Source organism: Pimephales promelas, chromosome 11 (genome assembly GCF_988280905.1).
Source record: "Pimephales promelas chromosome 11, fPimPro1.hap1.1, whole genome shotgun sequence".
In the NCBI taxonomy this organism is placed as follows: domain Eukaryota; kingdom Metazoa; phylum Chordata; class Actinopteri; order Cypriniformes; family Leuciscidae; genus Pimephales; species Pimephales promelas.
The window spans coordinates 26,195,755-26,267,843 of record NC_142779.1 but is presented as its reverse complement, the minus strand read 5'-3'; the positions used below and the strand labels follow the sequence as shown (position 1 = coordinate 26,267,843).

Here is a 72,089-nt window from a genome sequence, read left to right as displayed (position 1 = left end):
TAACACAGTAACATAATGAGGCTCCATACATGCAAAACGAAGCATTGAGAACTTTGTAAGTGTACAGACCGTTTAATAAGAAGATACTTTATAAAGACAGTTCACTTTGAGTATACAGACAGGAGCCATCTTAAAAAATAGTCTCGATAAGTCGATCCCCGAACTCCGTTCATACACATAGACATATTATGTCTATGTTCATACAGTTCAGAAGTTTGTTGAACTTCATACAGTTCAGATTACTCAGCACGACGTTCGTGGTTTGACTTATCGAGACTATTTTTTAAGATGGCTCCTATCTGTATACACGAAGTGAACTGTCTTCATAAAGTATCTTCTTATTAAACGGTCTGTACACTTACAAAGTTCTCAATGCTTCGTTTTGCATGTATGGAGCCTCATTATGTTACTGTGTTAGTGTGGGGCTATTTTGAGCCTTGTTAGTGGTATAAACTAGCGATTTCTTTTTACTTACTCAATGCCCCCATTACTAGCATTATACGCTAAACAGTTTTTAGAGATAAAACTCTTTACATTCGATTATCATAAAAAACAAATCTCAGAGAACGGTTGACTAGGTACCGATGTTTTGTTAGACCAAAGGTTCATTGTTCGCCGGAGTTCTCCTTTAAGAAATCACTTATATAAAACATGTCAAGTAATTATGGGCCAATCCCAATTCTACCCCTTACCCCTTCACTTTCCCCTTCCCCTCCGTTTTGCGCGTCCACGTGAAGGGGTAGGGTTGTCCCAATTCTCTTTTGGTTGGAGGGGGAGGGCTAGGGAGAAGGGCCAGATAGCCCTTCAAACGAAGATTTTTCGGGAGCACACTTCAAACGAAGGGGTATGAGAAGTGTCACTGCTAACCCAGGCTGGCTGCCCAAGCAACAAAGGAGACCCATAAATTTAAGTATTTGTGGCTTTAATAAGTATTGTAACGACAAACAATGATTTGCTTTATGTTACATTCAATATTGTGTTCATATTTACGGTCAATTTCTTCACAGAAACGTTTGTTAAAAAAAAAATTACTGTAGTTTGCTAACGATAGTCCCGCAACATATTTTCGTCGTCTCCGTTGTTTCCTGCGAACTTCACAAGATAAATGCAAGAAAATAGCTGTAACCCACGCGACTGAGATAACTGCAGCTGTCGACGGCATCTTGGAAGTTGTGATAAACATCGGCGCATCTCCTGTGACATAGGCGCTAGCGACGACTTATAATGACGTTTAACGGAGGCGTAGTGGTGTCCCATTTCTTAGGGGAATATTTTCACCCCTACGCATTGCCACTCTGTTTCAAGGGTCAAGGGGAAGGCGAAGGGGTAGGGCTAGGGGAAAGTGAAGGGGTAAGGGGTAGAATTGGGATTGGCCCTATATGTTCACCCTGCCTGCCATAGAGTGTGAAAGATACATACGCAAACTTAATTTGTTCAATTTAAAAACATGTCCCTTTATTCTCCCAGCAACAAATTGGTGTAACAAATTGGTGACATTTACTTGTACCTCATCGAGTCACCAGGTAAGCCAGTGAATGATTTTATTTCGTCATTTTTTAAAGTGAAAAACCTTAATGTGTATATATATGAATTTATATTTAGAGTAGCCTACTGAGTGCACTTTTCTGTCCAGCCATACAACTAGCCTGACTTAGCTTTCGATAGTATCATCCGTAATTCATGATATTTCCATATAACAGCAAGATATGGATGATGATGATGATGATGATGATGATGGCAGGTAGCCTGGGCTAGTTGATAACAGACATAAAAAAATGTATCTTTCACGCTCAGGCAGGGTGGACATATAATTACTTGACATGTTTTGTATAAGTGATTTCTAAAGTTATTTACGCCTGTCGGCTGTGTACTGACGTTGGTTTTTGCCGTGATTTTGTATTGAAGTCTATGGGGAGTCTATGGAGGGGGGACAAAATTGACACTTAAGTTCCTGGATGTGCCAGTTGTGCGTATACTCTGTGCGTGTTATATTGACGCTAAAGTGTGCCATGTGCGGTCTACGTTTTGGCAAATGCGTCATATATGAGAATGCGATGAGAATGCGCTGGATGTGCCTGTAGCCCTGTGACCTTTGACCTGTCCTCAAAACTGCTGCCATGTGCCAGAGATACAAACATAGTTTCTAAAGCAACAGTCAACAAACATCAGTAAATGTTTACTTTTTTTTTTTTTTTTTTTACATGCTCAGTACATCACACTCCACTTCTATGTTTTTCAGGAATCGTTCCAGGAATTATTTGGAAAATCCAGCTGTTAAGAGTTACATCCTTTCAGTTATAAAGTAGTATAGAAGTCTCTTATCTATTTATTCAAAAATACAATGAAAACAGTCATATTTTGAAATATTTTTACAATTAAATTTTTTTTTTTTTGTAATTGTCGCTGTGATGACATTACTCCAGTCTTCAGTGTCACACGATCCATCAGAAATAATTTGAATATTCTGATTTGCTGTTCAAGAAACATTTATTATCAATGTTTATTTTTTCAGGATTCTCCGAATAGACAGTTTAAAAGAACAGCATTTATTTGAGATGTATTCACTGAAATAAAGATTATTTGAGAATCTTTTGTTACATTGGAAGTAGTTCTTCAGCTGAAGTATGTGACACTCTCTCCTCGTCCTCTCTCCCCATCATAACAACACATTTCCAACGTGCCCTTCCTGTAGCCGGAACATTATCCAGACATCCACTAACACCATTCCAAACCTTTCCCTGTTTTAAAACACATCACATTTGTTACTATGGAAAGGAAATTACATTCATTCTTTCAAATATGGCCATGTTTCAATACACTTCCCGTCAGTAAAAAAAAAAGAGCCAACAGTACGTTCTGTCTTTTTATTTACTTCCACGCCAGGAGCAGAGAAAAATAGTTGTATGAGAGGTTTCCCCTGTGTAACACCCTCATGTCAGAGACACTGGCGGCTTTATAGCCAGCGCTGCTCTGGTCCAGGTGGAAACTCCTTCAGTTTGAATTATGCTTTCTTTGGCACCTCTGTATCACGAGCCAACGTATATTTATCAAGAGTCTGACAGTCTCACCTTATTCCAGGAAATCGAGGTTTGCTGCTGTTCTGCTTCTTAGTGTATCGTCTGGCAAGTTGACAAGTTGGACAGACTCTATGATATCATACAAAGTTTAACCAAAACAAAACTTTAATTATAAACATTATTAATTAAATGTAAAGAAAATGTATCAGTTTCCAATATATATATATATATATATATGAAGAGTTCAGATGCAAAAGCCTCTAAATGCCACTTGAAATTTTCTTCTTTAATGATGATTTTTATCAAACTTGTATATTTAAGTTCAGTAATTTCACTTAAATGGCGATGATAATTACCTATTAATTGTTATTTAAGTGAAATAACTGAACTTAAATATAAAAGTTTGATAAAAAATCATCATTAAAGAAGAAAATTTCAAATGGCATTTAGAGGCTTTTGCATCTGAACTCTTCATATATATATATATATATATATATATATATATATATATATCGTCTCGGGTTATGACTATAACCCTTGTTCCCTGAGAAGGGAACGAGACACTGCGTCGATAAAATCGACTCTTTGGGGACGCTCCCTAAGCGTGCGCCTCTGAAGTATGAATGAAACTAATCCAATCCTGATTGGTGTTGCGTCGTGACGTAACATGTGACGGCATACCCGGAAGTATAAAAGTGACGCTGTCACAACACACACTAGCCTCGCGATGAAGCAAGACGCTCACGGGTCTGAAAAGGGGGCGTGGCAACACGACGCAGTGTCTCGTTCCCTTCTCAGGGAACAAGGGTTATAGTCATAACCCGAGACGTTCCCTATCGAGGGAACTCAACACTGCGTCGATAAAATCGACTCTTTGGGGAACGAGTACCCACTAGGCCACGCACCGAACAGACCCGCCCCAGAGTGAAACTGATTAGGCACTCAGCAAGGGCCGAGTACGTGTGCACCGGGCGTACTGGGAAGGCTGAGACTGTAAAACCTGATGAAAGTATGCGGGGTAGCCCAGCCGGCTGCCTCACAAATCTCCTGCAGAGGTACTCCCGACAGAAGGGCCCTAGAGGAAGCCATGCCTCTAGTCGAGTGAGCCCTTAAGGCCAAAGGTGAAGGAACCCCACGCACCTTGTAAGCCTCAGTAATAGCCTGGACAATCCAGTTACTTATAGTTTGTTTGGTCGCCGGGAGCCCCCTCTTAGGTGACCCAAAGCATACTAACAACTGGTCAGATCTTCTCCAAGAAGCAGACTTTTCCAAGTATACACTCAAAGCTCTGACGGGGCAGAGCAAGTGAAGCCTCTCTTCTCCCGCCGACACATGAGGTGGAGGATGGAATGCCTGAAGGACTACAGAGCGAGCCGTACTCGAAGGAACTTTAGGCACGTAGCCCGGACTCGGGTGCAAAAAGGCCTTTACTTTGCCAGGGGCAAACTCCAAGCAAGCTGGCGTTACCGCCAGGGCCTGGAGATCTCCCACCCTCTTAAGAGAGGTAATCGCTAAGAGAAAGACCATTTTCAACGTTAAGTCCTTAGGCGAAGCCGACTCTAAAGGTTCGAAGGGAGCGAGGGACAACCCTTCCAGAACTATTGCCAGATCCCAGGCAGGCACCCTGGACCTGATCGCCGGCCTCATCCTCCAAGCACCACGGAGAAACCTAATGACCAACTGGTGCCTCCCCAGAGGTCCACCATCTACTGGCGCGTGGAAAGCCGAAACGGCAGCCACGTACACCTTAAGAGTGGACGGGGAGAGACCCGCAGAGAAACGATCCTGAAGGAATTCCAGAACTGAAGCCACTGGGCAGTTTACTGGATCCAACCTTCGTTCTCCACACCAAGTGTGAAACACCTTCCACTTGAGGCCATATAATCTCCTGGTAGATGGGGCCCTAGAGCTAAGTATGGTTTCAACCACCTCAGCTGATAAGCCAGCATTTAGGTACTGAACCCCCTCAGAGGCCAGACCCACAGCTTCCACAACTCTGGGCGAGGGTGGAAGATTGTGCCCTCCGCCTGAGACAATAGATCCCTCCTCAGAGGAATCGGCCATGGCGGAGCTATGAGGAGTGATATTATATCCGAGAACCATACTCGTGTCGGCCATCTCGGGGCAACCAGAAGTAGACTGATGCCCTCTTGACGGACCCTCTCCAGGACCCCTGGGAGCAGAGCGATCGGGGGGAAAGCATACAGGCGAAGCCTCGGCCAAGCCTGTACCATGGCATCCAACCCCAGTGGGGCTGGATGTGAGAGGGAGAACCAAAGTGGACAGTGGGACGTCTCTCGAGACGCAAACAGATCCACTTCCATCGGTCCGAACCTCTCCCATATCGACTTCACCACATCCGGATGAAGTCTCCATTCCCCGGGCCTCAGCCCCTGCCTCGACAGGATGTCTGCTCCCCGATTCTGAACCCCTGGGATATACATTGCCCTTATTGACAATATCTTTCCCTGGGACCAAAGGATAATCTGATGCGCCAGTTTGCACAGAGGGCGCGATCTGAGTCCCCCCTGTCGGTTCAGATAGGCCACCACTGACGTATTGTCTGTCCGTATAAGGACGTGGCGACCCTCGATGTCTGGGAGGAAGCTCCTCAAAGCCTTGAATACCGCCATCATCTCCAGGCAATTTATATGCCAAGTGCGATGATGGTCCTGCCACAGACCCCTGGTAAAGCGGCCGTCCATGACCGCGCCCCAGCCCGTAAGGGAGGCGTCTGTCGAAACGGTTTCCCGGCGACATGACACCCCCAACACTGGCCCTTGGGATAGGAACCAAGGCTTCTTCCATATTTGCAGAGACTGAAGGCACTTGCGCGTTACTCTGATCATACGGAACGGATTTCCTTTGGGTGAGAACCCCTTGGTCTTCAACCACCACTGGAGGGGCCTCATGTGAAGGAGGCCCAGAGGAATAATGTTGGATGCCGCTGCCATGAGGCCCAGCATCCTTTGAAAGTGTTTCACAGTGACGGCCTGACCTAGCCTCACCCTGGACACCATCGCCAGAATTGACTCGATACGTGCGGGAGACATACGTGCCTGCATTGTAATCGAGTTCCACACGACTCCCAAAAAGGTCGTGCCCTGGGACGGTTCTAGCACACTCTTCTTCAAATTGAGTCTTAACCCCAATTTTTGAATATGGCCAAGAACGACATCTCGATGCCGAACTGCCATCTCCCGAGACTGGGCCAAAATAAGCCAGTCGTCGAGATAATTCAATACGCGAATCCCCTGAAGTCTCAGTGGAGCAAGGGCCACGTCCATACACTTGGTAAATGTGCGGGGAGAGAGTGCTAGGCCGAACGGAAGAACCCGATATTGGTATGCTTCGCCCCCGAAAGCGAACCTCAGGTACCTCCTGTGACAAGGAAGGATGGAGATGTGAAAATAGGCGTCTTTCAGATCTATCGTGACAAACCAGTCCTCGGATCTGATTTGACTCACGATTGTTGGAATGGTCAACATTCTGAATTTGAACCTTCTCAGAGACCGGTTCAACACCCTGAGATCCAAAATTGGCCTTAACCCCCCATCCTTCTTTGGAACTATAAAGTACCGGCTGTAAAACCCGGACTCCCTGCCTACCGGAAGAACACGTTCTATGGCTCCTTTCGACAGCAGAGTCTGTACTTCTTGTTCCAACACCTGAGCCTGCTCTGGGACCACCGCAGTGAGCACCACCCCAGAGAACTTGGGGGGGCGGTGCGCGAACTGCAGTCTGTACCCAACTCGTATTATCTGCAGGACCCATGGAGATATGTTGGGAAGATGATACCATCCCTCTACAAAATCTGCTAAGGGTACCAACCTCTCGAGGCTGGCCTCTGGTGTCTTTTCGCTGGAAATTGATGCGGCCCGAAGCGCTGTTAACGGCGGACCTGCATCTTTTCCCTAGAGGGCCCCGTTGTGAGAACAACCTCGGTTGTCTCACTGCGGAGGGGGCAGCCCTCTGAAGTCCTGCCTTGGCTAGGACCTCTTTTCCGAAGTCCTCTTAGCCTGAATGACGTCCCTCAGGTCGCCCCTCTGGCTGGAGGACTTCGGTTTTTGGGAGCGTTTCCTCTGTTGCCAAGACCCCGGAGGGGGGGCTCTAGAGGAAACGCTCTCCTTCTGCTCTGCCCTGTGGGAGGAGCTGGCTGATGGCTGGGGCTGATTGCTTTGCCCCCCCCTACTAGATTTGGCCTTCGCTTTCCGGGGGAGGTACTGCTGGAACGCCGCAGATTGTTTTCTCGACTCCTGAAACCTGTCGACAACCGAATTAACGGCGTCGCCGAACAGGCCAGAAGCCGAAAGCGGCGCATCCAGCAGGAAGGACCTATCCTTTTCTTTAATACCGGATAAGTTCAGCCACAGATGCCTCTCCGTGGCCACCATGGCCGCCATAGAGCGGCCAATAGCGCTGGCCGCTTCCCTAGTGGCCCGGAGAGACAAATCTGCGGCCTTCCTCAACTCCGCGACATCTTCAGGAGTAGGCCCCTCCCCCTCATCCAAATCTTTCAGGAGGTCGGCCTGGTATGCCTGCAAAATCGCCATTGAGTGCAGACACGAACCAGCCCGACCCGCCGCCATGTAAGCCCTGCCCACCAATGCAGATGTCTCTCTGCAGGGCTTACTAGGCAACACCGGGGTCTTTAGGGAAGACGCCGATTCGGGAGAGAGATAGCTCGCTAAAGCCTCCTCCACCTTCGGCATCTTCCCATATCCCATATCTCGAGCCCCCATAACATTGCTGTAATCTATTACATTGGGACTCGAAATACGGGACGAATGCGGTCTTTCCCACGTTCTCGAGATCTCTTTATGGAGATCAGGGAAAAACGGCAGACCCCGGCGGTGAGGCTGTGACCTGCGCTGCAGGTAACGCTCGTCCATTTTACTGGTGACTTGCGTTTCCTGCTCATGTTGTGGCCAGCTGATGTTTAGTCTGGCCACAGCGCGTGTCACAACCTCCACCAGCTCCTCATAACCCAGGCCGCGTGATGGCGTGCTGAGATCACGGTCGTCCGCATCGATGCTGAGCACGTCCCCTTCCTCAGAAGTAGACAGCTCAAGCACCGGGACCTGATCGCGGGTAGGAGAAACCGCAGCGCGGGCTCCCACACCACTCTCAGAGGCTGCGGGACCAGCCGATGGCGAGCGAGAAAATGCCTCAGCATTCTCACTCTCCTCCGCCAGATCCCGCTGCGAACCCCAGGATCTCAGTCGCCGCATCGCCTCGACATATGCGGGACCGGAACCCTGGGGAACGCGAGCCTGACCGTGCTCGTCAAAGCACGCCAGCCGGGAGCGCAGCACTCTAATAGGCAAAGCCTCACACATTTCACAAGCAGCCCCCTCGAGAGCTGCCCGTGCGTGCTGCACTCCCAAACAATACACACATAGAGAGTGTGCGTCCCCACCCGTGATGAAACGAGGGCAGGGATGCACACACCTCTTGAATTGTTCACTGGCCATACTTTCTTTCAATAATAAGACAAACAACACCAAATAAGACAGACAGTTTCAACATAAAGCGCTTGCTGAAGAGCGAAAAGCTAGTGTGTGTTGTGACAGCGTCACTTTTATACTTCCGGGTATGCCGTCACATGTTACGTCACGACGCAACACCAATCAGGATTGGATTAGTTTCATTCATACTTCAGAGGCGCACGCTTAGGGAGCGTCCCCAAAGAGTCGATTTTATCGACGCAGTGTTGAGTTCCCTCGATAGGGAACACGATTAATCGCTTCCAAAATAAAAGTTTGTGTTTACATAATATATGTGGGTGAACTGTGTATAATTATTTTGTATATATATATATATATACACACACACACATGCATGTATATTTAAGAAAAAAAAATTATTTATATATAAATTATTTATATAAAATATAAATTCTAAATAAATCTATATACAGTATATATATATATATATATAAATATTTCTTAAATATAAACAAGCATTTGTGTGTATTTATATATCTAAAATAATTATACACAGTGCACCCACATATATTATGTAAACAAAAACTTTTATTTTGGATGCGATTACGTTGACAGCCCTAATATATATATATATATATATATATACACACACACACACAACTGTTTTAAACACAAAAAACTGGTTTGATAATAAAAACTGTGGATCATTTGACTGAAGACTGGAGAAATGATGACTATTTTGAATAAATAAACGAAGTAAAAAAAAAAAAAAACTTACTGACTCCAAACTTCTCAATGGCAGTGTGTGAACATATACACAGTGAGTATATATATATATATATATATATATATATATGTGTGTATGTGTGTGTGTGTGTGTGTCTGTGTGTGTGTATATATACAATATACATTTACATATATAACAATATATGCACACACACACACATGCACACACAGTGCCATTGACAAGTTTGGAGTCAGTACGTTTTTTTATTTTTATTTGAACATAGATTGAACATACACAGTGTGTATTTGTGTATATATATATATATATATATATATATATATATATACACACACACACACACACACACACACAACATTTTGTTTATTTTTATTTTTTTCAGTCAGTTCCATGTGACTTATAAATGAGCACCTACCATATAAAAAGCTGTTCTGGATGAAAAATATCTTTCTGAGATACTTTTCATCATCTCCATATTAGCGTGGATTGAAATCTTTTCAGGTGTGTGTGACAGGGAAAAGAAAGTAAGCCTGTCTCTCGCCGCCATGTTTCCTTTATTAGTTCAATCTGAGTGAGACTGAAACTGCCGAACTGATGCAGATAGTGAGACATTTTACAGAGATGTGAGAAATGTGAGACCTTTTTGTAATTTATTAAAGTTATAGAGGTAATACATTTTTTTGTACAGAATTATGAATTATGAGTTTCGGTTAAAACTGTCGAATTTGGCTTTTGGCTTGTTTAGCTGATGACATTTGCCTGCAGTGACACCATTATATGAGAACTATTGGTGTGTAGTGAATGTTAGATGTTATTGGAATTGGTGTGGCCCAAAAGGGGCAGGGTTTGGCCTATTTAAACAAAGCCAAACCTGAAGTCTGGGCTTGTTAACCAAGTCAGAAGTGAGAGTGCAACTGTCGTGCCTCAAGCAAACAAAACCTTTTGGTATATGGTAGATACATTTTATTTAAAGGAACACTCCGACTTTTTGGGACTTTAGCCTATTCACCTTACCCCCCAGAGTTAGATAAGTTCATACATACCTTTTTCATCTCCGTGCGTGCTATAAGTCTGTTTGACGCACCCACCGCTAGCCTAGCTTAGCACAAAGACTGGATGTGAATGGTTGCAGCTTTCATACTAATCCAAATGAGTGGCAAAATAACGCAAACGTTTTCCTATTTACATGTTGTGATTTTTATAGTCACATAATGTACAAATAACAAAGTCAAATGAGACACAGACATCTTTTAGCCGTATAAATACTAACTTATATTTTCTGAAGGCGAAGCACTGCTACTTGGGCAGAGTGATAACCATCTCCTGAGACGCACCGTGACGAGGAGCAGTTCGCTCAGTGTTGGAGTAAAGAGTCAGCAATTACTAACGTTAGATAGAAAAGCATAGTTTATCATGGGTGTTTGCTTTATTGTATGAGCTGTGACAATAAACAGGGGAGACCAGGTAATACAGTACCATGTTTCATTGATTTCCAACCAAAAACGCACCCAGATTTATAAATATCACATGAATAAATAATTATTATTACAGGAATCAATATATTTTAAATGCAATTTATTCGCTGAACCAAATGTATTCAACAGTAGCCTATATAATATACAGTATAATTGCATTACTATAGGATAGAATAAGGGGAAAGTAATAGCACAAATTGTTTTTGCACAATAAACTCACAGCCTATCGTACCCTTTTGCACGCTCAAGTTCGTTATTTCCACGGTTATTTCAAATTTAGGCTACTAGGCGCGCCGCGCGCAGGGTGCAAGTTCAACGCGGTGAACGCGCTCGTTTTTTTTTTCCAAGCGCGTCCGCACCGCATCAAGATAAAAACATATTCATACCCTAATAGTGTCACTAACGTTACATTAGCTCTGGCTAATGGCACTGTTACAGTAGGTCATCTAAAAACATAACGGAACACTTAACTCAGCCGCAGGTGATCCACTTGTCCTGTCTGTGCTATAGATGGGATGGCCGTATCCTTCAGCACATTATGGTCTGTGTGGCAAATTCCATTTTTTCAAAATAGTCGTCCATTGAAATGTACCGAGCAAACATAATGTCCCTTGATAATCTATTTAGGTGTGTTTGGATAAATATCCAGAGTAATTAGCCATTTCTTCATCCAGTCAGCGTTTTTAGTTGGAATTCTGTGAAACATGGTATTACCTCCCCTGTTTACTGTCACAGCTATTTACAATAGAGCGAAAACCCATGACTGTAAACTACGCTTTTACTATTTATAAATTGCTGACTCTGTTACCCAAACACTGAGCGAACTCTCCGCTCCTCACCACGGCGTGTCTCCGGTGATGCGGTTATGACTCCGTCAAAGTAGCAGTACTTCGCCTTCAGAGAATAGTGCCCAAGTTTTATACGGCTAAAAGATGTCTGTGTCTCATTTGACTTTGTTATTTGTACATTCTGTGACTATACAAATCACAACATGTAAATAGGAAAACGTTTGCGTTATTTTGCCACTCATTTGGATTAGTATGAAAGCTGCAACCATTCACATCCAGTCTTTGTGCTAAGCTAGGCTAGCGGTGGGTGCGTCAAACAGACTTATAGCACGCACGGAGATGAAAAAGGTATGTATGGACTTATCTAACTCTGGGGGGTAAGGTGAATAGGCTAAAGTCCCAAAAAGTCGGAGTGTTCCTTTAAAAGAGTTTTCATCTTTATTTTGTTATTTTTGTACTTTTTAAGGGATCCTCCCTTTTCTTTTTCTACGCACCTGTATATATATATATATATATATATATATATATATATATATATATATTATTACCGTCTTCAGTGTTACAAGCTTTGGCAATATTGTAATATGTACAGTCATGCCAATAAAGCAATTTGAATTGAATTGAAATTGAATATATATATATATATATATATATATATATTTCACTGTGGACAGTCTTCTTATTGGCACTGAAAATAAATTCCACCTTGCAGGAAGTGCTTCTGCGAGTGCACCATCCTTTTACATCCAAAACGGACACACATTTCTCCCCTAAGACGAGCTGGTGGGCTCGTCTTCATCACAATCTACATTTTATGCATTTGAAATACTAAACTGCAAAGAAGTGAAATGATGAACAGCAGGTGTGTGCTGACATGTTGACTACAATTTAAACGGTTAAAAACCATCTTTAACCTGTCTTTTAACAATTGCAACTTTTTTGAGTGTAAAAGCCTTACTATAGTATGTGCCAAAAGGTTTGATGTTTATGGCAAGTTTATTTACCTGTGTCAACATCAGCCTCACTCTGATATCCATCTGGTCACATTTATATTTAGGAAAGTATTCAATGATTTGTATGTTGAGCATCTGCTTCTTATGAAACTGATGTTGAGCAATCTACCATTATCTAAGTAGAAAACATGAAAAGAAAACAATCTGTTTGACTGAGTGCTAGTAAATACAGTAATTCACCTAACAGCATATCACAGACTCCAGGGTACAAACTAAAAGGTGAATGACTTCATCTCTTCTTCAACTTCAAACATCTTTGCTTAAGGCATGATCTTCACAGGTCTTCTTGGAAATTCCCAGTGGTTCCATGACAAGTCTGAGAACAAGTCTCTGTTTTCTCAAACAAGATGTTCCTGTTGAAGGTTAAGTTGCATAGAGCTAAATAAATATACTACTAGTCAACATTTTATAATCATTAAGATATTTTAATGTTCACTTGTGCTCACCAAGGCTGCATTTATTTGTAACAAAAATATTCCTGCAATAGCAAAGCTGAATTTCCAGCTCTCACGTCACAGATGCTTTTATCCAAAGCGACTTACACACAAGAACTAAATAGCAGTTAAACTAGGCTAACAGTATACAATACGTTCTATGTTCAAGTTCTATGACCCCTCTCAGTTTAATTTAACAGTTTTTTTAAAGAATAGAATAGAATAGAAAAGGCTCAAAATAGCCCCACATTACAGTAACACAGTAACATAATGAGGGTCCCTGCATGCAAAACAAAGCATTGAGAACTTTGTAAGTGTACAGACAGTTTAATAAGAAGATATTTTATAAAGACAGTGCACTTCGTTTGTACAGGCAGCAGCCATCTTTGAAAAAAAAAACAGTCTCGACAAGTCGAACCACGAACGATGTGCCAAGTGATCTGAGCTGTATGAAGTTCAGCTAACTTCTGAACTGTATGAATGGCATTCGTGGTTCGACTTATCGAGACCGTTTTCCAAAGATGGCTGCTGCTTGTATACACTAAGTGCACTGTCTTTACAACATATCTTCTTATTAAACAGTCTATGCACTTACAAAGTTCTCAATGCTTCCTTTTGCATGTAGGGACCCTCATTATGTTACTGTGTTAGTGTGGGGCTATTTTGAGCCTTTTTAGTGGTATTAACTAGGGATATCTTTTTACTTATTAAATGCCCCCATATACTAGCATATACACTAAACAGTTTTTAGAGATTAAACTATTTACATTCGATTATCATGAAAACAAATCTCAGAGAACGGTTGACTAGGTACCAATATGTAATTAGACCAAAGATTAATTTTGTGCCAGAGTTCTCTTTTAATGCGAGCGGCAACTAGCAACCTTCAGCTCATTAAAGAACCCCCTGGCTGCAGCATTCGCATAATTAATTTCTAATGTCGCATTAGAATAATTTCTGAAGTGTGACTGAATGCCTGCTGAAAATTCAGCTTTTCCATCACAGGAATAAATTACATTTTAAAATTTAAATAACATAATTTTACAATATTACTGTTTCTACTGTACTTTTGATCACAAAAATGTAGTTTTGATGAAAAGAGACTTCTTTCAAAAACATTGAAAAATCTTAATGATTATAAACTTGTAGTTTTCACATATTATTAGAGACCACTGAAAAAAAGAAAAAACAACCACAACCAACAAGCAAACAAATAAGTTTTAAAACAGAAACACAGGGATGAAGCATGAATGTAAAGCGTAACACCATAGAGTTTAGAGCTATTTGTTTTTCCAACAAATGACAGAACATGGGGAGTGTTCAGGAAGTGGCTAATATTGATATCTTTGGGGCTGTTTACAAAACACAATTTTCAACTAAAAACATAAAAGGTTTTATGCGTTTTGTCCGTTTGTTTACTCGACTACAGCGTTTTGGGTGGCTGAAAACGCAAACTTTTGAAAACGTGTTTTAAAGTGCACGTTTTTTTTTAAAACGGTCTCCGTCTAAACAGCACAAGCGTGATTCTCTGAAGACGCTGATGTCATGTACATGCATATTACTTGTTCAATCTTTAGTGTTTTCATCACCATCTAATGGAATGACAGCAGAATACAGGCTTTTTAGTAGTTTCCGCAAATCTGTGTCATTGGGGATCGTTTAAACAATGGTGTCGTCTTTATGCACAAAAATCAAAGGAAAAACTTCTTCGTTTTAAACATATCGTTATCGTGTAAAAGAACCTGAACGTACGTACTGAAATACAACTCAAAACCCATCCAAACATAACACAAACTCAGGGGCTGTTCATATGACACCGTTTTCGCAGATTCGTGTGAATGGGGATCGTTTTGACTATGGTGTTGTCTGTGCTCGGAAAACTCAAAGGAAAAACGTCCCCGTTTCAAGCATATCATTGTCGTGGTGCAATTGTCAAAAATAGAAAGAGTAGGAGGACACTAATATGCTATTCTGAATTAAGCCATTATTAATGTTCTTTCTTTTTTTTTTGCAATTCCACGTGGTGAAACCATTTGAGCAATCAGTCAAAGAGCAGAGGATTTTTTAAGGGCAGGTGCTCCATTTCTGTGGACTGCTGCAGGAGCAGATTCCATGGAAAGTTTGCAACCTAAATGAAAAAGTGTCATTTTCATAGACAAAGCTAAATTATGTTGCAGCTGTCTGGCACTCCGACTCAACTTCAGCATTGAGACATACACATCTCTGCGTCGCCAAGACACTGCAGCAGTCAGATCTCGTCGTACAGGACAAAGTTTGTCTTCAGGCTGTTAACTTTTACGACCGTGTAGAGCATGAGAGGGTCATACCTCAGTCCAATGGCTTTATTTATGGCCGTGCTCTTTGTTTTCTCATAGGAATGCGGGGAATGCTAAAGGCCATTCTCTCTCTGTCTCAACAAGGCACAAACGAATAGTACTGGCATCTCCTTTTAGACACAATCTCACCCACGTCCACTCCCACAGCAGGACACAATTTGAGGAATGCAAGATGCTTACAAGAAAAGTCAATTTCTCTTTGTTTTACGCCATCTCCCTCTTTTTTCACCCTCCACCTACAGTTACATGCTCATCTGATGCAGCAGCAGACAGATTTTTTAAACTAACACACACCCAGCATGATATACTGTAGGCATATATCTTTACTTAACACATGCTGACCTTTCGCAACAACAAGTCCAAATAGCAGGACATGTTCTCAAACTATATGGGGCAATAATAATAAAAACATTTGGGTAAACATTTGGGCCCTATCGTACACATGCACGTCAGCCTAATGCAGTTATCGTTTTCACGTTATGCGCCACGTTGTTTAAATAGCAAATGCATTTGCGCCCATTTGTGCACCCATGGGCGTGCTGGTCTGAAAACGAAGTGTGTTCAGGCGCATTGTTGGCGTGTTGCTATTTTGAGGCAGCTTAAATAGACTGCTCCATTCACCAAGAAAAACCTGGTCTAAAGTCCGACGCAACAATTATTTTCATTTTTTTGTTATTTATGGAGCGCGTTAGTAATGTAAACCTATGGGTCCACAACGCATCCACACTTTGCTTATTACACACAGGGATGCGCATCAGCACACAAACATGCAAAATCTAAAAATATTAAAGGATTACAATGTAAAATACTATATTGTGTACATAAAGATATGGTGGAATGTTCTGGTTCTGTAGATGGACTGCTTGCGTGCTTTAACCTCACGCAGATTCATTTCCTCTCTGGAGACGCATTCAGGGCCAGATGTACTCTTTTGCGCCCACTTCAGGCGTATTTGTTTCACAAAGTGTGCTTAAAACCATGGCGAGGTATGTATGAACGGGACGGAGGAACTGAAAATGTCAAAATGCACTCTTCGTGTAATGCATATGCATCCATGGGATGGTCAAGGGGAAAGTGGGAGTGTCACATAAAGAGATGGGAGGGGAAACGTAAACTGCAGCTAATTATATATTCCACAGAAAAAGCCGGTGAAAGCGCGCCTCCATTTTGCGATGAAAATTCTCCACTTCTTAAAAGCAGGTGTAACTTAGGAAGCGGGTTTCCTAGCATATGCATCCTGGGGAAATGGCAGCAGTAATTTGAGCAAGATGAAGACTTAGGCTAAGAAGAAAGCTGAAAAGATTTTTGCCTGAAGAATCACACTTTTTCAGTTGAGTGAAAACGAAATCATTAAGCGTTACAGATTAAGCTGCTATGCAATATTACAGTATTACAAAGATGACATCGAATCTCAGACTCAGCGTTCATTCCATTCCAGCAGTTGTTAAACTCCTTGCTACATTACTATTGGCATCAGGATAATTTCAAACAGTCAGAGCATCAGCAGTGAGAGGAGGAATCAATTGCACGTTTAAATACGCACAATTTACGGTAAAGTGGGTGGGGACAGTCGCTGATTACCTGATGAACTGCATGTTTGGTACATAACATGCCAGCCCGTTCTCATCCTTTAACGTCATATAGAACGCTATATGCAAAAACGGCGCTATACTACGCACATGGCACCCTTTATCGTTAATATAACACGCGAACCAAAGACGTTATAAATCCTTTAGCGTGAATATGACACACACACCCTACCCCACACTTAAACTTAGCCCTCACAGCGCGTGTTATATTAACGATAACGGGTGCCATGTGCGTAGTATAGCGCCGTTTTGTCATATAGCATTCTATATGACGTTAAAGGATGAGAATGCGTTGAACATGCACACTGCGTTTTCACATCAAGTGCTTTCTGCGTCTTTGGCCTTGGCGCTATTAGCGCTGAGTTCGCAAATATACGTACAGTACATCTGGTCATCCGCTTGCAAATTCCGACATGGCGCAAGTGGAACTGGCTTTTAAAGGGAATGGGAGATGAGACTCTGATTGGTTTATTGCATGTTACACCCAATAAACACTCATTACTCATTAAGAGAATTTTAGACAATGCGGCGGATGTGCCGACTATTTTTCCCATCATTAAAGGACAACTCCGGCGCAAAATGAACCTTTGGTCTAATTACACATTGTTACCTAGTCAACCGTTATCTGAGATTTTTTTTCATGATTGCCGAATGTAAATAGTTTTATCTATAAAAACAGTTTAGCCTATAATGCTAGTATAACGCTAGTCTATAGGGCATAGAGTAATGACAAGTAAAAATCGCTTGTTATTACCACTAACAAGGCTCAAAATAGCCCCACAGTAACACGGTAGCACAATAAGGATCCATACATTCAAACAGAAGCATTGAGAACTTTGTCAGTGTCCATACAGTTTAATAAGAAGATATTTTATACACACAGTCAACTTCGCGAATACAGGAAGAAGCCATCTTTGAAAAATAGTCTCTACCAGTAGATCTACGAACGCCGATCCAAGTGCGCTGGTGAGATGTGAATAAAGTGATAAGGTGAGCGCGAACAGTAGGCTACATGTACATATTGAAGAGAAGAAAACGGTTCGTGTTTGTGTTTCTTCCGGAAACAACGGACCATATAAGATTCTGCTCAGTTCAGCGCACTTGGATCAGCGTTCGTAGATCGACTGGTAGAGACTATATTTTAAAGATGGCTTCTTCCTGTATTCGTGAAGTTGACTGTGTGTATAAAATATCTTCTTATTAAACTGTATGGACACTGACAAAGTCCTCAATGCTTCGTTTTGAATGTAGGGACCCTTGTTATGCTGTCGTGTTACTGTGGGGCTATTTTGAGCCTTGTTAGTGGTAATAACAAGCGATTTTTATTTGTCATTACTCTATGCCCTATAGACTAGCGTTATACTAGCATTATAGGCTAAACTGTTTTAATAGATAAAACTATTTAGATTCGGCAATCATGAAAAACAATCTCAGATAACGGTTGACTAAGTAACAATGTGCAATTAGACCAAAGGTTCATTTTGCGCCGGAGTTGTCCTTTAAACTAGCAAAAGTGGATTCAGACTCCCCTAAGTGCACTTGCGCCGTACGCTTTAGACCATACACTTAAAATAAGGCCTAGAATAAGGCACAAAACAACATACAAAATAATAGATAAAACTAAAATTCATCCGATTTAACTTTTAACCTTCTGTTACCGAGCACCAGTCTTCCATAGTAAGAAGAATTTAAACAGAATAAAATAACCAAACAAAATATAAATTATCTAAAAGAGATTTGTTTATTCATTTATTTATTTTGCATTTAGCTTCACAACGTCAAAACATATATGCTGTAGGTACAGGCCTTAAAGGCTTGGTAGTGTGGTTAATGAAACTGTCAGTCTAAACACATCTGTGCGTGAAGGATGTTGTGATGGGAGCATTGCACATGTTTGCAGAAATGTACACATTATCACACTGGTTTTTGTATGATTTGGATGTCGTGCATGAAGAACAGTAAACGGAATAAGCCTCATTTGATCTGCATACAACATCAGTGTCTATGCAACTTAAAAGGCACAAAGGCTGTGTGTCAGTCGTATTATCACTCTTTGCAAAACAAGGTGTGCAAGATACTCTGAAGCTAAAGACAAAAAACTTACTCCGGGAAAGAAAGTTCAGCCTCTTCAGTTCAATATTGCCATGTCGTGTTTATGGGCTCATAACTAATAGATTCCCTTTTGGTTCTCTGTAAAAGTCATGACCTAAGACACCGGCTTATTCATGATATTGAGTACGTCATCCAAAATGGATGGGCCCAAGTCAAGTTCGAGAGAGAAAAGGGATCCTGTGATTTGTGTGAGCGACTCCTGTGATTGGCTTTTGCTTTTGGAGATTTCAAAGTCCGAATCACATAGACGACCCTCTTCCACGCCGCTATCTCTGTCTGCCCAGTCGCCCTTGATGCCGAACATCTCCTGTTCGTAGTGGAAGACTGAATCGCCGTTGTTACCATTGTTAAAGTTCCCATTGGCATCTCCGTTTCCATTAACAAAGATGGACAAAAACGTTTCAAGCTCGTTTTCACTGCTGTGCATCTTCTTTTTTGGAAGAGATTTTTCAGGCATCTCCATACGGTCGATTGAAGGTTCTTCCTCTTCCGGAACGGGGCTGGGGTCACTCCTGAAGATGCTGATGGACTGAAGCAGGGTCTCCATCTGCAGGATTTCCAGATCTTCAGAACTGGCTTGAGGAGTAGATGGCTCAGACAAGTGGTCCTGGTTCATGGGAAACACGGTGGTGGAGATCAATGGAAGTGTCAGTGCTTGGCTGCCCCCGATGGATGGGAGCGAGATTGCATTCTTCAAGACTGGCGATGGAGTTTCGACACACGATGCATCGGAGGCACTATTAGCTCTTGTGAACTCCCCGTGGATGCCATATTGAGGTCGGGTAAGTCCACCTTTCCCTGGTAGAAGCTCAAACTTTCCTTGTAGGAACGACATGTCACCGAAGGCATCGCACTCGCCACCCTTTCCAATGTGGATAGTGTGTCGAAAGTCTCCGAGAGGTGGGCTGATCATATCTGGGGATAAAATATCCCTCAGACGACATTTCTTCCCCTTCTTACTGCAGTTGGACTTCAGGTAGATTGGCGTTTTGGCAGGCATCCCTGCTTTGAGTCCAGTGTGTATTGGAGGGAACAGAGCCTGCTCTAGAAGTTCAGATCTCCTCAGCTGTGTGATAAACTTGCTGGAGTCTCGCAAAGTAAAAGGGCAGGGGTTACATTCTCAGAGAGCAGCTGTTTTAAATGTGTCCTCAATCCTCATTGAAGATAATCCAGCTCCAATGTTTGAATGAATGTCCTTTACCTGGATAGATGGAGAAATAATTTAGTTTTCTTTGTAGTCAGCATCAAAGAGCTTTATTGCAGTCATAAATCCAATATTTAATTTGTTTAAATGTTACAGTAAATTTCACATATATCTTAAGTATCTGATTGTAATCGTTCTGTGGAACGTGCAAAGGGAGTTCAAAGAAAATATTTATCTCTGTCTGAAACTGTCTTTTGGACATAGACAAATTAAAATAAGTTGAAGTAGTTGAAATACTAAAAAATTTGTAAAACTAAAACTGACAAAAAATGTAATTTAAAATTATATATATATATATATATATATACAAAAAGAATACAAACAAAAACTAATAAAATTTTAGACAAAATTAAACTAACATTAAAATGACGACAAAGAATATAAAATAAAAGTAAATAAATATATAAATAAATACTCTAATAACATAATACTAAAATAACATTTCTACAAGGTTGCTAATAGATAGATAGATAGATAGATAGATAGATAGATAGATAGATAGATAGATAGATGAAAAACTTATTTTTAAATAACACACACGAGTCAAGAAGCTTTAAAGATAAAGAAAGGATTTCTAGAGGTAAGTAGGAATTTCAGATTAGAGAGGCTGAGAGAGAGGAGGGAAAGGATTGAGAGAGAGAGAGAGAGAGAGAGAGAGAGAGACTTCTTGCCATTTATGGACATATTTCCTTTTGAGAGGCCTTTAAACATTGACCCTCAAAGACAGACTGCAAACACTCTCTTAAGCTGCGACCGGGCCACGGCTAGCCAAATATGTACGACTGAAAAAACATCCACATTCTCTCAGCAGCAGAGCCCAATGTCCTTTCACTCCTTTAAGACCTACTTCTATAAACTCTTCAAGACCTGAGGCCTTTTTTATTTCAACAAAAACCTTTTGTGGAATGTATGGTGATGCAAAAAAAAAAAATGAGACAGATTTCACTGAAATAGTTACTTTTAGAAATCATAACCATCTCAGTTTTAGGAAAAACATTAGAGTGGCCTTCAGAGAACTTAGCCAATCAGCATTGTTCTCTGCCTGTCAATCATTTTGAGTATTGTTCTGAAATGGGTTTGGAAGGCAGGATTTGGAGATAAGGCATGTGATTTTATCGTCAAGCCAAGTCACCTTAATTTATAAAGTGTATTTAACAGTATGGATTGTTTCAAAGCAGCTTTACAGTTATAATAGAAATTACCTTAACAGATTGTTTAGGCTTTACAACAGCATTAGGAAAACATTATTGTCCAGCCAAAGTTAGTTTTGATTGATTCACTTCCGTTGTGAAGATCATTAGTTATTAACTTAGGGGCCACTAACACGACAACATTCTAACAGAAAAACTCTTAGCACGCTTCGGCCGCCCATCCGCTCAAAACAGTGCCTGGTGTCTCGAGAACACACTCCCTGAAATAGGTTCGAAGGTGCAAACGATTATCCGTTATCTCTGCGCAGACCTCAAAAACGCAAACCGGTGAAAACGCAGACGGCGTGCACATGCGTGTTCAGTCCATAGGTATGCGCATTGGAATATATGTGTGCACAGGCTTGTAGTCCTTCACAAATCAACCCTCAACAAACTACATGTCTGGTCTTAAAAATGTGTAATACAGAAATTCACGTCGCGTCTACGTATCAATGCGAACAGGAATCATCCCGACAACGTTTTATCTGTACAGATGTAAAGGTAGAGAGGCCTTCGCAGGGGAGAGCCAAGTTGTCACATTAGGACTGCGTTGTCATCGTTTCCAGGCGATGGTACTTCATCAGATTTGGATACGGCCTGGGTTCGGTGGACTGCTGTACACCTCAAGACAGACAGAGTGACTATTATTAGCGTAGATGCCATCCTTCTTATCTTCTAACCAAGTACATCAGGATTTATGGAAAGTGTTTCCGGTTCCGGCTGATCTACACTATGCAGCCAAACATTGAATTATGGAAGTCTATAATGTGTTTTATGTATAAGTCATGATGTGTTTTTAGTCTAGGTTTGAACTGACAGAGTGTGACTGCCTCCTAGACAATGTTAGGAAGATTGTTCCAGAGTTTTGGTGCTAAATAGGAAAAGGATCTAACCCCAGCAGTCGATTATTATATTCTAGGTATTATCAACTGGCCGGAATTTTGAATTTTATTTTGATTAGTAATCAGCAATATTTTAAAAGATGTTTAGTATGGAGCCGGTCATACTTCCTGATTCTGGTAAGAACATCGGTGGCTTTATTTTGGACCAGCTTGTAGTTTGTTGATTAAGCGTGCAGGGCAACCACCCAGTAGAGAGTTACAAGCCTTGATGCATGCAGAACTAAGTGTTCTGCATTTTTAATTGAGAGAATATGACGTAATTTAGATAGAATTTTAAGATGAAAAAATTTAGTTTTACAGATACTAAAAAACGTGACTTTCAAATAAAAGATTGGTAAGAGCACACCCAAGATTGGTATCAAAGAAAACACTCAGGACTTGCCAGAGCAGCCATCAATGGTTAGACAGTATTCTAGTTTATTACGTAAGGGAGTTTTTTGTCCAATAATTAGAATCTTATTTATTTATCTTTTTTTTTTTCAGAATGAAGTAGTAAGAAATTGCTAGTCGTCCGGGGTTTATATATATATATATATATATATATATATTAGCTATGCATTCCATTAATTTAGGTAGCATGTACAGAGTGAACAGAAACAGTCCTAGTACTTAGCCTTGTGGTACACCATACTGAACTTTTGACCGATAAGACATCTCTTCATTTACTACTACAAACTAATAACAGTCAGATAAGTATGATTTAAACCATGCTAGTGCAATTCCACTAATGCCAACATAATTTTCGAGTGTATTTAAAATAATGTTGTGGTCGATAGTGTCAAATGCAGCACTAAGATCGAGTAACACTAATAGAGAGATTCAACCATGATCGGATGATAAAAGCAAATCATTTGTGACTCTAATGAGAGCTGTCTCGGTACCATGATGCGGTCTAAACCCTGATTGAAAATCCCTGCAGATATCATTTCTTTCTAAACATGAAACATAGTTGTGAAGATATACTGCCTTTTCTAGTATCTTTGACAGAGAGCTGCCTGTAATTGACTAATTCTGTAGGATTATACTTTATATATTATCATGAATATAACTTTATAATGTCAAACCAAGAATTATAACTATAAAGATAATATTAGTGTCCAAACCAATGCACGATATCATCTGCCATTTTAAATGCTGAAGCAGAATAGATTCTGATTGGGTGTCAATATTTTAATTGCTCAGATCAGCTGGAAAAAGTCAAGTCATCTTGTGCCTTTAACAACGTAGATTGTCCCAAAGCTGCTTCAAAAAGATTGAAAGTGATTACAATTATATAATTTATCTGTGCAATGATCATTATAGTTGTGGTGTGGACTGGTATTCTTTTATATTTAGAATTATTATTTTAACCATATATATCCATGCTCATCAAATGCTAATTGATATGCTAAATGTTAAACATGCCCATGACAGCCAAATTTAGAAATGTCTATAAGAAAAAATAGAGTTATAAAATGCCTAGGTAAACTTCATTTTGATGGTCCACTTTAGACATTCTACTAGCTATAATTAACTTTGCAATTACATGTAATTGTCAACTAACGCTTACTAGAGTTTTAGTAGACTGTCTGCTCAATATCTGCTAACAATTTACTGACAATAAATCATTTTACAACTACAGGTGAACTTACTAACCCAAACTCTAACACCTAACCAAACAGTCTACAGTAAACTAATACTCTAATGAGAGTTGGTTAACATGTAGTTGCAAACTTACTTAGTAGAGAAGTGGACCATCAAAATAAAGTGTAACCAATATCTGTCAAACCATCATCTGTGTCCAAATACGGTTTGAGGCCACTGTATATTAAAATATTAAAACGGCATTGCCATCTGATAACATGGAGCCACCAAAGTACTAAAGATGACAGTCTGAATGATGTCACAGCTCAATGTTCCACATCCCCTGAAGATCCCAGTTGGAGACAGCGAGGGAGGACACTGTTTACAAAACACTAGAAATTCCATTTCATAGGACTACATGACTCCCCTGTGGCAACGTCCTAACAAATCACAGCTGATAAACAACAGGAGCAAGGTGAAGGTGAGCAGCAGGACAAACCTTGACAAAGGTGTAGTCTGTTTTAGTCAGGATAAATGGCATTATTCCGATCATGTTACAATCTATGTGTTTTTGCTCCAGCTCAGAGGTTGCTGTGCGATGTCAACCGGGCTTTACAAGCATTTTTGGACACTGATGCAGTGAAACATAAATAAACCTCACTGGAGGAAAACTATTTTTAACTGTGACAAGCATCATCAGGATGGCTTAAAGAATGTGTGACTGCATGAGTGTGTCAGTGATAGAGGTAAAAATGTGTGTGTGTGTGGCCCTGGTAAAGAAGTCCCCTCAAAGATGGCAATATCCAAAATCCTTGTCGTTATTGGGACATTGCCATTTGAAAAACAGCTTATATATGTAACACTTTTTATATATAAGTGTATTTAACAATTTTTTTCATTTATTTTTATTTTTTAAATGCAGAAATTTTTATGTGATGGGTGGGTTAGGGGATAGAATTCAGAAGGAACATTGCAGTACTTTTTGTGTCTCCAGATATGCCGCCTCTTTGCAAACTTCTCATAATCTCATATCCAGTAACCCACGCTCTGCACTTTATTCTTTTGAAATAAATGTGAAATAATATATATATATAAAAAATAGAAGTTAAACTTAAACAAGAATTTGAAATATTGCAACTGACTGAAATAATTAAGTTTAACCCAGTACTAATAAAAATTAAATAAAAAAAAGAAATATGTTTAAAAAAAATCTATTTAAAATGGTAAAAACAACAGAATTAGAATTAAAATGTGAAAAAATATATAAAATATGAAAAGGCTAATACAAAACATGAATAAATACCATAATGAAATATGAATAATACTACTATACCACTGAATCAAACCAGTTTGACTTTAATCTGTGTTGTTGCAGATGCACAAACAGCAACGTCTAGAAATGTGTGTGATGATTACACTGATGAAAAAGTTGACGTAAGGCCTGCTGTCATGGCATGATCAAAGCAAGCAGATGTGTGAACCCCTGGACCGGGTGGAATAAATCTCAAAGGGAATCCTAAATAATGCTTAGGTTAGGTTAAGGTGTTGGGGTTAAATCTATGGTTAGTCTTCAACTTAAACCCCGGCAGGTGTGAGATGCCTTTGAATAAACTGTACAATCCCATGACTTGTTTAACAATAACAAACAATGTCATTCAGTGCAACAATCTACCACGCTGAGGTTTAGAAATGAGCAGCTGCCTCTCACACCCTCTTGATATGGATTTATCTCAGGGCCATATCCTGCCTTCATTTTAGATCTGGAATGAGTCCAGAGGCAAATGTTGCACTTCCAAGTGCCCTGACGCCCCTGCTAAGATAGATATGTCTACCCACCCCCCCCCTTCCCTGGGGGAACGTATCATCACATACCCCTCAGAAGTGCACGTCAGCAGGTCGGCAGCGTGTCTCTCATCTGACAGACTGAATAAGTAGAAGCCTGAGCTCCATACAGAAGACGAACAGAATAGGAGTGAATTGGGACTGAATAAAATATATTAATGTGATATTCCACCAAAAAATTAAAATTATGTCATAATTTACTCACCCTCATTTCATTATTTTAAGAAACCAAACAACATGTTAGAAACCAAACAGCATTTGGAGTCTGCTGAAAAAAAAAAAAAAAAAACTCCTCAAAATATCAGTGGCACTACAATGTTTTAAAGCTGCAATCCGTAACTTTTTAGGTTAAAAATTAATACACATTAAATGTAGTCACGCAATGCTGATGTTTTTAACATTAACAATTTGAGAACAAAGTATAATTTGCATATGATAGGCGATTGTTAGATTTAAGCAGCGTGATTTACTGCAATGCTTTTTTCCCCTTATTTGGTCAGAACAAAAGTGGATGTTACTTACTTGTTCAGATCACATTTTCCGGATGAAAAGTCTTATTTTAGTACAGTATCCTCACCGGCGGGGTGACACTTTCAGAGTCAGTTATATGACGTTTTGGGACGTCTTTTGACCATACGTCAATATCCGCCTTTTTAGGGTCCCCTTAAACGTCGGTTGATGACGTTATCGGATCCTAACTCTACCCCAGACCTAAATCTACCCCGTCACCTAACTGACGTTAAAGGTAAAGTGCCAGTTGTATGACGCCCCAGGATTGTCATCAACCGACGTTTAAGGGGACCCTAAAAAGGCGGATATTGACGTATGGTCAAAAGATGTCCCAAGACGTCAGTTATATGACTTCTTGGGATGAGACTGTGTTTGCACATTCTCCTCAAAACATTGAATTTATCCGAGCTGTGCCAACCCACGTAAAGTTGATATTTCCGCAATTAACTGCAATTGCAGATTTCAAACAGAGATGGCGACAAAGAGGAAAAACTACGAACTGCAGCTTTAACATTAGTTAACATCATGAGTTAACATTAAATAATGAACTACACTTCTACAGCATTTATTAATCTTTGTTAATGTTAATTTCAACATTTACTGATACATTATTAAAATCAAAAGTTGTATTTGTTGACATTAATGCACTTCGAAGTAAGAATGAACACGTAATAACTAACATTAACAAAGATTAACAAATACTGCAACAAATGTTTAGTGCTCATGGTTAGTTCATGTTAGTTAATACATCAATTAATGTTAACAAATGAAACCTTATTGTAAACCTTATTTCTTCCACGGAAGAAAGAATGTCATACAGTTTTGGCACAACATGAAGGTGAGCAAGTATGACAGAATATATATTTTTTGGGGTGAACTATACCTTTAAAGGACAACTCCGGCGCAAAATGAACCTTTGGTCTAATTACACATTGCTACCTAGTCAACCGTTATCTGAGATTTGTTTTCATGATTGCCGAATGTAAATAGTTTTATCTCTAAAAACAGTTTAGCCTATAACGCTAGTATAATGCTAGTATATAGGGCATAGAGTAATGACAAATAAAAATCGCTTGTTATTACCACTAACAAGGCTCAAAATAGCCCCACACCAACACGACAGCATAACAAGGGTCCCTACATTCAAACCGAAGCATTGAGAACTTTGTCAGTGTCCATACAGTTTAATAAGAAGATATTTTATAGACACAGTCAACTTCGCGAATACAGGAAGAAGCCATCTTTGAAAAATAGTCCCTATCAGTCGATCTACGAGCGCCGATCCAAGTGCGCTGAACTGTGCAGAATATCATATGGTCCGTTGTTTCCAGAAGAAACACAAACACAAACCGTTTACTTCCCTTCAATATGTACACGTAGCCTACTGTTCGCGCTCACCTTATCACCTTATTCACATCTCACCAGCGCACTTGGATCAGCGTTCGTAGATCGACTGGTCGAGACTATTTTTACAAGATGGCTTCTTCCTGTATTCGCGAAGTTGGACTGTGTGTATAAAATATCTGCTTATTAAACTGTATGGACACTGACAAAGTTCTCAATGCTTCGGTTTGAATGTAGGGACCCTTGTTATGCTGTCGTTTTGGTGTGGGGCTATTTTGAGCCTTTTTAGTGGTAATAACAAGCGATTTTTATTTGTCATTACGCTATGCCCTATATACTAGCATTTTACTAGCGTTATAGGCTAAACTGTTTTTAGAGATAAAACTATTTACATTCGGCAATCATGAAAACAAATCTCAGATAACGGTTGACTAGGTAACAATGTGTAATTAGACTTAAGGTTCATTTAGCGCCGGAGTTGTCCTTTAAGACTGAACTAAATGGAATTAATGAGACTGAATAAGAAAACAGATGTGACTGAATGTGCCAGAATAGTGTCAGAAGACTTAATGTCATTAAAAATGCCAGACTGAGATTTAACTAGTTTGAATAAAAGAGACTGAATGGTGGTTGAGGAGATTCCCCCCTCTATGTGAAGCGCTTTGAGTGTCCAGAAAGGCGCTATATAAATGTGATGAATTATTATTATTATTATTGAATACAGAAGAAAGATGTGGAGTTTTGCAATGACAGAAGTTCAGGTCTTGTAATGATTCTGAAATGTAAAAAGCCTTCATGTGCTTGTATTGCAGATTTTAAAACTGACACTGCAGATTTAATGAGACAGCATATGACAAAATGTGAAAAAAAAAAATAAGACTGAGGATGCCAGAATGAGACATAAAAAGACCAAATGGGATGAGAGGTAAGAGCAGGGGTCTGAAGACGGATCTTATTGCATGCTGCTGGCACTCAGGAAATAACTCACGTGTGAGTATGTGGGTCACATTATTATTAGTGTGAGGGGTGATCTAAACAAGTGCGATGATGACATTCACACTGCAGACAGAGATGTGTTAAGTCTCTCTTCAGCCCCGCAACTGTGCCACTTTTGATTCTCCCTCTGAGCCATTTTAGCCATAGCCTTTTTTGGCTGAAAACCCGATCACTATGTTCCGTCTAAGAAGTTGCTGCTGCAGATGATTATGCTGTATTTAAAGCACATCTGCATAATTTGGATGTTTTTCGGCTGTTCTTTTTAGACGTGCAATCGCCCACAGCACACATCCGAGCTGGTCAAGCTCTCCTCTCTTGGGTGGTTCAGCTTTTTCCTCCTCTCTTGGGTGTTTCAGGCCTAAGCTTTCAATCTTTTCAAATTCCTCCAACCACAAACGACCCTTTGGGACAATGATCTAAATGATTAAAGACAAATACTGCACTCGGCCCAATTCGAGGTTTTCAGTGTGTTACATAAAGCAACCCTAAATTACACTCTGGCATTGCTGATGCTTTTTGAGGAACCGCGGTGAAGCGAAGTCTCCTTCGCCTCAACTTCATGCTTTTTACACCCTGCAATCCACCTCCAAGGCTTCAGTTCTCAAGCTGCTATTGTCTTTGGCTTTATGCATGCACGAGTCAAGTTGACTTTCCCAAGTTCTGTTGGACAGAGGAATGTATCTGAGGAATTTTTAGAAGCTCTCTTCTGGTCAAACAGTTAAGTATGCGCTTGAAGAACGGAGAAGAGCCAGGTGTCGGGTTGCTATTTGCTTCGCGGACCTTGTTTTGTGGTGTGTAGGAATTTGCTCAACATATTCTGCAGCACCAAAGTCGTAATGACAGCCATGTGCACGAGTGGAAAGATGTGTCACAAGCCTAACTAGCAAATAACAGCCACATGCTCAATGAATAAAGCAATTTCTCATTCTTATGTCATCTATCCGAGGTTGCACTCAAGCAACACACCCTTAAGAAATCAATCTACAGCATCTACATGCAATGATCAAGCAACTGCAAAGATTCAGCAATATCTATTTTTACCTGCTCGTGTGTCTTTGCAGATTAATGTCCCTGTTTTCTTTGCTCTGTGTTTGCAGTCCTAGAGGAGCCTTGACCCAAACTGTTAGTCAGCTTCTGGGTGGTGCAGCGTATTGCAGTTTTCGTCTTCTCTCTCTCTCTCTCTCTCTCTCTCCCTCTCTGCCCTTGAGGGTTTACTTCTCGCAGGCAGGACGTCTGCTGGACAGCTGTTTCAGAATTCCTCCTCTGAAGCGGTTCGGCGTGTCTTTGCTCCTCCTTTCTCCGCCTGCAGCACCTGTCCCTGCCTGTCTGCGGACAGAGCTGTTGAAATCCAATTCTCTCGTCCTCTGTAGTGTCGACCCGCAGTATTTCCTGGAGATACAGACAGACAGCGCTCAGTCATGGGAGGAAGAACATAAAGAGTGTCTACTGTGCTTCCCAGCTGCTGAACGTCAAAGTCCTTCCCTTCCAAAACAGAGTGGAAGAAATACAGCTCCCTTCTCTCTCTCTTTCGTCTTCTCGCTCCCCACCTCCCTTCTCATGCTTTTTCTCACGTTTTTTTCTTTCTATCTCAGCTCTCACTCTCTTCAGTGAAGGTGTTTTCCTTTCTGTTCTCTCATTCTGCATTTTATTTTCTGCTGACTTCAGCATCTTTACCTCATTTGTTTGCTCAGCATTTACTAGACACCAATACAACATCCGAGAGATACAATACAACCTTGCTGGATGGATAAATGGATGGATGGATGGATGTGTAGATAGATAGATAGATAGATAGATAGATAGATAGATAGATAGATAGATAGATAGATAGATAGATAGATAGATAGATAGATAGATAGATAGATAGATAGATAGATAGATAGATAGATAGATAGATAGATAGATAGATAGATAGATAGATAGATTACTTATAGAAAAAAGCTGTTTCTTTTTTGCAGCTGCACTGTAAACCTCTAGAGCTTCTCGTCACTTCATCCTCAACCTGAAATAGGTTTCCTTGGCAACATACAGTACAGTGCTCTGCAGTGATCTCACGTTTGACAGGGATTAGGAGGGGGTGCAGGGAAGTGTGTGTGTGTGTGTGTGTGTGTGAATTAGCTCTGTTCCAAAAGCTATCTATAGTGAGCTTCCTACCTAGACAGCATTTTAAGGAAGTTCCTAAAAATAAGAGACATCAATATGTTAAACCTATAAGGGAACATCACATGTCTGCTCTGAAAACATCTTAAAAAGAATGAATTTAAAATAATAGTGATATAATAGTAATTCTAAGATGCAGAGAGATTTCAATGCAATGTTAAATTTGAGGTAATGTTAAATGTTAATCAAAAATACCGCAAATTAACTAAAACAATATGATAATATTATCTTACATTTTACCGATTTTTTTGTTTGTTGGTGTGTTCTATGTATTTTTATGTTCATTAGACTATCAGAGTATCACAACGTTATCTATTAGCAAAATGCTCACGTCAAACTGAAATTAATTTATAGTCAAGTGTGCTTTGCAGATGAGAGCTATTTGTGTAGTTCACAGAATAGCTGGCTATATAGAGCTTTCCAAACCAGTATCTTATGAGGTTCTAGATCAGTTTTAATGATGCCCTACAAGGAAGCCGGCTATGCAGTCAGCAGCAAAGCAGCTCACTACTTTGAAAAATGTAATATTCTTAAAGTCCCCCTGTCAAGACTCCTTCATTTCAAAATAGTTTGTTTTAAAGCAGCTTTACAGTGATAACAGGAAATTAAAGTACTGTAACAGAGATTGTTTTGGCTTTACAGCAGCTCTAGAATAAAGTTATTGTTCAGCTAAAGTTATTTTTGTTTCACTTCCGTCGCAACGATTATTAGCTAACTTTGGGCCCGCTAATACCGTTCTAACAGAAAACCCTTAATGCGGTCCGGCCGCTCATTTGCACAAAACGTGGCTTGAAAACGCGAACCATGAAATAGGTTCCAAAGTACAAGCCTTGAAAAATGTATAATACAGAGTTTTTTAGTGCTTTCGCGTAGTCACGTGAACCTTAATTATCCCTATCTGTAGTCAATACTTGTATCCCTTAACGGTTAGTTCACCCAAAAATGAAAATTATGTCATTAATGACTCACCCTCATGTTGTTCCAAGCCCGTGTTATCTGGTGTGCCAATGTACTGATACCTTTGGCTTGTTCCAAATACTACAAATGGCATATTTTGTCTTCAAAAATAAATTTACATTATTAGACAAATAAAACTTAGTTTGCACAAAATACTATTGTATATAATGTCTTTTAAAAGTATACTTATACTTATACTATACTTAACAAATAATGCAATAAAGTGCGAATAAATACACTTTTCACTGCAAGTTGTATTGTGAAAATAGTTAAAAGCATGATGCTAATGCACTTTTTATATATTTAAAGACAAATTAAATATATTAGACAGTAAAATTTTTGTTAGTATATTTGCAATGTACTATTGAAAAAGGGAATATATTTCAAATATTTTCACCAGGGTTGGTTCACTGGAGTTTTAAGGAGAAAATACTCAGCAATGGTGTTGACTTATGAATTTGCACATGACTGTCTTAAAGAATATAAAAAAACATCACATAGACATATGAACAACATTAAAAACTCTGTGTTTTAAGTATAAACATTTTAAAGTCACTTAAAATAATTTAAATTCCTTTCCGGCAACCTGTCACTCACATGGGATCGCATCAATTGACAAAAGACAATGATCCAATCAATTCCCAATGGACAAAATCAAGACCTGCCCTGCATCTTTTCTTGTTCGAAAAGCTTCAAATAAATTCATATGCAGTTTCAATTTATTTAACTTTTTTTTTAAGGTCAAATAACTGTACAGAGCTGTATAGGCACTTAAAACATCATGCATGATGTCAAATTTACATTTATATTTGTGTTTTTCATCCAAAGAGACTTTCCCCAGGAACATCTGCTTCTTGATCCAGTGTCATGCTCCTCGTAACACATCTGACCCTTTATTGACTTCCCACTGAGAAGCTAACAATATTTTCAATAGGGCTGGATCTTACACTTCTGGATGGTCTGTTCAATTTGAACAATCATTCAGTTAAGTAAAACAGCCAATATTGGACAACAAGCTTTCTGAATGAAGTCTTTCTGTGTTGCTGCTAGGATGTCACATGTGGAGAGCACATGATCTCAGGAAGAATACTGAGTATTGTCCTGATGTTTGCCAAGCTGCAATCACCATATAAATGCCATCAATGTGTTTGTAGACTCTACAGTGTAGAGGAATCTGAGAGGAACACCTCCAGTTCTTCCCACCAAAAGAGACTATTTGAGTTCACATAAGTCCAGTATAGGAAAGGCTGTGCTGTTTATGGAAGAATTAGCTGATTTTCCAAGTTTCAAATGAGCTTGTTTTGGACCTCATGACAATCAGAGCCTGTGAGGGTTTGTTTGGTTGCTGAAAACTCAGAGAGCTGACTAACTGCTGCCGTTGAAGTCACTTCCTCTAATGTGTTTTGAGGTGTTACACAGACAATGATCCTGTGAGAAAAAGAAGGAAAAGTAACTATTATAGCCAAATCAAACATTACATGTGATGGATGTGTCATGTATGGGAGCCCTTACTTTCACCCTGTTCACTTTTACTCTGTGTTAGTAATTCACAGTAGCTACATTTAACAACATGATCCATCACAACTAGGTACAAAGTTGATTGTTAGTCACTTCCAACCATCACAACTTAAATTAAATCATTTAATCACAGCATTAAATCAAAATCGACCCTATTTACTTTTAATGCACATTAATAGTCTTGTGGCGAACCAAGCAATTTGATTGACAAAAAAGTCCTTGTAATCTTTGAATCTAAATATGCTCATCCTCTCTAGAATGGCCGTCCTTCTCTTAAGACGGGGACATTTTTTTTCAAGTTATTATAAGTTATTTTCCAGCTAAAGTTAGTTTTGATTGATTCACTTCAGTCGCAAAGATAATTAGTTATTAACTTAGGCCAGGAGTGCTAGGCTGAAAATGATGGAGGCCTTCCCTTTAAAGAACTTTAAAGAGACAGCAGAAGACACCTACTAATTTGGATTTCATATTAGCTGTGGTGTGGTTTCATATCGTGTCCTGTGGTGTCTGACAGAAAGATGTGCAGCAGATCTTTAAAGTTCTAGGTTGTGAGGTGGAGGCATCGTGGATATAATTTGTTGGTCCAGCACATCCCAGGGATGCTCATTTGGATTGAGATCTGGGGAATTTGGAGGCCAGGGCAACACCTTGAACTCTTCAGCATGTTCCTTAAACCATTCATGAACAATGTATTCAGTGTGGCAGGGTGCATTATATTGCAGAAAGAGGCCACTTCCACCAGGAAACACCATTGTCATGAAGGGGTATACAACAATGTTTAGGTAGGTGGCATGTGTCAAATTTACTTGCACATGATTGGCCAGACCTGGTTTCCCAGCAGAACATTGCTCAGAGCATCACACTCGTTGTCATCCCACAGTGCATCCTGGTGCCATCAAGGTATATGGTGCACACGTACACAGCCGGCCACATGATGTAAAAGAAAATTGGACTCATCAAAGTCCAGTTCAGATGCTTAAGTGTCCATTGTAAGCACTTTTGATAGGGGATAGGGATCATTATAGGCACTCTGATTAGTCTGCGCCTACACAGCTCCTTATGCAGCAGAGTGTTCCATCCATAACGCATTCCTCCCATAACCATCATTAAAATTTTGTGTGACCTGTGCCACGGTAGATTGGCTCAGACTAGTCGGGATAGCCTTCGCTCCCCTCATGCATTGATGAACCTTAGGGTCCCAACACCACATAGCCAATTTGGGGTTTGTCCCTAGCTCCTCAGACCACGGGTGGTACTGTAAATTCTCACCACTGCTGACGGGGAGCAACACACAAGCCTTGTCAATTTTTAGAGATACTCTGACCTAGTCGCCTTGCCATAATAATTTGGCCCTGGTCAAAATCGCTCATATCTTTTAGTCCTGCCCATTTGCACCTAACACACTGATTGAGAACTGATTGGATGGTTACCATCTACCGGCTTTAAAGGGGTGATGAACTGAGAAATCAAATTTTCCTTGAGCTTTTGACATCTAAGAGGTTATCATATTATAAGAATATCCTGTAATTTTCAGAACTGAAAACATCCTTGTTAGTCCAATATAAGCTTTTATTGACACCAGCCCCAGCAAACGACTCGTTTTTAAAAGTGGGGAACTATGACGTCAAAGAGGATAAAACACCACCCCCGCAGAAGTGGATCAACTCCTACTATAACACGGCCGGTTTAGCCCCGCCAACTGATTCGCGCATTACACGCATAGCTAAATAACATAGGCCTACCTCGTGATGACAAACCAGATCGAGCTACCAAGCAATACAGAATATTGTGCAGTGCCTGGTTGTGGATGAAGCTTCCGCTCGATTCCAATTGGACTGCATGAATAAACTTTTTTTATTTTTAATGACGTTCCAGCTGATGAGGGTAAAATATTGTCTGTCTGTTCGCTTCATTTCACTGAGGATTGTTTTGTAAACAAGACTGGAATTGCAGACCGATTAAGAGTAATAAACAGTGCTGTGCCGTCTATATGGATCTGACAGGAATTGTGCAAAACACGGACTCTGGGTCGAACATGTATGGGCGAATCATTCCGGTTGCCATTTTACAACATTGGACGTTTTCAAAACAATTTTCCCCACATACACCGATGAGGTAAGTTGAAAAACTCATTATAATATGCAAAACTTTTATCCACTCACAGCAGTGGGCGTTTACTTCCAAGTCTACATCGCGAAAAGCACATAAAAACCGTGCGTTTCTGAGCTGGTCTCAAAGCTAGAGTAGAAAATAGCTTATTAATTATTCATTTTGATGTTTTTGAATGTCAAAACCAAGCGAACATCATAAGTTCACCTCAGAAAACAATATAATAAAAATTTAAAAAGCCAGCTCATGACCCCTTTAAAGGGTAACTAAACCCTAAACCAACTTTTTTAGTTAATGATCTGTTAGAATGGGGTTTTATTAGTGCTGATCATTGATTCAAGTAATGTTTTTGACATTTGGGTAAAGTGTTTTAATTCTACAATGAATGCTGAGTGCTTCCCTTTTCAGTTTGAACGGTGGCTATTGCAGTTGAATTCTCTCATTGGATGTTTGCGGTGCTTCATGACGTAAGCGGTGAGAGCTGACATAAGGAGGTTCCAGCTCACCACGCCCTTGGTACGAGCTACCACGCCTTTGACAGTATAAAAACCATCTTGTTTCGTCAAAACCACTGCGAGTCAAGAGTTGGAGTATTGCAACCCGATCTCACGACCAAGTCGTACGAATTCGACGAATGATTAAAAAGTGGCTAATTCGTAACAATTCATACGACCTCACTCGTACAAATTAATAAGATTTTGCTAAATCATACATATTTTACGAATTGGCCAATTCGTATGAATTTGTACGAATGACCTACCCCTTACCCCGCCCCTAAACCTAACCATCACGTGGGTTTAGACAAATCGTACAAATTAGTACGAGTGAGGTCGTACGAATTAGACGCTTTTTAATCATGCGTCAAATTTGTCCGAATTGGTCGTGAGATAGTGTTGAGTTTTGATAATGATCAGTTTAGAGTATTTTAGCATCTATTTAGCATAGCATTTATACACTGTAAAAAATGATTTTTTGGTTAAGTAAATACTAGTGAAAAAAACGTCTCGGTTACGTATGTAACCCTCGTTCCCTGAGTAGGGAACGGAGACGTTACGTCAGAAGTGACGGAGATTGGGGGTTTCGCATAGAAAGCCAATCCTCTTCGAGTATTTAAACACGAGCCAATGGCATGCAATGCCTTGGGGCTGCGGAAATTTGCATAGTGTACTCCGCCCTACTCCGTGAGTATAAAAGGAGGAAGTGAACGCAACCGCAGTATGTCTTCGCTGAGGAGCCCAGACTGAACTCGGCATCTACCCAGCGATACAGCAGAAGTGGCAGGGAGACGTAACGTCTCCGTTCCCTACTCAGGGAACGAGGGTTACATACGTAACCGAGACGTTCCCTTTCGTAGTCACTTCGAGTTACGTCAGAAGTGACGGAGATTGGGGGTCTGTGCCATCACGCCAACTTCAGGCTGTCTTCCAGTGCCCTGCGAAAGTCTGAACCCCCGAGCCTTACCTGTTTTCCTTAGGGGATCCGACTTAGACACAGGATTACCAAGGTACACTGGGAAACATATCCCGAAGGGGACATGCTACCAGCTGCCTACCGAAGGGAGGACTTACGAATACACATATGGCCACATAGGAACACATATGGAATCACTGGAGCACCAACCGCAGGTGGCTACTAATTTCAGCTCCAGGGGTGGCAGATGGCTTGCCAAGGGAAGACACATGCTCAGAGAGGCTTACAGTGGATAATACACATGAGACGGTTACCAAGGGGGAACCGTACGCATGGAGGCACCTAGCCAGCATCCAGAGCCACAGCAGTGGTGCCCGCATCGTCGGTGCTGGAGGACTCAAGGCTTCAATGGAAGAACTGAGGAAATATCGCACTTATCCAGTCCGGGGAGTGGAGTGGCGAGCAAGCGAAGACACCTGAGCGGATCCAGAACTGGCCGAAACGAGTACGTGAGAGGATACCGGCTCAATTCGCAGATTATAGAATCTGGCGAAGGTGTTGGGTGTCGCCCAGCCTGCAGCTCTGCAGATGTCTGTTAGCGAGGCGCCGTGCGCTAAAGCCCAAGAGGAGGCCACACTCCGAGTGGAATGGGCCGTCACACCAAGGGGGCACGGAAGGCCTTGCTGCTGGTAAGACAAAGCAATGGCATCCACACAGTGGGACAGCCGTTGCTTTGAGAGAGCCCTTCCCTTCTGGCTCCCTCCATGACAGACAAAGAGCTGGTCTGAGGTCCTGAAACACTGCGTTCTGTCGACATAGGTGCGGAGAGCACGTACCGGACAGAGCAGTGCCAAGGCTGGGTCTGCCTCCTCCGGGGGCAGCGCTTGCAGGTTCACCACCTGGTCCCGGAAGGGAGTGGTGGGAACCTTGGGCACATATCCAGGCCGGGGTCTCAGGATCACGTGAGAGTAAGCCGGCCCGAACTCCAGGCACGCTTCGTCAACGGAGAATGCGTGCAGGTCCCCCACCCTCTTGATGGAGGCCAATGCAACCAGGAGTGCTGTCTTCATGGACAGAACTTTAACTCTACCGATTGCAAAGGCTCAACGGGATGCCTCTGCAGAGCACTTAAAACTACCGAGAGGTCCCAAGAGGGTACGAGGGGAGGACGAGGCGGATGCAGCCTCCTCGCTCCCCTCAGGAACCTGATGACCAGGTCGTGCTTCCCTAAGGACTTACCTTCCACTGCTTCATGAGAAGCGGCAATGGCCGCGACGTAAACCTTAAGGGTGGAGGGCGACAGCCTGCGCTCCAACCCTTCTTGCAGGAAGGAAAGCACGACACTGATCGAACATCTCCGGGGGTCTTCTCCGCGAGAAGAGCACCAATTGACGAAGAGGTACCACTTCAACGCATAAAGGTGTCTCGTGGACGACGCTCTTGCGGAAGTGATGGTTGCCGCCACCGCAGGTGGCAGCGAACTCAAACCTGCCTCGTGCCGTCCAGGAGCCACACGTGCAGCCTCCAAAGATCGGGACGAGGGTGCCACAGAGTGCCCCGTCTCTGAGAGAGTAGGTCTTGTCTCAGAGGAATAGGCCAAGGAGGTGCTGTCGCGAGGAGCAAGAGATCGGAGAACCACGTCTTGGTGGGCCAGTAGGGGGCTACCAGCAAGACCTGCTCCTCGTCCTCCTTGATCTTGCACAACACCCGTGCAAGGAGGCTCGCTGGGGGAAACGCATACTTGCGTGGGCCCCGTGGCCAGCTGTGCGCCAGCGCATCCGAGCCGAGAGTGCCGCGGGTCAGAGAAAAAACTGGGCGCAGTGGGACGAGTCCCGAGAGGCGAACAGGTCTATCTGTGCCTCCCCGAACTCGTCCCAAATCAGCTGGACCGACTGGGGATGGAGTCGCCATTCGCCGGAGATGGGCGGACCCGGGACAGCTCGTCAGCTGCCCAGTTCCGGTCTCCAGGAATGTAACTGCACGAAGGGACCTCAGGTGCTTCTGACTCCATATCAAGAGGTGGCGGGCGAGCTGCGACAACTGGCGTGAGCGTAGACCCCCCTGGTGGTTGATGTACGCTACTGCCGTAGTGTTGTCTGAGCGGACAAGCACATGCTGCCCCTTGAGCAACGCTCGGAAGCGGTGTAGGGCGAGCCGTACTGCCAACAGCTCGAGGCAATTGATGTGCATGAGGCGCTGGGCTCCTGTCCAGGAACCGGCGGCTGCATGCCCATTGCACATGGCACCCCAACCCGTGGTAGATGCATCCGTGGAGACAACGAGATGCCTGGAAACTCGCTGAATAGGGACGCCGGTCCGTAAGAAGCTGAGGTTCGACCACGGGAAGAAGGTTCGGCGGCACGCTGGAGTCACTGGAACTCGGAGCGAGCCGCGATGCCATGCCCACCTCGGGACTCGATCGCGAAGCCACAGCTGAAGCGGTCTCATATGAAGCAAACCGAGCGGCGTTGCCACGGCCGCGGATGCCATATGCCCCAGGAGCCTCTGAAATAGTTTCAGTGGAACCGCACTCTTGCCCTCGAACTGTCGAAGACAAGTCAGCAGTGAGTGCGCGCGCTCGTTCGTGAGCTGCGCGGACATGGCGACCGAGTCTATCTCCATGCCGAGAAAAGAGATCCTCTGCACGGGGCAAAGTTTGCTCTTTTCCCGGTTGACCCGAAGGCCCAAACGGGCTAGGTGCCGGAGCACCAAGTCTCTGTGTTCGCAAAGCTGAGCTCGAGAGTGTGCTAGTATCAGCCAGTCGTCGAGATAATTCAGGATGCGAACCCCGTGTTCGCGAAGGGGAACAAGGGCTGCCTCGACGATCTTCGTGAAGACGCGAGGGGACAGAGCTAACCCGAATGGGAGAATGGCGTACTGATATGCCTGGCCCTCGAAGGCAAACCGAAGAAACGGTCCGTGTCGAGGTAAGATGGACACATGGAAGTGCGCGTCCTTCAGGTCGATCGATGCAAACCAATCCTGATACCGAACACATTCGAAAATGCGTTTGGCCGTGAGCATTTTGAACGGTAGTCGATGGAGAGAACGGTTCAAAATGCGCAGGTCCAGGATCGGTCGTAACCCACCGGTCTTCTTGGGGACAATGAAGTAGGGGCTGTAAAACCCGGACTCCACCTCGGCTGGAGGGACCGTCTCGATTGCACCCTTCGCCAGCAGGGTCGCAATCTCCGCTCTCAGGAGTGGGGCATTGCCACCAACTATCGTGGAGCGAACTCCCCTGAAGCGGGGAGGAGACCGTGCGAACTGAATCGCGTAGCCGAATCTGATCGTTCTGATGACCCAGCGGGATATCCCGGGAAGCACTAGCCAGGCTTCCAGGAAGTGAGCCAACGGGGTCATGTGAACCACAGACGTCCCCCCGGAGGGGCAGCGTGGCGGGTCGACTGGCACGCGTGCAGGGATGACCCCGCTCGGATGCGTCGAAGCCCGCTCCCCGACGGAAGGGACCAGGGAAAGCGGAGCGTTCCACGGGGGTCCGTTCCGCCGGGGGTCTGGCGACAGAGGGGGAAGGGATTGGCGTAGCCCGGGGACGACACTCGCACCCTTCCGCACCCTCAGGGACAGAGAGGAATGTGTGGGCTGACGCACTGGAACGTCGAGCGCACTCATTCCAGTCTGTGGGCTCAGTGATGATGTCAAGTCTTTCTTATCCAACTCAGGGCGCTGCCCACCCGTGGGCGAGCAGCGGGAACTGAAAACGAAAGATTTTCCCCCCGGCCCTCCACTGGGGGCAGGAGGGGGCCTGCTCCCGCCTCCTGGGGAAAAACTCAACTCCATCACTGAGCAGCCCGTATCAGGATCATCGCTTACCTGGCGTTTAGCGGGGTGTGCGGCCTGAGGGGGCTGTGACGCCTGCCGGCGGCCTCCTCCACGCCGTGGCCCGGATGAAGGCTGCTGCTGGGGCGGGAGGCAGGGGAGCCGCGGGGGGGCGTCCTCGGCGGCGAGCAGCGGGAGGCATCTGTGCCGACGACTGGGTGGAGGCAGCAGCTGGTCGTCGGGGCAGAACATGTTTGATTGCCTCCGTCTGCTCCTGGGCAGTGGAGACTGCTGGGCAAGAGTTCTTGACTGCACCGCCAAAAAAGGCCAACCTGGGAGAGAAGGGCGTCGAGCAGACGAATCCGCTCAGCGCTCCGAGTGTCTGCCAGGTTGACGCTCCTGGACCACACTAGTGGCCATCACCTGACCAACGGCGCGAGCGGCCACTTTCGTTGCCCTTTTGGAGAGCAAGGTCAGTGGCGGACCGCAAATCTTCGAATGCCGTTGGATCAGTCCCGCCCTCGAGCATATCTCTGAGCATCTGCGCTTGCACAGTGCTCATCGCATGCAAAGCGGAGGCCGCCCGTCCCGCCGCTCTACAGGAACGCGCCGCCATGGCAGACGAGAACCTACAGGCTTTGGACGGGTGCCTAGGAGGACCACGGAGGAGGCGCCCTGTGGACACAGCTGTATCGCAACAGAACGCTCCAGCGGGGGCATCCCAGTGCACCCACGGGCGGCCCCCCCATCGAGGGGGGAAAGGCGGGGGAGAGATCGCGCTCTCGAGTGGACAGAGGAGTCCCCCAAGAGCGCGATAACTCCGCATGCAGCTCGGGGAAAAAAAGGCAATGGAGTTGGCCGTGGCCTCGCGGCGGCAGCTTTGTCCAAAAACCAATTATCCCTCCGTGAGAGATCGGGGGAGAATGGAGGATGCCACCCTAACCCAATACTCCCAGCGGCTTGAGACAGCATGCCGTCAGCTCGGGATCCGACACGGGCAGCGCTGGCTCTCCCGAAGGGGGCAGTGCAGCCGCATCCTCATCTCCCGAGGACTGTAGCCCACCTAGTGATGCTGCGATCGACATCACATCATCATCTGGAGCGCTGCTCGAAGCAGCCGGTACCGCTGAAGAGGCAGCCGACTGAATCGAACTAACGCTCGCTGGCTCACGCACTGAGGCGGGAGGTGTGGCCCGAGAAATCGTCGGGGCTTTATGCCACACCGTCACCGTTAATTCGCCGGGTCCCCGGTCGACGGGCCCCCTTTCGTGAAGGAAGCCGATCGAGTAAGGGGGACCGGGGCTCTCACTCTAGTGAGATTTTTTTTTTTTTTTATAAAAATATATATTCTATATATAAAATATAATTTTTTTTATATATATATATATATATATCTCTTTTTTTTTTTTTTTTTTAACCTCAGTGTGGAGATGGTCATGTCCCCATAGCAGGAACATGAGTCATCCACGAACGCTGCTGCTGCATGCTGAATGCCCAGGCATACAGAGCAGCGATCGCGACCATCAGATGACGACAGAAATCGACCGCATCCAGAAGAACACGGGCGAACCGTCTTTAAAAAGACGTGCCGCGTGTAGCTCTTTTACAGAGAGGAGGAATTCACTCTTTCAGCGCTGAGGCGACCAGGGAGAAGCGCAAAGTCTGGCAGACCACTGCACAGATCGCAGGCAATGCAGAACTCGCTGGGTACCGCCGTCACACCAACACTGAAGAGGACGCTCGTCTCGAAGAGTCTTGTAATAGCTTTCAGGAGTGAAGAGGTTCTCTTGGCTCCGAAGCGAAAACATACTGCGGTTGCGTTCACTTCCTCCTTTTATACTCACGGAGTAGGGCGGAGTACGCTATGCAAATTTCCGCAGCCCCAAGGCATTGCATGCCATTGGCTCGTGTTTAAATACTCGAAGAGGATTGGCTTTCTATGCGAAACCACCAATCTCCGTCACTTCTGACGTAACTCGAAGTGACTACGAAAGGGAACCCAATGTAATTTACTTGAAAAAGTTAGTTCAGGCAAGAATTTTAAAAACTAAGTAAATTCCATATCAGTACTTATTTCAAGCGAGTATAAATGAAAGTGTAATATCAACTCAATAAAATTAAGTAAAAATTACTCAACTTTTCTGATACTGGGGTTCCCATCATGCACTGGACCTTGAATAATTAATGAGGTTCATTTTTCACTGGTTTCCAACTGTATTTACACTGTTTTATCATTGATTTTTGTTTTCAGTATTAGTAAATTGCCATTTTGTGACATTTCGAGTAAATTTTTTGCTTAAAACGACACATTCAAACACAAAAACGATCCATCAAATGTTACCACCATTGTGTATTGTACCAAGTATTGAGGTGTTTGCATTCACATAAGGCTTAAAGTCTGACATGATGTATATATAAATTACTTAGATGATCTAAGTAAAGAACATACTATAAATGACTAATAAAATTCAAGATAATTGTTTTAGTGAAGTGTAATACAAAGGCAAAGGAAATCGGTATTAATCTACCTTTTACAAGCCGAGTTAAAATTACTTATTTTTTGTAAAGTTTACTTAATTCCACATTCCAAGTAAATTTAACTTAAAGATTTCTAATTAAAGCTACTGATAAATATGTTTAGGTTTTTACTTGGCAAATCTTTGTAAATTTACTAGCATTTTCTGAGTGAGATCGTTTAGCAAGGTTTTTTCAAGTAAATCCTACTCCAAATTTTTGACAGTGTATTATTTAGATTATTTTGTGTAGCCTAATTAGTTAGTTAGTAGCACAGTACAGTTAGGATAACTTCACGTTAGTGTAGATTTATCTGTATTTAGTACAGTGGTCAGGATGGTAATGGAATAGAGGTAGAAATGGGCTTCTCCACACATTCCAGCTCCACAAGCAGTGCCAAACACTGCTCCTCCTGCAGTGATCATGTTTTTTTTTATTTTTTTTTTTATCACAATTTATGGATAGGCTAAAGTTAATCCTCTGGGTTCGACAAACGCGCCGGCGCATTTTGCTGGATGTTTTCACATAGCAGCAAAATATCAATATGAATATATGCCTACAGAGAGCTTGCGCTATTGACATCAACTTGACAAAACTCATCCGATGTCAATCGCGATGCGGGAGTTAAGACCGCAGTTTGAGCCAGCGGCTCGAATCGATATGGCCCTGTGTCCATTGACAATTCACCCTCCTTCACTTCAGGTGAAGGTGGGAGAGAATGTCCTCAACTTCAAATGACCACTGTGTTGCAAAGCTGCTTGCGTCACTCCAGTCACTCTCCATTTTAGAGTCTGACAGCAGCTGTCACTGCGGGTCTCAGGTGCATGCCCCCCAGAGTTTAAGTGGCTGTAACATGGGTTTATAAGTTTCAAATGTCCTGCTTCTGTAGAGTGTTAGTGAAGCAGCAGCTTAACTGCAAAAACTGAACAGTTGTCCTTGTAGGAGAGTTGTTGAATTTATAAATAAATGAAAGTTGCTAGATAGACTAAGGCCTGGTTTCACAGACAGGGTTTAGATTAAGCCAGGAATTAGGACATTTAAGTAGTTTTTATAAACCTGCCCTAGGAAAAGACCTTATTGTGTCCATCTTGAGACAAAACAATGGCACTGACACATTTTAAGATGCAACAATACAAGTTGCTTTCATTTAAAACAGCTCCAACACACTCAAAAAAATGATGTGTTGGCTTTACTTAACTTTTTTTTGTAAACAGGTTCCACCGGTTCCACATAACTTTGTTTTGTTAAACAAACAGAATTTGTTCATGTAACTTCAACATCATGGAAGTCATTTTAAGCCATCCAATCAAACTCTGAGCTGAGGGTTAAATGAACACTGAAGCTGTGTTAAAGTTAATGAGACAATTAAGTGAATAATTGAGTGATGATTGAGCAGTATTGAAGACACCTGATGATCACAAGCAGAATCACTGAAGGAGAAAATCACAAATTGTAAGTCACCGTTATGGAGATCAGTGTCTGCTTTAGTTGGGCTCTTGATCCTTATACTTTTACTTTGAACTTTGTTTCGCTGCTGTTATTGAATTATAACAGTCAAATGTACAAAGAAAACTGTGATCCGATAGTGTTGGTTATGTTTTGACATAATCAAGCTGTGATCGTAAAATTCCAAAAATTTCGTAATTCTGATGGTTAGGATTAACTTGCTAGCAACAGTTTAGTGATTATACAGCATATTTGTAGTTTCTTATAACAGAAAATATTTAATAAAACTATTCTGATCAAATCACTTTAATCTTTATGTAGAAACAGATATCAATAATCAGCCTCTCCATCTCAATCGTGGTGACATTAATAGTCCTTGTTGCCCCAATCACAATGCATTAATGGCTCCCATCATGCATTGCGGTATGAATAAATTATGATCTGAATTGTCTATGTAATTTACTTTTCCTAATTGAATATTCTACTTGTCACCGTTGTTGAGAAGCATTGACTGAATCTTGAGGTCTGTGTGTGCCTTAAAGAAATATTTTTTTGTAAAAATACAACTTTTGAGAAATCCATTATATTATATTTAACATTCCAGATATTTATGCAGAATCTCAGTTATACACTAACCAACAGAATAAATCACAGACATAAATTTCAAATGATGAATGTCATTGTATGTCCATCATCATTTTAAAATTGTTTATCTTTGTTCATCTGGCAGGTATTACTCAGATGCAACAGTAAATTAAAATATAAAGTTAATAATAAAAGGGTCAAGAGCCCAACTAAAGCAAACACTCATCTCCATAACGGTGGCTTAAAATTTTAGATTTTTTCCCCTTGTGATTCTGCTTTAGGTGTCTTAAGCTCATTATTTATTCATTCTGCAATGCATGATGGGAGCCATGAATGAATTTTGATTGGTTGCACCCAGAATGCACCCAGAAAATTTTTTGTTTATTGATTTAATCATTTGAATTTCATTGAAAAGGCTAAAATTGTATGTTTTACAAAAGCAGTGCTGGTATGAACCATAAGGTAAACTTAACAGTGGTTCATGCAGTTTGACTACAAACCAGAAGTTTGGTGGTTCAATCCACAGTTCCACCTTTTCTATGTGATCATCTGGCTGTTATAACTCATGTACAGCCAAACATAATATAAAGTTAATAATATAGGGGTCAAGAGCCCAACTAAAGCAGACACTGATCTCCATAACGGTGGCTTACAATTTGTGATTTTCTCCTTCAGTGATTCTGCTTGTTAACATCAGGTGTCTTCAATAATGCTCAATCATCACTCAATTATTCACTTAATTGTCTCATTAACTTTAACACTCGGCTCAGAGTTTGATTGGATGGCTTAAAATGACTTCCATGATGTTGAAGTTACATGAACAAATTCTGTTTGTTTAACAAAACAAAGTTATGTGGAACCGGTGGAACCAGTTTACAAAAAAAAGTTAAGTAAAGCCAACACATCATTTTTTTGAGTGCATGCATTTTAGTCTGGGTTTAAACTTAAACTTTGTCTGTGAAACCGGGGGTAAAACTTTCATATAAACAATATGGACATTGTCTTCTGCTTTGGTTTGTGTGGTTCTGGGTAAAAGTGCAGGGCATTAATAAAGAGGAGACACATATTTACATAACTTTCTTAGCCACTTCTTTGAATGAATTTTGAATTTCTGCATTTCCAACCAGTTCCATCACACATGCTCTTTTAATTTTCCAGACCTTTCAAAAACTTTCTAAAGCCTTTGAAAGTGAGTAAATTATTGTTTGAGGTTATGTTTGGGTCGTGATTTTTCCACTTTCCTCTCAAAGAGTAAAAGAAACAGTCATAACGAAACTGCGAAGATCAGATGGGTAATGTTTTCTGTACTCTCTTTAATTCACAAATTCATACCCCACACACAGTGTAACACACTTCCCTACTTACATTTTTTTAAGTATGTCTTCCAGTCTTGTCCGGCTGGTCTATTTTGCTGGTTTTAGAGGGGTTTTGATCACACCAATACCAACTTAAACATAAGATCAGCATCCAATCTAGCTGGTTTAAGCTGTTTTTTTTTTTTTTTTTTCAGCAGCATACTGTATCTTACCCATCAACATTTGGCATCTCAGATGATTTTTACATAAGTAGTTTAAAGGTGATCTAAGCGATGTCACATCATGTTTTTTAGGCCGAAAATGTTCCTCAAGGATCCTCAATGGTTAAATAAACCATTAAATGGCACTTTGAGTTTTGTGCAAAGAAATATAGAATAAAAGTAGGTCTAGCAAAGTCTTATATTTCTGTCATTCACAAAGATCAAACACAAATATGCTGGCTGACTAGATTGCTTATTTGAGAAACACTGCTTTAATTGTATTTATGATGACTTTGTGAAATGTTATCTAAACAGCATGAGCTGTCTTCCAGCTGGCAAGTAAGGTTATTTGGCAAATTTCATTCTGTAACATACAGATCTGTATTACTTTATGCTATTAATAGTGTTATAGCCTACATTTCTTACCGATAATCACGATGATAATTGTGTTTGTCTTACCGAATGTGGTAGCTTTATGCAATTGCTGTTTGTCTATAAGCTTTTTTTTATTATTATTATTATTAACGGCAACAGTAAAATTTTGCCAGATTTTGCTTCGAAAAACAAGGAAAACAAAACAAAATAATAATAATAATTTTAAATTAGTTCAAAGCTTGTGTTTTGGAAATAAGATTGATATATCACTAACCATGCAACTTTCCAGTTTAATAACTTCCTAATCCTAAAGTGTCACATTAAATCAGAAAAAGGTCCAGGAGATTACTGAACCTTTCCATTTGGTGGATCTGGCTACACGGAGGCTGCACTCGCGCCCTCATTCACAACGTGCTCTCAAGCCCAGTTCACTGCGCTAGCTTCTCGCAACATGAATTGCAAACGCTCATATGAGGCAGTTTAAACATGGCTAATTAATCGTTCAGAGAGCATGACATTTAATTTTGAATGTAAAAAAATGACAGAGGTCCGGACCTCGATGACCTCATAGCTGACTATGGCCATGGGTCCAACCTGGACTACGAAACATAACAAACAGTTTTCCAGCCAATAGACGAATCCGACGAGCGTTCTTGTGTAGGCTGCCATCTTGTGGCGACGCCATTACTGAGCTGTTACACCGGCATAGACACATGCACCGGTATGTAAACAAACCTCGGGGATAAGGTGATAACGCACCCTTGATGACAGCTACAGCCAGGCAGACTTGTTGGGTTGATGATGTTAGACATTGGCCTCCAGTCACAGATGAAGGTACAAACGATCTTACAGATTATTTATGAAAATAGCTTGGCAAGCAAGCTAGGCTAACGTTTGCTACCGAGGAAACTAAAAAAAGATCTGTCCATTTGGCAACAATAAATAAATAAATAAATGAAATCAAATAAACAATTTCATGTTTTTCATTTGTGTCCATTATTTATCTCATTTTTACATTGCAACGGGCATGGGTAAGGTAACGTTACAGCTAGAAAGTATACATAATATCGACCAACTACTGTTTTTAAACCATGGAAAGAGGTCAATATAACAGCAGGAGAACAATTATGTCACATAACGTTACATTCAGCTCAGGAAAGCCATTTAATGACCATAGCATGTAAATTGAATAGAAAAAATAACAAGAGAGGAGATTTTGCTGATCACTATATCACACATTTATTATATTTTTTTACTTATGTCATTAAATAATTGTTATTATACGCGAATGTCCGCGTCTTGTACTCGCCCAGGAAATCTGTGTAAACCGTACGGCTCCAGACAGGGGCAGTCGACCCGGGGTATTCACAGTGTTTTCTCTTCAAAATTGAAATTTTACTGCCACCATTAAAACAATTTATAATGGAAACTGTTTACCCACTCGACATTATACAAGGGCTAACGTTGTAACGTTAGTGACAGTCGTAAATCGCGGGCTGTTTATTCCAGTGGACGCAAGTTGCAACTAAAACAATAGAAGGCAATGGCGCAACGCTACCCAGCAACAGCTCAGTAATGGCGCCCGCTTACTTCCGGTAGTTTCGCCGGATTCGTCTATAACCGACACGAATGATTTGGGGGTGGGGGTAGGGGGGTTAGTGTGCGTGCAATAAAAGGGAGGTGGAGGGGATGGGATGAGGACGAGGGAGGGTCGAGCTAGCCTTCGTTTTGTTTGACAATACTTCAAACGTCAACAAGAAGTGACGTCACCCAACATTGCTTAGAGCACCTTTAAGCATGCTGAGAGTGGACACTTGAAAAACAGAGGGAAAGCAAATATGGCTGTATTGTCAGATACTGTAAATAGTTAGAAACAATATTATGAAGAAAAATGTCATGCAGACTTGCATAATGTTGTAACTGAAATTGAAACTGACGTTCATGAAGGCAGATCAAATCCAAACATTTTCCTTAAAGGGACAGTCCACCCAAAGAGGGAAATTGTGTCATCCTTTACTCACACTCATGTTATTTCAGACCTGTATTTCGTTCTTCTGTGCAACATAATACATGCATCAAAATAAATGGGTTAGGTCGAAATCCTAACCCTAACCCTATGGTAATATTACAGTATTACCAAACAGTTGCGTCTACTGTAAAAGATTCAACATTCCCGCTCTAAAGTGTTTACTATGATTTAAACTTCTTGAAATTGACATTCATATTTTAATTGTGAAATTAAAGCTTTTATCACACAAGAATGATACTCACTCATCAACTTAGTTTCTCATTTTTCAGAGCACTAGGCACTTCCGCTTCAATAATGGAGACTAATGAAGGGAGTCAATGCTCTATTCCCAAAAGAATTCCAGTAGCCATTTCTAGGAGCATTTCGTCTTGTAATCAGATTGTGGTATGGTGAAAAGAACTGGCCAGAAAGAACAACCCCAGAACGCATCTATTTATTTCATGAGAATAGGCTGCACACAGAGAGTTTATTACAGGGCGTGTGCGGTCACAGAGTGGGAGTCACACTGATTAAAGGCTCTGGCTGCTGTCAGTTCCCAGAATGCACTTCTGCAAGAGGAGGACTCAACATTGTACTGTAAATAAAGAGTTGGAATATACTATATGTTAAAGATAAATAAATACAGACTGTGAAAGTATCTACACAGGTCACATTCTTGGCTATGAATAATAAATACAATATAGGCGCTTTGTATAGTTGAGGTTTCTAAAGTTTGTTAGAGTATTTTTTTTTTACCTAAACCTTAGTGGCCAGTCACACATGTCTTTCACGGTGGATTTATTTTTGTTCTGCATCTTTGTGTTTTGGGGTCATTCCTGTAATGCAGTGCGTTTTGAACTCTGTAAAAAAAAACCTTCATGTTGTACTTTAAGCAGGAATTTCAATAAAAGAAATTCACAATTTTAATGCTCAGACAGGTAAACTTAATTTATTATAACTTCATTATTAATTAATTATTGATTCATTATTTATTATTAATATGATGCCTCAAATATAAATGTATAACATAATAAAATATATAAGTTAATAAAATATAAATATATGCATTTATTTTGTAGATTTAGTGCAGCTTACTATTTGGTGTGAATGTAGATTTTTTTTTCTAGATTTCTGCAATTCTACGAAACATTAAAAAAGACAAAATGGAAGGGGAAATTAATGAAAAGGAATAAATAAAGGGAAAAATAATTGAAATTATTCACAAGAATATTAAAACAATATAATTAAAATAATATTCAAAAGGAAATAGAAAAAATAGACAACAAAGAATAGAGGAAAAGTAAGAAACTCTTAGAAAATATATTAATAAAATTAGAAAAATATATAGTGTGTACACTATAAAATTGTGTATTTGCCAAAATTAGATTATCAACTCAATTTAAATGAGTAAATTATATAAAATTCGCAATTATGTACACTTAATTGTTATACAGTGAAAAAAAACAATAATCCATCTTCCAAATAGAAATAGTGAATCTAATATTTGATCTATTAAATATAATGGGAACATGAACATGTACACATAGATTAAATGCTTGTTTGGATCAGGGTATAGTATGAATTTGATTAGATCATGTCTGGGTTCAGGTTATGGTCAGAGGCCATGGAATTACAGCTATGTTTACGTAAAAATATTTCACAACACATTACTTTCACCTAATCATGTATTTCAAATTATACCATGTGAATTTCGACCTGCATTCTATAACCATGTGATGATGCCAGTCATGCGGCTGATTTTGGGATGCTCTTCTTGTCTTTGTATGCTGAGAAAGATAATTAGTTCCCCATAATTATTTATCAGTCTTCATCTGTAAATTCCAGCCTTTTTCCTAGTCCCTTAGGAAAACTGCATATCCGGAAAGTCACTCTTTATCAGTACAGTCAGTAAATAACATTCCGAAGATGAACAGATGACCATCAGAAAACTCCCATCCCACTGATTTCATAGTTATATTAAAACTCTTAGGATTTTTAGAGTGATGAGTCAAATCCTTGTCAACACGCCTTAGAAACAAGCATGTCTCCCACTCCTAAAAAGAAAGAAAATCGAATTAAATAAAATGCTTGATTAAATAGTTATTAGATTAAGTTCAAATTAAAGTCAAAATAAAAGGTGCCATGCAAAACACAGTTTGAGGTATCATTCATGTCTAGTACAAACAGTTCAGGACTATGCATGTCAGAGTTTATCAGAGATTAGTTCAAAGAACTTTGTATAACCGTAAGCTTGAGGAATAATGGTTGAGATGCTGATAACACTTTACAATTAGGTCCCTTTAGTGCATGACCTAACAACGAGCAATGGATTTGTTACAGTATCTATTAATCTTTGTAAGTTGATAAAAGCACTGTTCATTGTTAGTTCTGGGGCCATGCGGAGTGTGTTATTCCTAGCCTTAAGAATAAGTGTGATTCACACAGGTTAAGGTCTCAGCTCCTAAATTATTTAAGAGTGCTGGAGAGGTAGTTAAAAGTAACCAGATGGCATCAGAAAGGAGGAGGAACACAATATATTGGAATTATGTACGCTCAGTTAAAGTATTATTAGGAACACCATACTAATACTGTGTTTGACCCCCTTTCGCCTTCAGAACTGCCTTAATTCTACATGGCATTGATTCAACAAGGTGCTGAAAGGGTAACACTTTATAATAACTGCACGCTATTAATCATTAGTTAAGCATGAGTAAACAGTTAATACATCATTTATAAAACATTAATATTAATATGCAGTTTATAAATATAGCTATACATGCTTTTTTCTTGATTTATAAGCATATCTATAATGCGTTTAATGATTGTATTTTCATACTTTGTTAATGATCAATTAATAATTTCTAAATGAAGTATAACATTATTTGCAAACCAGTTGTTTAAGAGTTGACATTCATTCATAAGACCACTTAGAAAGTGTAAGTAAATGTAGTACAGGTAGTTATAAAGCATTTATTAGTGGTCAGTGAACTATTTTTGTGAGCTAATCTAAAGTGAGGACTATTCATGCTTTGTAAAGCATTTATAAAGACGATTTAAAGACTCGTCAATCTTCTAAACAGTAAAATGTAACAAACACAACACAGTGATACAGAACATAGAAATATTTAACAGCCTTTAAAAATGCTTTACAAGGCATGACTAGTCCTCACTTTAGATTAGGTCACAAAAATAGTTAACTGACCACTACTAAATGCTTTATAACTACCCAAATTAATCCTTAATTACAGCATTAATACATGTTAATAAAGCATTTATTACCACATTACGTAACCATCACTATATGTCTGAATAATAAGATGTATGAATGTACATTTAAATAGTTTATTAATCATTTACTTACTCGCTCTAAGTAATCGTATGAACCACGGACAACTCTTAAATAACTGGTTTATAAAAAATGCAATTCTTCATTTAGAAATGATAAATTGATCATTAATAAAGGATGAAAATACAATTATTAAACAAATTATAGATATGCTTTTAAATCAAGAAGAAAGCATTTATAGCTGTATTTATGAACTGCTTATTAATGTCTATTAATGATTTATGAATGATGAATTAATGGTTTACTCATGCTTAACTAATGATTATTAGCGTGTATTATTATAAAGTGTTACCGCTGAAAGCATTCTTTAGAAACGTTGGCCCATATTGATAGGATAGCATCTTGCAGTTGATGGAGATTTGTGGGATGCACATCCAGGGCATGAAGCTCCCATTCCACCACATCCCAAAGATGCTTTATTGGGTTGAGATCTGGTGACTGTGGGGGCCATTTTAGTACAGTGAACTCATTGTCATGTTCAAGAAACCAATTTGAAATGATTCGAGCTTTGTGACATGGTGCATTATCCTGCTGGAAGTAGCCATCAGAGGATGGGTACATGATGGCCATAAAGGGATGGACATGGTCAGAAACAATGCTCAGGTAGGCCGTGACATTTAAACGATGCACAATTGGCACTAATGGGCCTAAAGTGTGCCAAGAAAACATCCCCCACATTATTACACCACCACCACCGGCCTGCACAGTGGTAACAAGGCATGATGGATCCACGTTCTCATTCGGTTTACGCCAAATTCTGACTCTACCATCTGAATGTCTCAACAGAAATAGAGACTCATCAGACCAGGCAATATTTTTCCAGTCTTCAACTGTCCAATTTTGGTGAGCTCTTGTAAATTGTAGCCTCTTTTTCCTATTTGTAGTGGAGATGAGTGGTACCCGGTGGGGTCTTCTGCTGTTGTAGCCCATCCGCCTCAAGGTTGTGCGTTTTGTGGCTTCACAAATGCTTTGCTGCATACCTCGGCTGTAACGAGTGGTTATTTCAGTCAAAGTTGGTCTTCAATCAACTTGAATCAGTGATCCGTAACCACACTCCTAATCCTACCCATCTCCACCCCTTAGATCTGGATTTAACTCCGCCCCCTAGGTCTTGTGTACTGCAATGAGGTGCTACTGATTATAGTGACCTTACACGTTCCTTTAAAACCGCATCAAAATGTGAGGAAAATATTTAATAATTTTATATTTCAAAATATGAACGAAGAACATAAAACAAACTTACTGAAGATTTTATCTGACAAAATGTTTTGACAAAAAAAGGAAGCTTGAGGTTTTAGAAAAAAACAAAAAATACTCTTAAATACTAAATACTATATATTTCACTGGTTCGTTCTAGTCTTTGCATGTGTTATTTGCATGATTCGGTATTGTGTCCAAATAAAACAATTGACTCAAAGCACCAATATGCCTGCAAAACCTTAATACATTATATTTGGATAAAGGTCACCCCACATATCAATTTTCCTAGGCTGCTCCTACACTTTTGGCCACTATATGCCAATTCATTGACTTTCTAACTGATCTTCAAACTATGCGACAAATCAAGCCAATTTTATGAGAATTGCAAGCTTTCCTGAAGTTGTTGAACCCGCTGATGGAACTCATGTTTGCATCATTGCATCACTATTGGATGATTCAGTGCCTGAGGGCAGCCATTTTGGGTTAATATCCCAAAATTGACAATAGAGGGAATGCGCGTGACGTCACCGTCGGCCGGCATGCCTGCAGTTCCTCACAGTGAGTGGCAAAAAGACTGAGCGGCTGTATATGTGTTCAGTGTGAATACCGCGAAAAACAAACACAACACACACAAATAAAGTGGGGAAGAGCTGTGCGATTGACTGTAGGCCTACAACTAGATTTGACAAAACATCCGAGGTATATTTTTACAGACTTCTATGGAAAGAGGAGCAAATGGATCGCTGCAATTCACAGAAACAACTGAACTCCAGTCAGCGAAAGGTGGATTTGCAGTTATCATTTTGTGTCAATATGCTGAATTTAGCTGTAAAACCATACCCGTATATTTTTTGTATTTTTGTATACATTAACAGCTCATCAATTAAATATTTATCATTGCATATTCTGCATTATTGGATGTTTTTTTAATAAACACTGACCAAAAAACGTATAAAGTTTTAGGGCTGGACGATATGATGATATATATAGGATAAAACACTGATATAAGTGATCACCCGGATTTAGACCTACCTATATTATATTTATATAAAGCGTTCACAGGCAAATTTGCTTTACGTTTAGGTCTTGCTTTTATTTCCCCGGTGTCGAAATCAGGCAATAAATGTCAGGCAACACGATTCCTTGCTGCATGTCAATATCCATGGATCACTGGATCTTTAGTAAGTTGTAAGGAACACTATATTGAGTCCAACATTTAGTTTAAATTGATAAAATTGTTCGATTTAGTCGCATTTCCGCAGTTTTCCCCTATTGAATCCAGTCACGCAGCAGATCTTTTGCCACTCGGTCAGGCTGAGGAGGGTTGTCACGCGGGAAAGTCACGTGTCAATGCATTCCCTCTATACAAAATCGTAGGCAATTATGGGCAATCCAAAATCGTGGTCTTCCAGGCAGAAGCCAAGATCCAAATAATCAAACTAAACATGAACAACAAAAGACGAATAAGCTCGAAAACAGACCTAAGAAGTCGTGACAACGACTCCGGTGTACTTGAGCAGTTGTTTGCAGGTCGTAAAATGAAGTGTTACCGACTTTGCTGAAAGTTGCTTTTAGCAAGTCCAACTTTTTACAAATCATTTTTTGACACTTATAGGAGTACGTTTTAAAAATTAGCCCATGATTTACTCACCCTCAAGCCATTCTAGGTGTATATTACTTTCTTATTTCAGACGAATACAATCAGAGTTAGATTAAAAAATATGTACGTCACACACATCACACACATGACCAGTGTTGGCCAATAGTGAGCCTACGTGTGACCTACAACATAGAAGCGCTGTGCAGTTACATCACGTAAACTCACTCGAGGCCCAATGAGAAGGAAATGAATAGTTGAATAAAGTCATCATTTTTGTTTTTTTTTGTTTTTGCGCATAAAAAGTATTCTCGTCGCTTGATAAAATTATGGGAGCCACTGTAGTCACTTGGCCTATTTTAATGATGTCATGTCTTTAATAACTTTTCTGGGCCGGAAAGTTTCAATTACTTAGAAGCCATGGAGGAGTGATCCAGCTGTCAGATTTAATCAAAAATATCTTAATTTGTGTTACGAAGATAAACGAAAGCCTTATGGGGCTGGAACGACATGAGGGTGAGTAATTACTGACAGAACTTTCATTTTGGGATGGACTATCTCTTTAAAAGCATTTCTAAAAGGTTTTATGCATACGGGCCCACGTCCATTAAATGATATTAACAGATACAACTTTTGATTATTAATTGCTTCGGAAGTATTTTTCATTGTAAGTTCATTTTAACTAATGGTAACAAACTTAATTTTGAAATTGACATTAACTAAGATTAATAAATACTTTAGAAGTATTGTTCATTTGCTAATGTAGTTAACTAATGTTAACAAATGGAACCAACCATATTGTAAAGTGTTATAGAGATGCTTGCACTGTACAGTCTTATGACACAAATCTCTTGAGCCATACATTCAGTGTGTCTGTGTCTGATCAAGAACTTAACTTGTAAAATGTGTGTGTCAGAGTGTGGGTCTGGTATACCCTATGTTATGGGGACAAAATTTCCCCACAAAAAGGGCAATCTCCCAAAATCCTTGTCTTTGTGGGGACATTGAAACCCCATTATGTTTCATGGAAAACCCAACATTTGCTGTGTTCTCTCTCTCTCTCGCTCTCTCTCTCTCTCTGTATGTGTGTGTGAATGCCTAGGGGCCGAGGACAGGCTGCATGCCGCAGATACTTGAACATTCTCTGTATCAGCGGTCACTAAGGATTGTCAGGAGCTCACACAGAGCTATGGAGCTCGTGCAAGACAGCTGCTTTGGAGCATGTGTAGTTACACTGAACGTGTGACTGCACACAACCACTGAAGCATCTTGTGCGTCCAAAGAATAAGAACATCTGGCCGTTTATACAGAGGAGTCATATGGTCAATGTCACAAAAATGGTATTTGTTCAGAGACCTTAAAATAGTGAAATATCTTAAATATTTAGTCTTTATTGTACGTCATAAAGCTTCTTTGTTTAACATTTCAAAACCATAAAAGACTTGTGAGAGACTTTTGCATCACAATGTGTACTTTATACAAGTGCTAAGAACTTTCGATGGCTAAATTGTTGTTACATATATGGAATATTGTTAGATCATTTAAAGTACTTCCTGCCTCAGCATGACATACTAATTTATTCTCCAAAAGTCAAAATGAAAAATTATGGGACAGTTTCTACATTGACTGAAATAGCACATAGTCTGGCATTTTGGCCCAGCATTGTGTGGAAAGTAAATAAAAATGTCAGGCCGGCATCTTTCACTGTTTGTAAAATTTATCATATGTCTTATATATCATACAGCTGTCAATCCACACTCTAACCAATCAACAAGTCCTAAGAGTACATTTGAGCATGTAATTAATATTTTGTCTGTTTCCCAGTAAACATGTCTAAGCATAAAACGTCTCTGGTTACGTATGTAACCTTAGTTCCCTGAAGGGAACGAGACGCTGCGTGTAAACGCCGTGGGAACGCCTCTGCGTGACGAGTCATGAAGCACGTATGAAATCTGTCCAATGGCGAGACGGAACGTCATAGGCGGGGTGACGTATCGACCAGGAAACTATAAAGCATCCCCGAAACACAAGCGCAACAGCTTCTGATAGGACTGAAGCAAGCGCTCACGGGCATGCTGGGAGTATGGCATAGACACGCAGCGTCTCGTTCCCTTCAGGGAACTAAGGTTACATACGTAACCAGAGACGTTCCCATTCAGGGAACTTCGAGCTGCGTGTAAACGCCGTGGGAACGCTAATACCAACGCCGCCATGCGAGCAGGTGTCCGTTGTATGAATATCAGAGTGCACATTCTGACGAAAGCATCTGAGCCCCAGGGGTGGAGCTGAAGTCCAGATGGTAAAACTTCACAAATGTGTGAGGTGAAGACCATCCTGCCGCCTCACAGAAGTCACACAAGGGAACTCCTGATAAAAATGCCTTAGAGGCAGCCATACTCCGGGTTGAATGAGCCCGGACAGCCAAGGGAGAAGGCTGACCAGAGGACTCATAAGCAAGTGAAATGGCCTCGACCACCCACTTACTCATTCTCTGCTTAGACGCCGCAGAACCTCTATTAGGAGGCCCAAAGCAGACAAATAATTGTTCTGATTCCCTCCACAGGGCAGCTCTGTGGACATATGCGTCTAAGGCCCTCACCGGGCAGAGCAGATTTAGTTTCTCCTGGTCTGGTGTCCGAAACGGAGGAGGACAGAAGGCCTGTAGCACTATAGGTTTTTTAACCGTAGTTGGAACCTTCGGAACATACCCCGGTCTAGGGAGGATGAAAGCCTTCGCCATACCGGGAGCAAATTCCAAGCACGAGGGGGAAACCGACAGCGCCTGAATATCTCCAATCCTCTTTAGGGAAGAGATGGCTAGGAGAAAGATGGTTTTGAGAGTAAGAAAATTCTCAGGCACCTTATCAATGGGCTCGAAAGGGGCTAAACAGAGCCCCTCCAACACAACCGCTAGATCCCAGGTCGGTACCCTCGTACGCACTACCGGCCTCAGCCTCAGGATACCACGAAGGAAACGGGTTACCAGGGGATGTCTCCCAAGAGAAGCTCCACTCAAAGGGACATGGTAAGCGGATAGGGCCGCCACGTACACCTTTAGTGTGGAGTACGATAACCCTGTGGAGAAGCGTTCCTGAAGGAATTCCAGCACTGCCGGCAACGGGCAGTTAACTGGATCCAACTGTCGCTCTCCACACCAAGAGGTGAACAGTTTCCACCTCGAGGCATACAACTTCCTCGTGGATGGGGCTCTGGACTGGAGGATGGTCTCCACGACCTCAGTCGAGAGACCTGAATCTATGAGCTGGGCCCCCTCAGAGGCCAAGCCCACAACCTCCACAGTTCCGGACGGGGGTGGAGTATCCCCCCGTCCGCTTGAGACAGAAGGTCCCTCCTGACCGGAATCTCCAGAGGAGGACCCTCGAGAAGGGAAATCAGGTCCGCAAACCATACCCTGGTTGGCCAACGGGGGGCCACCAGAAGTACACTGGCCCCCTCCTGGCGAATCCTTTCCAGAACCCCTGGGAGCAGAGCAATCGGGGGAAAAGCGTACAGGGGTGCCCTCGGCCACTCCTGTACCAACGCATCCAGCCCCAATGGAGCTGGAGGATTCAGGGAAAACCACAGCGGGCAGTGTGAGTTCTCCCTGGACGCAAAGAGGTCCACTTCGGCCCGACCGAAGTGTCTCCAAAGGAGCTCCACCGCCTCGGGGTGAAGTCTCCACTCCCCGGGCCTCGGCCCCTGCCTCGACAGGATGTCCGCTCCCCGATTTAAGTATCCTGGGATATAAATCGCTCTCAGCGACCGAAGTTTCCCCTGGGACCACAACAGGATCTGGCGCGCCAGCTTGTACAATGGACGTGAGCGCAGACCCCCCTGGTGGTTTATGTAAGAGACCACAGACATGTTGTCTGACCGGACAAGAACATGATGATCTCTGAGGTCTGGGAGAAAGTGTTTCAAAGCCTGAAACACCGCCATCATCTCTAGACAATTTATATGCCATCGGAGATGATGGTCTTGCCACAGCCCGCGGGCCGAGCGACCACTCATGATCGCTCCCCAGCCCGTGAGAGAGGCATCCGTCGTCACCGTTACCCGGCGACACGGAGCTCCCAGCGCAGGTCCCAGGGACAGGAACCAAGGTTCTTTCCACATAGCCAGGGCACGGAGACCACGTCGCGTGACCTTGATCTTGCGGAGCGGGTTTCCCCTCGGGGAGAACCCCTTGGTCCTGAGCCACCACTGTAGTGGTCTCATGTACAGCAGGCCGCACGGTAACACGTTGGATGCTGCTGCCATCAGACCCAGAATTCTCTGGAATTCCTTTACAGTGAGTGACTGGCCTAGCTTCACTTGCGTGACAGTCGAGATAATCGAGGCTATACGAGCCGGCGACAGACGTGCCTGCATCGTCGTCGAATCCCATACCACGCCTAGAAAAGTGGTCCGCTGAACTGGCGAAAGCACACTCTTCTTGGCGTTGAGTCTCAACCCCAACCTTCTGATGTGGGCGAGGACGGCATCTCGATGCCGAATCGCCTGATGCTCTGATTGAGCCAGAATCAACCAATCGTCGATGTAATTTAAAATGCGAATGCCCTGGAGACGCAGCGGAGCCAAGGCCGCGTCCATGCATTTCGTGAAGGTTCGAGGAGATAACGCTAGGCCGAATGGAAGGACCCGATATTGGTACACTTCGCCCCCAAAAGCGAACCTCAGGAACTTCCGATGTTGCGGAAGGATGGAGATATGGAAGTACGCGTCTTTTAGGTCTATCGTGACAAACCAGTCCTCGGACCTGATCTGTGACACGATCTGCTTGAGAGTCAGCATTTTGAACTTGAGCTTCCCTACTGACTGATTTAAGAGGCGCAGGTCTAAAATCGGGCGCAGCCCCCCATCCTTCTTCGGAACAATGAAGTACCGGCTGTAATACCCCAGCTCTCTGTCGGGAGGAAGAACTCGTTCTATCGCCCCCTTCATTAGCAGAGCTTTCACTTCTTGTTCCATAACCAGAGCCTGCTCGGGGGTCACCACTGTGGGCAAAATCCCCCGAAAACGAGGTGGACGCGACCTGAACTGGATCGCGTACCCGCGTTCGATAGTCTGCAGGACCCAACGAGATATATTTGGAAGACTTCCCCATTCTACCAGAAATTCTACTAAGGGTACCAGTCTCTCGAGACTGGCCTCTGGAGTAGTTTTTAAAACAGAAACAGCGCCCTGTGACCGCGCACAGGCAGGGTTCAACGACCGTTCTGTATCGCTCCTCGGAGCAAACGAGCGTCCCTCGGGAAATCGCTCGCTGGGACCGTCTGCACCCCCCATTACAGGCAGGGTTGGCAGAACGAACCCCTGAGGGCACCGAGAGAGAGCGGGCGCCGGATTCAGCGGCGAACACCTCTGTCTCACGGTGGGGACCACCCTCAGTAGCCTGACACCAGTGGCGTCAGGACTTCTTCGACGAAGCCTTCCTGGTGACAATAACCGTCCTCAGATCGGTTCTATCCCGGGAAGACCTCGCCTGAGAACGCCGCGTCTCAGCCCAGTTTTGCTGGGGAGGAGCCCGAGACGCGACGCTCTTCTTCTGCTGCGCCCTATGCAAGGAACCCGACGGGCGGGGCTGCTCTCGCCCAGCAGCCCCCGAAGGATGAGTACGGACGGGGAGACATTTCTGGAGCGCCGCTGCCTGCTTTTTTCCCTCTTGGAATCTCTCAATCACTGCGTTCACAGAACCACCAAAAAGACCTTCGGTCGACAGCGGCGCATCCAGGAGAAAAGCTTTATCTTTCTCCTTCATATTAGCCAGATTTAGCCATAAATGCCTCTCCGTGGCCACCAGGGCTGCCATAGACCGGCCGACTGATCTGGCCGTCTCCTTGGTGGCACGGAGAGAAATATCTGCCGCCTGACGCAGCTCATTAATCACGTCAGTGCTGACGACCTCCCCCTCGCTCATATCCTTCAGCAGATCTGCTTGATACGCCTGGAGGATGGCCATCGTATGCAAGCAAGATGCTGCCTGTCCCGCCGCTGAATAAGCTTTGCCCACCAAAACCGAAGTATTTCTGAGTGGCTTGGTGGGCAACGCCGGTGTTTTAAAAGACGATGCCGTCTCAGGAGAAAGATGGCTCGCCAAAACTTCCTCCATCCTCGGCATCGCCCCATAACCGTGTCCCCTAGACCCAGCAATATTAGCGTACATAGAGGTCTGTTGTGTCAAAATTCTAGCTGACACTGGTTTGTTCCACGATCTACACACCTCGGTGTGTAGATCGGGAAAAAATGGCAAACACCGGCGTGGAGGTAGTGAGTGTGATTTTAAAAATCTCTCATCCATTTTACTTTTTACTCTCGACTCTTGTTTTTCAACTGGCCATTCAATGGTTAATTTTTCCACAGCCCGAGTCAAAACCTCCATCAGCTCTACATTCGCGGGAGACTGGGATGGCGAGTCCCCGATCTCCACTGAGTCCATAGACTCTGCATCCACACTTTCAACATCCAGCTCCTCAGAACTGGATAATTGAAGTGATGGCGCCTCAGCCCGGGCAGGAGAAACCGCAACGCGGACCCCCGCAGCGAGAACTGAGGCACTGGATCTACCAGGTAAGGGCAGAGAAAGGGCGGGGCCCGTCTCAATCCCCGCTGATAGATCCATCTGCGAACCCCACGACGCAAGCCTTCGCTGTGCCTCGGCAGCAGCGGGACCCGAGCCGCGGGGAGCGCGCACCGAACCACTCTCCTCGAAGAGTGCCCGGCGGGAGCGAAGTGTCTTCATGGACAGACACTCGCAGTGCTCACAGCCGGCCCCCTCGAGAGCCGACTGAGCATGCTGCACTCCCAAACAAACAACACACAGATCGTGTGTATCCCCACCCGTGATGAAGCGAGGGCAGGGATGAACACACTTTCTGAAATTCTGCTGTTGTTTGCTCGCCATATTTTCCAATATATATATATATACAATATCAGACAGACAGACAATATTCATACATAGAGCGCTTGTGAAGACTCAGAAGCTGTTGCGCTTGTGTTTCGGGGATGCTTTATAGTTTCCTGGTCGATACGTCACCCCGCCTATGACGTTCCGTCTCGCCATTGGACAGATTTCATACGTGCTTCATGACTCGTCACGCAGAGGCGTTCCCACGGCGTTTACACGCAGCTCGAAGTTCCCTGAATGGGAACTTGAAATTTGTTTACTTTTTTACTTACAGTAAAATCAAAATCTTGAATTACAGTTTTTTTTAATTCGCTTTGGTACTATTTCACAAGTAAGGTGTAACTCTTAGTGCTAATATCACAACAGATCATCATTTAATCAAGTTTTCAACTGTGTTAGTACAATTCACACAATCACAAAGTATCCTTTTCACATCACAAAATAAGTGTTTCATCTACATTATTGTTTCATTCACAGTAACTGCCTTTCATAAAGCTCTTACTATGAAACTTTTGATTTGCATCTCTTTTTGTTCAGTTTACAGTTTTTCTCGATTGTTTACACACATTTTCTGAAAGAATGCCTCATATTCTCAGAACTCTACACACAAATCTAAAAACACTCACACAATTGGCAAAACCCCTCAATTCTCCTGCAAAATGAAACTTTACATTCAAAACAATGTTATTTCTTCTGAAAATGGTATTTTGTTTTCAAATGACACACACAAACCATCATATGAATAGACATTTATAAGAACCAGTTGAACACTGATGTGCTCAATGTAAAACACTACGATCAATGGAAAACACTTCTTCTCCATTCATCATAATGACTTAGGCCTTTTTTGTTCAGTGTTACACTTACTACAGACATTACATACATAACTGTGTTGTAAAATATTTGAGAATATTGTTTTTTATAGCCAGAACACACAAATACACGGTAACAAATATATTTTATTTTTCCCACAAAATCAATGGGAGATAGATCCCACATTTTGTACACCCCAACCAACACAAAGTTGCACATACAGTGGTCTACATACAAAACAACAGAATTTTTATGCTGTTACAGTAAATAAAGAAATAAAAAAAATCTATGCTGCATCTTCTCTTTGGTTTTGGTATTTTATGCTAAAGCTCTGATTGCTAATTGTAAAACTGTGTGAAATGTGTTTGCCCATGTGACGAGTCAGTGTGAATATCTGAATGGCAGTGTGTTCCTCATGAAAACAAGAGATTTTCTGCATGAAAATTATGCCAAATGCAGAAAATTGTGTGTAGTGTTTTGAAAAACGTGTGTTTTAGAACTGCAATTTGAGTGTAAAGCAGGAATTGTGCTTGTAGTTCAGCAGAATTGGTTCAGGGGGTTGGCGAATGAGTTACATGTTGTGGCCATTGTGTCTCAAGTACCAGAAAATGTGTGTAAACAATCGAGAAAAACTGTAATACTTTTGTCTATTATTTAATCCAACAGATCTTAATGGTTAATCAATTAATCATTTGGTAAACCTATAGATTTTCATTTCAGCAATATACAGTATATGGATTTTGAGAACTACAGAAATAAAATGTGTGTTTGTATGAATATTTACAGTAAATTACATGTAACCACACATGATGAAAACTCATTATAGCTAATTGATTTCACATAGTGGTAACCACAATTGGCCACTATATACTGTAAATGATTGTAGAGGATGTCTTCATTGATCCTTCACTTGATTACATGATGGATATTTGGAAATTATAGATTATGTAAATGTTGGATACTGTAAGTGCATTGCCTAATGTTACAGTAACACTGTGTAATCTGTCTTTCATAGTACTGTAGCATATTCATTTTAGCACTTCTAAGGCCGATTTGAAACATGTATCTTGCATTGTTTGCTGTTGGATGAACTGATTGTTAAAAGTACTAAAATGAAAGAAGATCATATTGTTGTGTTTCAGTGATTAAACCAAATGTTCTCATTACATATTACAATAATCTTGTGTTTGAAATAATGATTATGTGGACTGAAAACATGTGCAACGGACTGAAAGCATTACATCAGGTTTTGAAAGAATGACTAGCTGCGTTACAAGTGTGATCAGTTTGGATTTTTGTACTGAGAGTTTTTAAAATGTACACCTTACTTGTGAAAATTGTACCAAAGCGAATAAAAAAAAACTGTAACTGTACTAAAGCATAAGTTTACATATTTGCTTCCCTGTTATTTTACTTTGAAATGTGTGTTCCGTGTCGGAATGTCTGTTTTTGTTTTATTCTGTGTGATTCTGCCCACTGTCCAATAGCCAATAGTATTTCGACACCCTGGGTTGCCAGTTGGCAGAAAACACAGTGAATTGCAGCCATGAAGCCAGCAAATATACTGGGTCAGAGATTGTAGATTCTACCACACCTAAAAAAAGCCTCGGGATCCATCTAATCTCTATGAACCGGAGTCTTAGCCACATAGAAAGAGTATGAAGCTCAGCGCATGCGCTTAACACATACATGGATTTTATAAAAGGGCACAGAGCACTCGGCCTGTGCCCTTACCCTTATTTGCCTCCGGGGATTGGCCCTTGGACAAGATCCCCTGACTCTGAGCTACAGATGAAACAGTTTCATGTGCAGAAGGCCACAGCTGCTATAAGACCAAGAACTCTTTGAAAGTGATGGAAAGTAATTTCCTGACCAAACCTAATTTCGGTTAGGATGTTTAAGATGGACTCGACACGAGCAGGGGGCAGAGTCCCATACAACCCCTAAATACATTGTCCTCTGGGAAGGAGAGAGAATGCTTTTCTTGATGTTGAATCTCAACCCCAGAGATACAAGATTAGTGAATCTTGTATCACTCTGCAAGCTCTTGAGACAAAATCAACCAGTCGTCTATGTCATTTAAAATGTGGATACTCTGGAGTCACAACGTAGCCAGAACTGCGTCCATGCATTTTGTGTTTGTACGGGTTGACTGGGCTAAGCGGAAAGGAAGAACCTGATATTAGTAAGCCTCAACCCCGAAAGCAAAACCTCAGGAACTTCCTGTGTTGTATTGGCAAGTGCGCCTGTTCCGATTTCACGGTAGTGAACACCACACTATTTAAATGCCCAAGCCCAAGGAGATAGGTTTGGTTTTAGTTTCTCTGAAAGTGGCACTAATTTTGATGCAGAGTCTGGTTACGCAATGTTTTGTGACGCAATGTTTTGTGGCCCAATGTGACGTAACGCCTTGTGACTCTACATCTTGTGACACAATGTCTTGTGAAACTGTGTCTTGATGGGGGAATGCTAAATATATTGTGTCCTGGGGAACAGTAGGAAGCAATTAAATATTTAACATTTATCTGGAAACCAATGCCCCCCGAAACAGCGGTGCCATGGGTGTCGGGGCTTTCTTCATTTCTTTTCCCCCCCAGCAGGTCAGCCTGGTACGCCTGCCATACTGTGCACAGCAGCACCAGCATTACCCCTCTGACTGACATGCCTTCCCTACCAGTGAGAATGTTGTTCTGCACGGCCTTGTGGGGAGTGCTGACTCTTTAATCTGACGATGAGCTCCCAGGAGAGATAGCCCACGAGCATCTCTTCCAACTGGGCCATTATCGTATAACTATGTGCCCTTGCACCCACTATAGTCGAATTCGTCGTGAAGAAAAGGTTTCCAACAAAAATGAGTTTAGTTGTCAAAAAGAAAGGAAGAGACAGTCACTGAGGCCCCTCCCCCTGGCCGCCAGACAGAAATCTGCTCCAACTTTAAGCACTTTCTCTTTCTCCTGTGGCCAGTCTAGCTGCAATCTGGCCACTGCACAAGTGACCACCTTGAGTAACTCATCATGCACTTTATCATTGCGGAAAGAGCGCTCAAAGGCGACGATCTCATAGTCCATCTCCAGATGGCTATTTTGTCATTTAATTCCTCAGAATTAAATGTAGCCAAAGAATAGCCAGACAAGATACTAATACAAGCACAGTATTACAGTAATACAAGATGAATATTAAATAATTTCTCAGAATTAAATGTTGCCAAATATCTGCCCGACAAGTACAGAAAAACGACCCGGATGAAAGGCTGAATATAGTAATTTTCAACAAAGAATCATAAAATAATAGCTTTCAAACCCCCACAATTTGCACCCACAATCTGCTCTTCAGCCGGATTGATTCGTGATATGCAAGACAAGCACGAAGCACTTTTTATCAAAATTATTCTCTCTTTACTTTTCATTGTAAAGAAAGAGAAAGAAAGAAAGGCTTTATTCCTTTCTGACAAAACTAACTCCTAACAAAAGAGATAGTTTTCAGAAGTAGAAGAAGCAGTACACATGGCACACAATGCAGTTCTGAAGACAAAGGAACATGATGAACGCAACTGTCACACATGTATTTATTGCCTCTAACATGCACATTCTGATGACTTCATCATCAGAGGTTACTTAAGCCAAATTATTGGAGTGTTTTCTCACATGTGTCCACAACTGGTCAAACAAAGATGTTTTCCCATAGCGCTAAGCAGCGCAGTAGAGAGTATAGCTTTTGAAAGGGAACTACATTTGCGTCAAAGCAAGTACATGTTTATCTGCTGGATTATGCTAAATTAATTTATACAAAGGAGTCTAGCACAGGAGTTTTCAACCTTTCAGGATATGTGCCCATAGTTTGTCTAATTCGCGCCCCCCACCCTCCCAAAGTGTGTGAAAACGAACATCATTGCTAAACAAGTTGTGAAGAGGTTCAGTGTTTGGAAGGAATACAGGGTCGGCGTGACTGGGACTCACACGTTTTATTTACAAAACTCAAATCAACAAGCAGAAGTCGCGCCAACAGCGGATCCATCGTAGGCTTGCTACAGCATACAAAACAGGCAAAACTCTCCTGTGTTATGTGATGCATATCGCACGCATTAAAATTGTTATATCTTTTAACAGTACATATCTAGCTTATCTAATGTGATGGCTGTGCCTGTTTCTGAGAGCACAGCATACCAATCTGTTTGATACCCAACAAGGCTATCTGTAAATTATAGTCCACTGTCAATAAGCGTGCGTGATTCTAACTTTTGATGTAAGTTAATGTAGAAAATGTTGCTTCACAGAGCCAAGTTGAAACAAAAGGCAAAAGTATATCAATTGCAAGTCTCACAAGTTCAGCGTACTCTGTCTCCACTGACAGCCAGAATTCCGGCAACGTGTTCTGGTCAAACATTGTCTTCAAAGTTCGGTCACTTGAAAGGTCCAGTAGGGCATCCTATTGATTTGATGACAGACTCACTGTGCTTTCGATGAAGGGGTTACAAAGCCAGTAGTACTGGTTCCAACTGTGCTGCTCAGGAAAATACTTATTGAAATGTGCAGACAGAGTTATTTATTATTTGTATCATCACAATAAAGCTAATTTTCCGTGAAAAATTCATCCAAGGTTGAGAACATGTCTACATTAACCCCACCAACCTGCCCTCTAAATAGCTCCAATTTCCTCACAAACCCCTACAATTTTATTGGACATTGTTAGTAGGTTTGAATTCGGGCCCTGAAGAGACAAATTAAGGGTATTGAGTCAATCAACAATGTCAGACAGGTATGCAAGATCTGTGAACCACTTTGGGTCAGTAAAAAAATGTTGCAAAGGAAGATGCACAATCGAGCAGAAAAAGTCTTAGTTTGTCACGCAATGCAAATATCCTCTGCAATACTTTACCTCTGGACAGCCACTGTACCTCCATGTGCAAAAGTAACAATTCATATTCTGACCCCATTTCTTTGCATAATAGGCCAAACAGTCTTGTTTTTGATGAAATTGACAATCTGTTTTAAGCACTGCGTTGAATTCGTCAGGAAGAGGTTTTGCTGGGAGGACCTCCCTGTGGATCATACAGTGGGTGAAACGCACATGCGTAACTTCACAAACCAAAGCAGCAAGCTCTTTATTTTTCTCTAACATGGCTCCTGCTCCGTCTGTGCACACACCGACACAGTTGTCCCAACAAAGACCAAGTAAATCCAATTTACCATTGAAAAATATCTCTTCCGGTGTGAGCCTTTTTTTTCTAATTGCTGCCACTAAACTTTTACAGTTTTTTTATTCGCTTTGGTACTATTTTCACAAGTAAGGTGTACATTTTCAAAACTCTTAGTACAAAAATCCAAACTGATCACACTTGTAACGCAGCTAGTCATTCTTTCAAAACCTGATGTAATGCTTTCAGTCAGTTGCACATGTTTTCAGTCCACATAATAATTATTTCAAACACAAGATTATTGTAATATGTAATGAGAACATTTGGTTTAATCACTGAAACACAACAATATGATCTTCTTTTAGTTTAGTACTTTTAACAATCAGTTTATCCAACAGCAAACAATGCAAGATACATGTTTCAAATCGGCCTTAGAAGTGCTGAAATGAATATGCTACAGTACTATAAAAGACAGATTACACAGTTTTACTGTAACATTAGGCAATACACTTACAGTACCCAATATTTACATAATCTATAATTTCCAAATATCCATCATATATGTAGGCCTAATCAAATGAAGGATCAATGAAGACATCCTTTACAATCATTTAGGCAAATTATAGTTTTTATTTTTCAGATATAATTGTAATATAGGTATACTGTCTATAATGAAATGTAACTAAAGAAGAACAAAACATAACATTTAGTGCACACATTACAGTACATAGTGGCCAATTGTGGTCAGACTGAAAAAAATAGTGAAAAAAAAAAATAGCTATAACGAGTATTCATCATGTGTGGTTACTGGTTACATGTCATTTAAATATTCATACAAACACACATTTTATTTCTGTAGTTTTTAAAATCCATATACTGTATATTGCTGAAATGAAAATCCATAGGTTTACCAAATGATTAATTGATTAACCATTAAGATCTGTTGGATTAAATAATAGACAAAAGTATTAAACTGAACAAAAAGAGATGCAAATCAAAAGTTTGATAGTAAGAGCTTTATGAAAGGCAGTTACTGTGAATGAATCAATAATGTAGATGAAACACTTATTTTGTGTTGTGAAAAGGATACTTTGTGGTTGTGTGAATTGTACTAACACAGTTGAAAACATGATGAAATGTTTGAAAAAAGTGCACTTTTGATGATCTGTTGTGATATTAGCACTAAGAGTTTTGAAAATGTACACCTTACTTGTGAAAATAGTACCAAAGCGAATAAAAAAAAACTGTAACTAAGTCATCAAATAGATCACATGTAGCGTAACCCCAATTTTAATTTCCCCGCATTGGCTACCAGTCAGAACCAATGTAAACATTGCAGGGCCAAGCTCCTGTTTATATAAAAGAGTTGTTGCAACCTTATAACTCCTCAAGTAGGAATCTGAGATCCAAACAGGTCTTGTAGCTGTTCCTCATTCCAGATTAAAAACTAAAGGTGACTGTGCCTTTGATGTTGTTACTCCTAAACTTTGGAATGCTCTTCCTTTGGATCTAAGATCTGTGGATTTTGTGGACACTTTTAAATAGCCCGTTCTCATCACAAGACGTCTAACTGACGCTTTTGACCATACGTCAACATCCGACGCTTTAAGGGACCCTATAACGTCAGTTAGATGATGCTATCTAACCCTACCCCAGACCTATACCTGACGCTAAAGGTAAAGCATCAGTTAGATGATAGCATCCTAGGATAGCATCCTCTACCTGATGTTAAAGGGTGTCCTAAAACATCGGACGTTGACGTATGGTCAAAAGCGTCAGTCAGAAGACGTCTTGGGATGAGAATGTGTTGATTAAAAAGCAGCTGAAAACTCATTTAAAATTGCCTTTGTCTCGATTTTTCTCTTGTGTTTTGTCTTTTATCTGACTGTTTGCTTGTTATTTTTTGGATGTAATGCACTTTGTGACGTTTGCTCTAGAAAGGTGACTTATTTACAATGTATTCGAAAGATAAAAATGCTGCCTTCGGATGATGCATTCCAAGTAAGGCATAAAGCCACAATATGTATTTTTCTGCTTTAAAAATAGCAAAAATAACTGTATCTATGTTATATATTTCTATTAGATGTGTACTTGCATTATCCCGACAGTTTCCACCAACTTTCAAATACGGAGAAATTTATAGTTTAATTCGAAGACACGGGACATTTCTTTATTCCCGTTTCGTCGCCCTTCTATGGCGTCATATAACCTTTGACTCCTCTATTTTCTCAAACTTCCTTGCGGAACCCGGCAAAACCGCCAAACACAAAGGGGAACACTGGACTACCGCAAATAAACCAAAGAAAATGACGAAGAAAAAAAAGTCAACTGTTCAAAACAGCCAACTGTTGCTGTTAGCGAGCCGCGCACATTGAATACTCATATGAGTCAGGCTGCGAATGTATGTGCCCTCTTCAGCGCGCTCATGCGTACAAAATAAACGCCTCACCTCCGGCGCTGTGCACTCACTACATTCCCTTTAGCCTTTATAATTAGCACATAGTGGATGCATAACACAAACCCAGTCAAACGTTTGACTGCAGTATCTTATGTGCTTTATAATCCGGTGCGCCCTATATATGAAAAATGTTCTAAAATAGGTCATTCATTGAAGAAGCGTAATATAAATATTTATATTCGTCTGTATTATAGTTATGGACCACGATTACGCTTTGCCTGCACGTTCTGCTACAGCCAGCTCAGTAAAGCTCAAACGTACGGGTGAAAAATATGACCCGAGAAGGGTTTGGGACAGGAGAAAAAGCATGACACAGGTAAACATTGGGGTTGCATTTAAAGCTTCTCGACAAGCTAAATCTACAGAGAGATGCCGTATATTCGTATATTTTTTTGAAACGATGATGTCATGCCATGAGCTGAGCTAATTGTCATTGACAGCGACAACAACTCCCGTGAGCCCACGCTCTTTCCCGACGTCATCAAAGTACGTCTTTTGTTATTATTTTAAATAAGTGACCCCTGGTGGCATACTGTACATTAATGGCACGTCCGAATCAAATGTTAGTTTCAAATCCTGTCTCCTGAAATACCTTCATCTGATTGATTTTTGAAGGCATGGATGTATCCCTTGTTGCCTTTGATATCCCACAGGACCATTCTGTTACAAAAAAAGTAAAAAGACAAAAAATAAAGATGGCATCTGAAAGTTGCGGTTAGTGGTAAGTTTGTGTGTAAATGTAATGTGAATGTGTAAATTTGTATTTACATTTACCCAAATGTAAATTTGATCAACATTTTCCATGTTTGATGTCATCTCTAGTAATACATTAGTGTTGTGGAATTTAAATATTTGCTTTGTTATTACCAAAGCTCTCTCTTGTTTGTTGTAGATCATTAAATTGTTATGCTGTCTCAGAAGTTTGTCCGAAATCTGTTTTTTGAGGCCTCTTTGTGCCCAAATGCTGTATGCAGTCACTGCTTGAAAAGGCATGGGCAATACGCAATACGAGGTAATACGTCAACTGCCTAGGCTTTCGGACGCATTCCAATGTAAAATATGTGAAAATAATGTGTTTTTTGAACATTCAAGCATGCAAATCGATTGTAGTAGACCCTGAAAACAAAATCAAGACTTTGTAAAAGGGCACTCACAAAGCAGTGATTTAGTTCAGGAAAATACAGGGATAGCTCGGGCCAAAATGAAAAGTCACTTACTCACTCCCAAGTTGTATTTCCATGCAATTTCAGTCGTAACTGAGGCTCCCTTGTGGCCTCCTCGAAAAAAAGAAAATTAAATCCTGTTAGTTTTGATTTAAGGTTTGACTGTCGTTTATGATTGGAATGGTAAGATGCTCGTGACGTACTGTCTCAAAACTCTTGCTGTGTTATCTTGCAATCTACTCACAAAAGCCCCAGAGGGTCAGTCTGAGTCTGCTATGGCTCAGCCGGGATTTTTCCATCATTTTTGCTTTGTTTTGCATCTGTTACATCATCAGGAAGCCGCATTCTAGATGGCGTCGAGTCTTGTCTGCAGCTGTTCAGCGCGTGTGGAGCACATTCCGTCTGATCCGTCATTCAGTGCCCATGTAAAAGAAAACAGATGCTTTACTATGTGCAAATCCATGCAGCTCTTTCAGAGCAGGGCAATCTTATAAAGGAAACATCAATGTAGCAACTTTTGTCAATGCACTGCCAAAACACAGATCTGTGCAGAATTTTGTCAAAGTGCTGGATATAAATCTTTGGA

General features: G+C 41.6%; 1 protein-coding gene across 8 annotated transcripts; it reads right to left on the bottom strand.

Moving 5' to 3' along the window:
* Positions 1–18,562: 18,562 nt before the first annotated feature.
* On the bottom strand, positions 18,563–71,797 carry cdc42ep3 (CDC42 effector protein 3). 8 transcript variants are annotated; one of them, XM_089117225.1, is made up of 5 exons: positions 71,707–71,797; positions 71,558–71,617; positions 70,933–71,000; positions 29,549–29,896; positions 18,563–20,157 (listed from the first exon to the last, which is right to left on the bottom strand). In XM_089117225.1, the coding sequence occupies exon 5, from the start codon at positions 19,954–19,956 to the stop codon at positions 19,051–19,053; it is 906 nt and encodes a 301-aa protein (XP_088973351.1). In that variant the 5' UTR covers positions 19,957–20,157; positions 29,549–29,896; positions 70,933–71,000; positions 71,558–71,617; positions 71,707–71,797; the 3' UTR covers positions 18,563–19,050. The 8 variants fall into 8 exon arrangements, with proteins under 8 accessions (XP_088973351.1, XP_088973353.1, XP_088973354.1 ...); XM_089117227.1 differs by having other exon boundaries at positions 71,748–71,766; XM_089117228.1 differs by lacking the exon at positions 70,933–71,000 and having other exon boundaries at positions 71,707–71,787.
* Positions 71,798–72,089: the final 292 nt, after the last annotated feature.

Excerpts from the sequence above, each read along its gene's own strand:
- cdc42ep3 (XM_089117225.1), bottom strand. The coding sequence starts at position 19,956 with ATGCCTGCCAAAACGCCAATCTACCTGAAGTCCAACTGCAGTAAGAAG.